This window comes from Cyprinodon tularosa, unplaced genomic scaffold (genome assembly GCF_016077235.1).
Source record: "Cyprinodon tularosa strain WSP-4 unplaced genomic scaffold, ASM1607723v1 ctg166, whole genome shotgun sequence".
Taxonomy (NCBI): domain Eukaryota; kingdom Metazoa; phylum Chordata; class Actinopteri; order Cyprinodontiformes; family Cyprinodontidae; genus Cyprinodon; species Cyprinodon tularosa.
Window position 1 is genome coordinate 219,034 of NW_024038493.1, and position 60,948 is coordinate 279,981.

Here is a 60,948-nt window from a genome sequence, read left to right on the forward strand (position 1 = left end):
TCAAGTAAAAGTAACAAAGTACAGGTTTGTAAATTTACTTAAAGTATAAAAGTAAAAGTAGAAACCACTTTTTTCATGCCGTTGCCTACATTTTAAATGGATGTCTGCCAATAGGACTAGATCTCCGTTGTGTTCATTTTCAATCATCTCGTCGTCCATGCTACTATGCTAACGCCACCGCCACCAAGCTGCAATGATTTGCCGCGAATGAATACCGGCGAATCTGTCGATTCATCTTGTAGTGGTGCGTCAAATGCAACGTAGATTCCCATCCAATTAGATTTAGATTAAATTTGGTATTGATGACGTGAAAAATAATAACGGTACCTCAATTGAAATGATTCAAAACTAAAGTAACGAGCCAATTTTTTAAAATGTAAGGAGTAGAAACTACAGATATTTGTGCAAAAATGTAAGGAGTAGAAGTAAAAAGTCACCATAAAAATAAGTAGTAAAGTAAAGTAAAAATATCAGAAAAATCTACTTGAGTACAGTAACGAAGTATTTGTACTTCGTTACTTCCCATCTCTGGTAGTCATATAGCATCCTTTTCCAAATGTTAAATCAGTGTTGTCTCCCTCCATTAAATTAATATGTGCTGTATAAAGTGGCAGAGGTAGGCATTCCCTTTGAAGCTCGGTTACCTTGAGGATGCTTAAAGAGCCTGTCAGTGAGAGAAAAGCGCAGCACTATTGTTCCTTCGCTCTCAGGCTTTTTTGAATGGGAAAAACAGCTCTGAACAAATGAGTGCTGAAGGCAAACCGTAAATGGTATCTAAAAAATTCTTTCAATCTAAGCGACAGCTATCCCTTGTCTCCAATAGGAGTAACTTTCATGGCTCTCGCTCATTCACAACTTTAATGGGAAGGAGAAATAAAAAGGTGTGTCACACCTGCTCCTCTCATTAAATAATATGTAGCTTCTTGTTAGAACTGAGCTCTCAAAAGCCAAACCAACCCTCCAAACAAACCAGTGGTGAGCCAAAACCGTAAATGGTTTCCAAAAAATAATTTCCGTCTAAGTGACAGCTATCCCTTGTGTGCGATTGGGATAACATTCATGTCTGTAGCTCTTTTACAACCCTAATGGGAAGAGAAACATAATGGTTTGTCCCACCTTCTCGTCTGATTGGATTACATACGCACCTCAGGTTCACTGAGCTTCCAGGTGCTGAAAAACCCCACAAACAAGTGGTGAGCCAAAGCTGTATAGGGTATTCAAAAACTTCTTTTACTATGGGTGTCAGCCATCCCTCGGCTTCAATTATGCCAAATGTCATGTTCCTACTAAAGACTATTTGGCCATGGTGACGATGTAAAAATGTGTTTTTTCCTAATCTGAGGATTTTTCTCACAATCAACGTTTTCGTATACCCGAAAAAGTCAGCTAAACAGCTAAACTATAAATGATATTGAAAAAAATCCTTCAATGTAAGTGCTAGTAGGGTCTGAAGATATTCTATACCAAGTTTCATGTTTGTACATCAAACAGTTTAGCAATGGCAGCAATACGAAAATATGTGTCGTTTTGGATTTTTGTCTGTGATTTTTGGAAAGTCTCTCATTGGGTTTCTATTGGGAAGTGTGGACTTCTTCGTGGTCTAGGGCAAACTGTAGGAAAACTGTAAATCCCACACAAATGAGGAATGCATTTCCTGAATCCTGACAAAAATACTTATGTTTTGATGTATAATTTTTCTACATAGAGTGAGAAATGAGTGAATGAGTTGAAGCTGTTTGGCATGAGTGAAATGTTTGAAAACCCTAGAGTGACCACACTCTAGCAGCTGAACATTCCGTCCATAGACTTCCATTATAAATGTGAAAATCTGCAAAAATACTTTAAACGTTTGAAGCTTCACTGAAGCAAACCTGTAAAAGTTAGCAAAAAGCTGAGTTAAACAGTAATAGCAAAAAAGATATGGAAACATTTTAAAAGTTGAATGGTGTTTCTAGCTGAAAGTATGCTGAAGTAGTTAAAGGTCAAATATGGTGAAGTTTTATCTGAATTTAGCTAAAATCTAAGAATTCTAAATGCATTTCAATGGGACAAAAAAAAAAAAACAGAAAAAGCTGAATATCGAGAAACAAAAGAAAAAAAAAATATCTTTACCAAAAGACATAGCAGAATTCTCCTGAACAAGCTGAGCATTTTGATACAAAAATTGTTGAAATTGGTTGAAAACGTATGCATTCCCACTTGATTATTTATTCTTTTGTGGATATAAAAAATATTGTGTTGCTATAACTTGTTTGTCAATTTAAAATGCTTTTCATGTTTGAATATTTTTTTCTATATCATCATCAGTCACTTTGCTTTATAATAGAAGTGGATTAGTTTTTTATTATGTTCAATCAAAACCAATAGCTCTGCTGAAGTTGTCCTTAGTCCCATATAAAAGTGGAACCTTTGTTCTATGCCATCTGCTCAGTCTTATCCACCTGTATCTTTAGCTATGTTGCAGTCATGTGACCAAAGTTCCATTCAGTGGAAAGGCTGATCTGGGATCAGTGACTGTTTCCATGGTGATAAATATGACATCATCAGTCTAAAATTCTATAAGTAATTCTAGAAGCCTAGTCTAGTGCACAGTCCAGACGCATTCTTGAGAGAACAGTTTCACTTAGCAGCACCTTGTTAAAAATAAGACAATGGAGAATATTGGAGCCAATCAACCTTCTAACGTCTTCCAAAGGTTTAACAAGGTCCTGAGCCAAGAAAATGAGGCTTTGCAGCAGGAAATTATGGAGTTGAAGGACAAACTTCAGCAAGCTGAAGACAAAATCCAAGCGCAGATGAGGTCCACCTGCTGCCACACCAAAGAGAAACACCAGAAGGAACTCATTAACTTACAAATGAAATATGAAGACCAAATTTTCCACCTCAACATTAAACACGAGTTTGAAATGCGTTTGGCTGAACTGAAGTTGGAGAAAGCTGATTCAGAGCTTCAAAAAGAAAAGCACCTCAGATTTGAAAGTGAATATAAAAAACTGGAAGCTCTGGAGATCACACAGGCACTTTCCGACAAACTCCGAAAATTGGAGATGTCCAAAGGGTTTTCAGAGAGACGTGAGATGCATAATACTATCAGAGAGCTGCAAGAAAAGCTAGAAAAAGAAAGAGAGCTGAGGTTGAAAGCAGAGACTACAACCTTTGAACAGTTAGAGGCTTTGTTCGAAGAAACGGACAAAGATATTAAGAGAGAGAAAGATCTTCGAATCCAAGTAGAGGCAGAAAAACAGAAGGCTACAGAGATCATACAGATACTCTTCAACAAACTAAAAGATATAGAGAAAAGATTTCAGGAGGGTTCAGCTTCTGTGAAACTGGGTGACCTGGACATAATGAACCTGGACATTCAACAACTGGAAGAAGAGCTTCAAGAAAAGAGCAAAGTAGGGCTCCAGGCAGAAAAACGGAAACTAAAAGAAACTCAGAGCACATCCAAGGAGGTCGAACAGAAAAAACTTCAACATGACATCCAGCAGCTGGAAACGTTGCTCCAAGCAGAGAAAAGATTGAGGCTCCAAGCAGAAACTGAAATCTTTAATCATGTAGAAAGCGTCAGCGCTTTGTGTCAAGAACTTAATCAAGAAGTCATAAGGGTACGAGCCTCTTTGGAGAGAAGTGAGGCAGAAAGGCTGAAGGCTGTGGAGAAAAGCCAGACCCTTCTCAGGAAACTAGAGACCAGGGATGATCACTAATACCATCAAGATTACATCCCATAGTTTAACCTGGAGATTCAACAACTGGAAGAAGAGCTTCAAGAAAAGAGCAAAGTAGGGCTCCAGGCAGAGAAACAGAAACTAAAAGAAACTCAGAGCACATCCAAGGAGGTCGACCAGAAAAAACTTCAACATGACATCCAGCAGCTGGAAACGTTGCTCTAAGAAGAGAAAAATTTGAGGCTTCAAGCAGAAACTGAAATCTCTAATCATGTAGAAAGCGTCAGCACTTTGTGTCAAGAACTTAATCAAGAAGTCATAAGGGTACGAGCCTCTTTGGAGAGAAGTGAGGCAGAAAGGCTGAAGGCTGTGGAGAAAAGCCAGACCCTTCTCAGGAAACTAGAGACCAGGGATGTTCACTAATACCATCAAGATTACATCCCATAGTTTAACCTGGACATTCAACAACTGGAAGAACAGCTTCAAGAAAAGAGGAAAGTAGGGCTCCAGGCAGAAAAACGGAAACTAAAAGAAACTCAGAGCACATACAAGGAGGTCGACCAGAAAAAACTTCAACATGACATCCAGCAGCTGGAAACGTTGCTCTAAGAAGAGAAAAGTTTGAGGCTCCAAGCAGAAACTGAAATCTCTAATCTTGTAGAAAGTGTCAGCGCTTTGTGTCAAGAACTTTATCAAGAAGTCATAAGGGTACGAGCCTCTTTGGAGAGAAATGAGGCAGAAAGGCTGAAGGCTGTGGAGAAAAGCCAGACCCTTCTCAGGAAACTAGAGATCAGGGATGATCACTAATACCATCAAGATTACATCCCATAGTTTAACCTGGAGATTCAACAACTGGAAGAAGAGCTTAAAGAAAAGAGGAAAGCAGCATAGGCAGATCTACTGGGGTGGCATAGGGTGGGAATTGCCACCCTAAATGACAGCCTTGCCACCCTTGCTGCCACCCCAGTTGGCTGTAGGGGTGGCGAGGCTTATAAATTATTTTTATTATGGATAATTTGAGAATTGCGGCCGCTAATTTCCAATGTCGGACTGCAGTGAATGCAGCACGAGATGGCAAGAGCGACTGAGACTGATTAGTTTTGAAAACCGAGCGGGGCATAGCGAGGGATCCAGGGGTGATGGGGAGAGGAGACACGGGATGAAACAGGTAAAAACTGATTAACTATCTATGGAGAAATGAAATCATAATGAAAGCACAATGTGCTAGCATAGCTGCAATGTTGATTTTGAGATGATAAAAATCAGGTTGCAGAACGTTATTTCTCTATCTTTGATGTTAGTTAGGCCTGACGTCTCAGGCTCATAAACACATATTTGCGGTCAACTATGACAGAAAAGAGACTATCAAGTTTGGTTGTACTCAAATCAAAACGCAAAAAGGGATTGGATCTAAATAAAGTTGTGAAGCGTTTTGCTGAGCAACATGGAAATCACTGCATTCAGCTGTTATAGTCATGTTAACTTTGTTGTGCTCTCTGGTGAGCCTTCACAGAGCTGTTACATTTTGTTTTGGCACCTGAGAAAATCTGATATTTCCTTTAATAAAACCAAAAGTGTTAAAAGTAAATTTAAAAATGTGATACTGGTGTAAATCCTGCTTAATACGAAGCAGTGTTGTTGTTTCTTTTTTTTTGTATATATAGTATGAAACTATCCAGAAATTACCTGTATGAACCTACTCACAAAATATTTTATACTTTTACAGATTGGAAGCAAATTTTATTTTTATGTTGCTTCTTTTCAGATTTGTGGAGTTTTGGAGGTAACATACAGTACCTGCCTTTTTGTTGATTTATTGATACAGCAGCTCTATCTACAGCATATTATTTACATGCATGAAATGTCCCTTTCATGTTGCCTTAACTGCTGTATGTCAAGTTACTGAGGAAAAATGGGGTAAATGTGTGTTCAGAGTAAACAATACATGGATGTCCAGTACCTTGTTTGGGTGCCTTGACCCATTTATTTCTACTGTGTAGTTCTGCTCACTTTAGTACAGCTCAGTCAATAGATCTGTGATGGGTAACTTTTTCTTTCTATAGTTTCTTCTTGTGCAAATGCTGCAAAGCTGCCTCTCTGACAGTCAATCTCACACATCTGCGACTCAGCACCTGTGTCTTACCTTAATACCTTTCCTGTGATAATGCCCCTCTAGAAGTAGTGTTATCATTCTTCTATCTCCTATTAGGTGAGATCTCATTGTACGATGTATTACTAATATGAACTGTTTCACATGAAACACTTACTGTACTATTCTCACTAAACTGTGATAACTGCGATTAAATTCAGAGTAAACAAATGCCATATGTTGCCACCCCTCAAAAATTCCTGCCCCCCTCTCGCCACCCCATAAATATTTTTCTAGATCCGCCCCTGGAAAGCAGGGCTCCAGGCAGAAAAACGGAAACTAAAAGAAACTCAGAGCGCATCCAAGGAGGTCGACCAGAAAAAACTTCAACATGACATCCAGCAGCTGGAAACGTTGCTCTAAGAAGAGAAAAGTTTGAGGCTCCAAGCAGAAATTGAATTCTCTAATCATGTAGAAAGCGTCAGCGCTTTGTGTCAAGAACTTTATCAAGAAGTCATAAGGGTACGAGTCTCTTTGGACAGAAGTGAGGCAGAAAGGCTGAAGGCTGTGGAGAAAAGCCAGACCCTTCTCAGGAAACTAGAGATCAGGGATGATCACTAATACCATCAAGCATAACAGTGTCATATCTGTTTTGTTGACCAACAAGTTAGTTAGCTCTACCATTTAAGGGAAGCTCACTTTGTTGTAAAATCGCACGCTCATTCTTTTAAAGTTTGAAAAAATAAAAGAATAAAAAAAATTAAAAAGTAACTCTGCCTGAGTATCTTTTAAGGTTATTTTGCCGGTCCTAAGCCCGGATAAAAGAGGAGGGTTGAATGGAGAGCGAGAAATTTCACAACACAAAACCAAGAAATACGTAAATGGCTTATGGCAAATTTCCAACAAAACTGAAACATTGATTGTGCACCCAATCAAAAAACCCAGGAATTTGAAATTTCACACTGCAGCCTAGATAATAAATACTAATTGATCACATTGGAGAAATTTTCCTCATTTAACCCATCCCCTTGGGGATCAGTGGGCTGCCATCGTGCGGCGCCCAGGGAGCAGTGTGGAGTTAAGGGTCGATATTCAGGAACCCAGAGTGGAGGCTGTTGGGATCGAACCGGATACTTGCAACGTTCTCAGAGCACAAGCGCACTGCCCTAACCACAAGACCAACACTCCCCCAAAAGTGCCAATATGCCACCAGTATTTCATCTTTTCATAATAAACTTCTTTTCAAATGCAACCAGTGTCTAAAGTCTAGAGGCGGCCTGAAAACATTGGGTTTATTTACCTGCGTAAAGACTGAGAGGAGAGAAGAACCTAGCGGATTCACAGAGTGGAATTTCACGCTTCAAAATGAGAAATATTGTTGAGTGCTTCAATGAAAATTTGTGTACATCTAAACATAGAGATGTGTTTTTTTTAATGGTCAAATTAGTCATACAATTAAAACTAGAAAAAGCTGTTTCGGAGAAACAGCCAGTGAGAATGCTTCTGCTGAATGAAAAAAGCTGAAATTACCTGAAGAACATATGAAAATGTGATAGGAAGTCATCAGAAACTTCAAACTGCAGAAAACAATTGAATCATCTGAAGATTTTGTAGGGTAGAATCATTTGGCAGTAAAATGGCAGAAACAGACTCATCTTAAAAGCTGCTCAGCCAAACCATACATGATATCAACAAATGTCTTGAAAGTGGGCACTAGAAGGGTCTTACCATAATGTCTCCCAAGTTTCTAGAAAATTTTTAAAGAAATTTTGAAGGGGGGGGGTCACCTACTGCACAGAAATATGTCAGGCGTGTTATGAATTAGCAGCAAACAGAAAAGCTTAATTCCTGTCTAGAAAGAGAACAGAATGAAGCCAAAGTTCACAGCATAGGCTAAATAGTATTAAATTAGCTGAATCAGAAAAGAAATAAAGAAAAACTTGAATCTTCTCTGGTTGAACAAAAAAGGAAAAGCTTAAGGATGGGAAATGAAATGTTGAGGAAGATGGTATTGAATAAGTATCAGAATTTTGAAATCATATGTGGAAATGTCAAGACTTGGCAAAAGTATTTGAAATTATTAAAAATTTGTAGGTTGATCAGCATAAAGAAAACAGTGTCATCCTTAGAGGATTGAAAATCTACAAACCTATGTGCAAGACTGACCATGAGAAGCAGAGGAAGGACAGAGAGAGAAGCTTATAGAAAGAGAGCTAATACCTCTTAAAGAGCTGAATTTATCAAAACAAACTAACCTGCATGTTACGAGCCGCTGTGGTGATGAAAGCACCGTTAGCAGGCTTAGGCTGCATGTTACGAGGTTAGCAGATGCTTTATTACAGTGTAAATCTTAGAATCTTATTAAGAAATATGCACTAAGGTGTGTGGTCAACAGGCCTTAGTAGTGTTATTTGAAGAAATTGGTTGAGTTTGGGTCATAGCTACGAGCCATACGTAGCCAGACGAATGAATGAGTGTGTGTAAGGAAGAGGCTTTTATTTTGTAGAGTCCCTTTAGTCTTATTTTGAAAGTCTATCATGAATGTGTGTCAAGGGAAGGGTCATGCCCAGCAGTGATATAGAATCCATTTCTAAATATGAAATCACTGGTTTTCCATGTTATTGGGTGAATAGATGCTGTATTAGAGCGTAAATGGGAGACTTTTATTGTGAAATTCGCTCCGGGGTATGTTTTGAAAAGGTCCCTAATCTAATAGAAACAAGCTGGTAGAGTTTGGGTCATAATGCTGAGCCATTTGCATCAATTAATATGCGAGTATAATATAGAGGCTTTGATTGTGTAGGGTCAGTGGAGTCTTACTTTGAAAGTCTAGCAGGGTTGTGTGTTGAGAAAAGGGTCAGACCCAGCAGTGATACTTGATGACTTTCCAATCGTTAAATCACTTTTTTCCCCTGTTATTAGGGCAGTAGATGAAGTGGCAATGGGAGGCTTTTATTTTGAAATTTGCTGTGGGGTGTGTTTTGAAAAACTCCTAGAGTCTCATTTTTAAAAAAGTGGTTGAGTTTGGGTCATAATGTTGAGCCATATGCTGGGGAAAAAAATATGAGTTTATTGTAGGAGCTTTTATTTTGAAGGGTCCCCGGAGTCTTATTTTGAAAGTCTATCAGGGTTGCGTGTGAAGGGAAGGGTCATGGCCAGTAGTTATATTGTATCCATTTCCAAATGTTAAATCAGTGCTGTCTCCCTCCATTAGATTAAAATGTGCTGTTTAAAGTGTCAGAGGTAAAATCCCTTTGAAGCTTGGTTACCTTGACAACGCTTAACGAACCTGTCAGTGACAGAGAGAAATGCGCTTCACTTTCGTTTCTTTCCTCTCAGGCTTTTTGAGTGGAAAAATCAGCTCCGAACAAACGAGTGCTGAAGACAAACCGTAAATGGTATCTTAAAAATTCTTTCAGTCTAAGTGACAGCTATCCTTTGTCTCCATCTGGGGTAACTTTCATGGCTGTAGCTCATTCACAACCTTAATGGGAAGGAGAAATAAAAAGGTTTGTAGCACCTGCTGGTCCCATTAAATAACATGGAGTTCCATGGTAGAGCTGAGCTGTCAAAAGCAAAACTTCCCCTCCGTACAAACGAGCAGTGAGCCAAAACCGTAAAAGGTATTCAAAAATTTGTTTCACCGTTGGCGTCAGCCATCCTTCTGGTTCGACTGTGCCAACTTTCATATTTCTACTAAAAACTATTTGACCATGGTGACGATGTAAAAATGTTTTTTTTCTGAGTATGAGGATTTTTCGCAGAATCAATGTTTTCCTATGCCCGAACAAGTCAGCTAAACAGCTAAACCATAAATGATATTGAAAAAATTCCTTCAATGTGAGTGCTAGAAGGGTCTGAAGATGTTCTATACCAAGTTTCATGTTAGTACATCAAATGGTTAAGAAATAGGAGCGATATGAAAATATGTATCGTTTTGGATTTTGTCTGTGATTTTTGGAAAGTCTCTCATTGGATTTCTATTGGGGAAGTCTGGACTTCTTCGTGGTCTGACGCGGCTCAGGGATTACGTCACACGGAGCGTTGTGCGCAGTGAAATCAGGACATTTCCTCACTTTCTAAAAAAAAAAACGGGACGCCCGGGACAGGACGTGAAATACGGATATGTCCCGGGAAATACGGACGTTTGGTCACCCTATTTAAGGAAACTTTTTATTTGTCAAAGTTGTTGATGTCTTATTTTTTATAGCTGCAATGTTGAAAATGTTCATGTTTGTTAAAACAAATATGCGCTTATACTCATTAATATCTCAACTGGTAACTTTGGTAGGAATTTATCAGGGTGGGGCAGTGTGCTTGTCTGTATTTATGTATGGAAGGAGGGGCATATGCACTAGGGGGCCAGTGCCCCAGTAAAGCTCTGTGCCTAGCAACGCCCCTGTCCATTACTTTCAACAGGGTTTCCAAAAAAAACCAAAAGGTTTCACGTACAGTTAGTGAAAATAGAGATGAAAAAACTAATTAAAAATGCTTAAATAATTAGGTGTTTGATGTGAAAAACTGGAAGGGAACAAGAAGGAAAAAAAATCATCTGGCAGCAAACATAAATATTTGGAAAATATTTTTTCTTCAAAGAAAGCTTAAGTAGAAATTCATACTAAACTCTTCCAGTTGCCTTCTGATGCTCTGCTGCTGCAATCCTTTAAGCTCTGTGCACGTCTCTGCCATGGCCATCAGTTGTTCTGTCAATAGCATATCCACTCCATCAAGCTGGCACCTTCCACCTCATCCCCACTATAATCTTAATTTTCATCAGACCCTCTTCTTCCTTTTCCAAAATCTGAGTGAGGGGACGGCATATATATCCTGATTCATAGGCTCAGTCATAACATAATTCACTATGCCTACATCTTCCACAGCCACAAAGGCTATATTTCTCATAATAGTCTCTAATTGTTATACCGTCGCCAGAAGGCGTTCATTGCTGTGGACGCAATACAGAAGTATCCAATAAGAGTGAGAAGAGGTGTGTGTCAGGGCTGTAACCTCTCACCTGTGCTTTTCCACACATATACCGACGAAATGATGAGGAGGGCGAACCTGGATGGAGGGGTGATAGTATATGGAGACAGACAAATGAACAAAGTAATTTATGTGGTTGACACTGTGTTGATTGCTGAAAGCACCTAGAACCTCGAGTCGATGGTCAAATCACTGCGGAAGGTAGGGAGTGGTCAATCGAGATCAAGAAAGACAAGACCAAGGTCATGGTAGTCACGAGCAAAGCAGCCAAAGCCGTGAACATTCGGATTGAAGGAGTTCAAATTCAACGAGTCGAAAAGTTCATTTCAATTCAGTTTATTTCTATAGCTCCAATTCACAGCACATGTCATCTCAAGGCACTTTACAGTTCAACCAGATCATACAGTCAAATTGATTCAAAGTATTCTATCTAAGGAAAACCAGTTGATTGCATCAACCCATTGACTGGAATGCAATCCCTAACACGAAGCATGCTTGTAGCAACAGTGGAAAGGCCGATTGGGGTTCAAGGAGACAGAAGCAGAGATACAAAAAGCAGCTGTAAAAGGCGGCCCCGTCCAGGAAACACACAGCCAGGCAGACAAGCTCCGAGCCAGCTCCCATGTCAGAGGATTAAGAGGGCACATCCAGCCAGTCACAGTCAGAGAAACAGGACTACACTGGAAAACAGGCCGACTTCAACATCTATAAACAAAGGTGTTGATGGCAGCAGCACAGCTGATGTTTCTTTCCAGGATGGCGTCACAGCCAAACAGGAACAGATGAGGCAGAGCCACTATGAGAAAAAGCAGAGAGAGCAGAACGTTAGAGCTTGAACTAATAGATTCTGCAGAGTGGGAGAATAGAGAGAGAATGAAGCAGAATGATCAAATGGGGGTCCCTATGTCCTCCAGTCTAAGCCTATAGCAGCATAACTATAGAGATAGCTCAGGGCAACCTGAGCCACTCTAACTATAAGCTTTATCAAAAAGGAAAGTTTTAGGCCTATCCTTAAAAGAGGACAGCATGTCTGCCTCAGGGACCAAAACTGGTAGTTGGTTCCACAGGAGAGGAGCCTGATAACTAAAAGATCTGCCTCCCATTCTACTTTTAGAAATTCTAGGAACCACTAGTAAACCTGCAGATTGAGAGCAAAGTACTCTGTTAGGAACATACGGTACAATCAGATCTCTGATATCAGATGGAGCTTGGCCATTTAAGGCTTTATATGTGAGAAGGAGGATTTTAAATTCTATTCTGGATTTAACAGGAAGTCAATAAAAAGAAGCCAGGATAGGAGAGATATGATCTCTCTTTTTAATGTTCATCAGAACTCTGGCTGCAGCATTTTGGACCAGCTGAAGGCTTTTAACTACAGCTTGTGGACTTCCTGATAGTAAAGAATTACAATAGTCCAGCCTTGAAGTAACAACTGCATGGACTAGTTTCTCAGCATCACCCCTGGACAGGAGATTTCAAATTTTTGCAATATTCCTCAGATGAAAGAAGGAAATTCTAGAAACCTCTTTGATATGGGATTTAAATGACGGGTCCTGATCGAAAATAACACCAAGATTTTTTACTTTATTATCGGAAATCAGTTAATCCCATCCAAATGAAGTGGCTGACTAATCAGTTATTTTTTAAAGACTCTGGTCCAAAGACTATAACTATTTTTTTTTTATCTCTATTCAGAAGGAGAAAGTTAAGAGTCATCCAGGTTTTTATGTCTTCGAGACATGCCTGTAATTTATGTAATGGGTTAGCTTCATCTGGATTTATAGACAGAAATAGCTGAGTATCATCAGCATTACTGTGGAAGTTATACCCATGATGTCTAATAACTCTACCGATTGGGAGCATATAAATAGTAAAGAGAATTGGTCCTAGCACTGATCCCTGAGGTACTCCACAGGTAACCTTTGAGCATGTTGAAGATCTATCATTAACACGAAAACACTGAAACCAATCAGATAGATAAGATTCAAACCAGTTCAGTGCTGTTCCTTTGTTTCCAACAAAACATCCACGTTTTTTCTAAAATAATATATGATCAACTGTATCAAATGCAGCACTGAGATCCAACAGGACGAGCACAGATACAAGTCCATTATCTGAGGCCATGAGAATATCATTAGTGACTTTCACCAGAGCTCTAAAGCCAGACTGAAACTCTTCAAAAAGTTAATTATGGTGTAAGTGATCGCACACTTGTTTGGCAACTACTTTCTCAAGAATTTTAGATGCGAAAGGAAGATTGGATATAGGTCTATAATTGACCAAGTCATCTGGGTCAAGAGACAATTTCTTAAGCAGAGGTTTAATTACAGCAACCTTAAAAGCCTTTGGTCCATATACCTGTAACAGAGATTAATCACATCTAAAATGGAGGAGGAGATCAAAGGGAATACCTCCTTAAATAACCTGGTTGGAACTGGATCTAACATAAAAGTTGATTGATCTTTTAATAAGATCAATCTTATTTATAAAGAATCCCATAAAATAATTGCTGCTAAGAGCAGGTGGAATGGACGGTTCAACAGAGCTATGGCTCTGTGTGAGTTTGGCAACGGTATTAAAAAGATATCTAGGATTATTCTTGTTCCCCCATTAAAGAGAAACATGCTGCTCTTGCTTTACAAAGGGTCTTCTTGTACAGCAGTAAACTATTTTTCCAGACTAAGTCGGATTTCTGTAGGCCTGTGGAGTGATATTTTCTCTCCAGTTTCTTAGCATTTTGCTTCAAAGTGCGCAGCTCTGCATAAAACCGAGGAACCAGCTGTTGGGAGCTGGAGAAGTTCCACCTTTCTCCAGCAGAGTCCGCCGTGGATCCTTCTGAGTGAGCCTCCTGCACAGCTGCAGCGCATCAGATCATCAGAGGATCCACCATATAAGCTGTCTTCAGACCTTGCCTCAACACCGCAGTGTTGATCCAGTTGGTCAGCGCCTAAGCCTAGACTCTCAGTGTATCTTTGTGACTTTGAATCCAGCCAGGATTCTAACCGTTGTCTCTATCTTCCAGGAAACCAGTGTCTCCTCTGTGAAGCTCTGGAAGAGCTAACCTGCCGAGCCGACCCTCAGAGCCAAACCCGAAGAACCATAGTGAACTTCCATGCAGCTCAGGACTAAGAGCTGGAAAACCCAAAGCCAAGGTCTGTTCATTACTAGACGTGAGACGCTGAAGCAGCAAGCGGACTCTGCTGATCAACTCCTCTCCAGATCCAACAGTGACTCTCCCAAAGCTAACCGCAAGAACCCTCAAGGTACAATCAGTTATAATCAAGAAATCAAGCTCCAACGTACAACGCTAACTGAACTGTCTCTCACGCAGACTCCGGTGAACCAGTGTCCAGGCCCGAGCCAGAACCAGTATATTCAGTGTGCTTGTGTTCAAATAAACTTGTTGAACTTTTATTCCTGTGTCCGTCAGTGGTGTTCTGCATAATTGGGTCACTCTTAGAGTACCCATCATGACACCAGCTTTCTATTTTTAACGGTTTTCATTTTCAAAGGGGCTGCATTGTTTTCGCAGGTTGAAATTGTATGCTAAATATAGGATGTTTGCAGCCTCAGAACCATCATACTGGGACTAGTAAACATAAAAGGAATTGAGATAATATATATATATGTACTATATAATACAAAAAACTTGACTGGAATAGCAGCACTGATGATTTTTTCGAGAAGACTCTACCTACTGAGGATGCTGAGAAGTTTTGGCGTGCAGGCAAGCTATTGAAGACTATCATGACTTCAGCCACCGTCTATACTGAGGCTGAGAGGAAGAAGCTGGATAAACTCATTAGGAAGACCAGTTCTGTCCTTGGATGCCCCATTATTGCAGAGCAGGTGGTGGGAAGCAGAAGGACTCAAAGGAGAAGAACATCCGTGTTGCACAATGTGTCACACCCAATGCAGATGTTGTAGTGCTGGAGAGCTTTTTCAGCGACAAACAGCTGCATCTCATGCCCAAACGAACACTTCTGCAGATCCCTTCTCCCAGATGCTATTAGACTTTATAATCCAACTGCTCCTGACTAAAAGACAAAATGTTTCCCAACATGCTTGTGGTTCTTGTTCTAGAATAACTCTCCAATGTTAATGTTCATTTGCAGACTTTTTGTCTTTCTACTTTTTTTCTGTTAAAAGAATGCTGTCTCTCTTCTATTTATTTATAAATATTTGTCTGAAATGTGTTTTTCCACTCTAAATTCTTTGTATTGTAGTTTTCAGATTAACTTTATGATTACGGACTATTGCATTCGTCTATGGTCCTTAGCCTACGTGTTTCTGTTATCGTCATGCCTGAATTTCCCTTTTGTAGGAAAATAAAGTGTTTCTATTGTAAACAAAATTGTTTTTCATCCTTTCTTCACATTTTTTTAATATTCAATCTAAAAGCAACATTTGTTTTGTGTTGTGTTTTTCCAGTATAACACTGGAAATCGATTAATTCTGATTAATTGAAAATCCAATGTAGATGAAGCCCTGGTGCAATACCCCTTAAAGGTGCAATAAAGGAAATAACCTTTGGTCTTTAGATCTTCTATACCAATAAAAAAAAAAGTAACTGCTTTCGACATTGACCAAACACTATGTTTAATTGTCCTAACCACACTTCAGCTATAAAAAGTGGGAACTGTGGCGTTTGATTATCTTGAAGAAGAGGCGGCGTAAATGAGAAGGACCTTCGCTTCACACAGACAGTCAACAGGGGAAATAAGTGTGGTTTTATCTAAATAAAATGGAAACAATTATATTTGGAAAATATTGCCAAGAAAGAAGAGGTTGAAGAAAAAAAGAATTTGTTCAAGTATAGAACCTTGAGGTGAGGTCACCTAAGGCATGGCCTCTAGAAAGGAGGCAATGGATACGAGGGCCCCTGTTGCCCCCTTCTGTTATGGCTCCTTTTCTGAAAAAAATATACATTTCAAACATTTTAATGTAAGTGTGCCAATAGTTCTTGAAGTTGGTGTAATAATAATTTCATGTAATGTTCAGATCAATTAAATTATTTTTGTTTAACATTAAACAAAAAACAATTGATTATTTCATCAATATACATCTTACTATTTATTACTTTAAGAGCAAAAATACTGATTTCATTTGCAGATCATCTAAATTTACCTGTTGAAATTACACTGGTTTAATAAATATCTAACTCTTTTAAATAAGTGTTTACAGTATAACACAAAATCAATATCTTATGATATGTGCTAACAGAACAGACCAAAAGTGATTTGTCAATGAAACCATTTAAATATTTTGCCTTTATGATTTACTTTAAAAGTGTTTTAGAAGTCACAGCCAGCTTTAAACCTCAGCCATATAGCACCACAGTTTTCATTTGTTATATGAGTGTCCTAGATTTTATATCTTACTATTATTATTTGATAATGTATTTTTTATTATTTTGTTCTTTACTTTAATGAAAAAACTCTGACCACAATCTGATAAATTTCATCCAGATCCACCCCTGACCAGAAGAAAGATGAAAAAGATGAATGGGGTGAAAATAAACTGAGTTAAAGTGAAATTTTGTTCATATAGATTGTTTAGAGAGAGGTGGGCATGGACTGGAGATTTATCAGTTTTTTAGTTTTTTTTTTGTGACTGCACAAAGACTGTTGAGTTTTTTTCAGACTACCTTGTCTGAAAAAAAGTTTACTGCTGTCTAAGATGACCCTTAAAGCATGAGCAGAATATTTCTCCAAATAATTAAGGAGAATCTGAATATTCAAAGATTTCTTTTTTAATACAGTTGCAAAACTCATCCAGAGCCATAGCTCTGTTGAACCATTGGGTTGTTTTCATCCAGTTGAACTTTTAGAGTTAGCAAAAGTGTTATCTTCATCTTAGCCTTTAACTTGTATGTTATATCCAGGTCCAACCATGTTAGTTAAGGAGGTATTGCCTTTGATCTCCTCCTCCATTTTAAATGTGATTTTAGGGTGGCTGTAATCAAATCTTTATTTAAGAAGTAGTCTCTTGTCCCAGATAACTTAGTCAATTGTGAACCCATATCCAATCTTCCCTTCTTGTCAAAAGTTGTTGAGAAAGTAGTTGTCAAACAAGTGTCTGACAGCTTACAACATAATGAGTTTTATGAAGAGTTTCAATCTGGTTTTAGCGACCATAGTTACGGAACAGCTCTGGTGAAAGTCACTTTTTCTCAAGGACTCAGATATTGGACTTGTATCTACTTATCCTGTTGGACCTTAGTGCTGCTTTTGACACAGCTGGTCATTATATTACAAACTGTAGTTAAAAGCCTACAGCTGATCCAAAATGCTGCAGCAAGAGTTTTTATGATAATTAAAAGAGAGATATCTCTCCTATCCTGGCTTATCTTCATTGGTTTCCTATTAAATCCAGAATAGAATTTAAAATCCTCATTCTCACATATAAAGCCTTAAATGGCCAAGCTCCACCTTATACCGGTATCAGAGATCTGATTGTTCCTTATGTTCCTAACAGAGCACTTTGCTCTCAATCTGCAGGTTTACTAGTGGTTCCTAGAATTTGTAAAGTATGATTGGGAGGCAGCTCTTTTAGTTATCAGGCTCCTCTCCTGTGGAACCAACTACCAGTTTTAGTCTGTGAGGCAGACACCCTGTCTACTTTTAAGGCTAGGCTTAAAACTTTCCTTTTTGATAAAGCTTATAGTTGGATTGGCTCAGGTTATCCTGAGCTATCTCTATAGTTATGCTGCTTAAAAATTTCCTTTTTGATAAAGCTTATATTTAGAGTGTATCTATATTTAGATGGATGGATGGATGGATGGATGGATGGATGGATGGATGGATGGATGGATGGATGGAAAAACTGACCAATAAATGGATGGATGGATGGATGGATGGATGGATGGATGGATAGATCAATGATGGATGGATTGATGGATGTGAACTCATCAACTAAAGTCTCCTGCTTATAACAGTTGTAAAAAAAATAGTTTGTTGCAGGTACATATTTAGTTTTTGATCAGGGACAGTGCTTATTATCCAAGAGGGTATAAAATGTTCAGAAAGCCAAAAGCAAGAACATATGTAAAACAACATGTATTTATTTTGTTGGGGTTGATGTATGGACCAAATTAGATCATGAGCTAAAAGATTGTACAACAGTAACAAGGTTTAAAAGCATGTTTAAGAATAATACGATAAAAAATTATGAAACATGTGAATGCAATTAAGAGCAGTAAGATATTGGGTACGTTACCTTTCTTTTTCTTTCTTTATTCCTTTTTTTTTCTTTTTTCATTATTGTACAATAATAATGTTTCCTAAAATCATACATTGGTATGTTTTATGAACGGTACCCATCTTTTTCTTTCTAGTCTAATGTAAATTCTCTTTGGAGGGTGGGCATTATAAGCTTCTTGCTTCTGCCAATACACCTGTTTTCAGACTGTTTTAATTTATGTTATATGGACACATACTGTCTTTATTATAAACTTGTATGTCCTAAATAAATAAATAAATAAATAAATAAATACAGTGTAAAACTGAAATCTTTTTTTTCATAGGTTATGGTTTGAAACTGAACAGCTCCCCTCAACAGATATTGGCATCAATGCCATAAAAGCGAATGTCACCAACACAGTTACAAAAAGTAGTAGTGAATGTGCTGATTGACTTCAAAAACCATTCAGTGAACATTTCTCAACTGATATATAAAGCTCTTCTGTACTGTAAAGCCATTTGAATTACCCTCTGTATAAATGGTGCCCAGTAAAATCTTGCCTTGTCATTTTAGTGCTTTCCATGAGAGACAGAAAACTTAATCTTGATCTCATCTAACCAAAGCATTGTCTGTACTCCTATCTGTGTTTCTTGCAAGCAGCAAACAATAATTGTCGTAGCTTTTTTGAAGCTGCACTTCCATAAAAGTCAGACTTTTGCTTGAAAACACAGCTGTCTCTTTCTAACCTGAGGGTCTCACATTGGACTTCATAATTAAGTAACCTTCAGATTTTCTTTGGACTTCTAGAGGAACTATGTCTCGTTCTCCTTCCACTTTAAAATTACACACACCACTCTTTAGGTTTGTAACTGTGGGTTTGTAAACCTGATAAACAGCAGTATGACAAAAAAGGAAGAGTATCAATAACTACTTAATTTAGTTGTGCCTAAATAATAAATTGATCGATTGCTTTATTGATTGATTATGTTTCTTTGGTAATTATATGTTTAATTATTTCAATACAGAAAATGATGTGCCAGGAAGCTATGAGCCATTGCAGCAATACCACCACCATAGGAGATTTTTAATTGAAAGGCTAAATAGTAACCTGAAGGTACAGCAGCTGGGATAATTTTAGAAGCTCTTCTAGGTTAAACATGTCTTCCTGTTCCCAGCTGTAGAGAGAACATTACGTGTCATTTCAAGGAGTCCCTAAATTCTAACAGCAAATTTTCTTGGTCTATGTAGCTCTACTATGAATTTCTCCAGTAAGTCAATCCTGATCCTGAAAGTGACCCATTGTAACTTGCTGGGTGACCTCAGGGAGGATCAGACTCTGCTCCAGCTTGTGTCCAGATGGCACTTTCACAAATCTAATTTCATTGACAAAAGGTGTTTCCTCAAGCAGGCTAAGGCTGGGACAGGCCGTTCCAGGATGGGGTGTTGGGTACTCACCAATCAATTAACTGAATCTATTTGTGTCACTGGTCTTGTCTGGAGCCAGTGGCATGGTATTCTTGTTTAGCAGAACTATCAAATATAGATTTTGAAGCAGTGCAGTGGACAAAGACGAGTTTTGGTACTTTGTGTATTTTCAGACTAGAATTACTAGACATTTAAATCCATTCTGCCCCAAAACTGACCCTAAAATCCTCTTTACATCCACAGTAGTGGACCTCCCATGGTGATGTGGATGTGTTCCTTGCTGATGAGAATGCAGGCCACATGCTGGTTAAAACCCAGACTGTCATCAAGGGGGCATCGACCTACTGTCGGATGCTCCACATGGATATATAACTCATTACAAGCCCCTTTTTGATTTATATCTTAATCTAATGTCCAACTCCAATAAAAGCACTCCTTTTTTTTCTAACTAAGTCGATCTGATTAGTCAAATTCTTTATCAGTGGAGCCTTGTTTCCTGCTGCAAATGCAAGCACATATGCAGTCAATCAGGGTGCCACTGCAGAGGGAGTCATCTGATGCAGCATGTGAGGCCGACACGACAAACTCTCTAAGTGTGTGTGGACATTCCTGAAGCGAGGTTGCTCCCAAAGTAGCTGTCACTCTGAGTCGTATGTTTGTTTTGGGATAATAGCTGAGGGGAGGACAGTCTAAAACTGTAACTTAGTCCAAGAGGAGGAAAAAAAATCCCTTTAGGGTTCATAAACGTTAATATAATTTCACTTCCCTCTGAATTCTTAGGCATAATACTTTTGACAATAGACCAAGTTAAAAAAGTTGAAGCAAATCATTTTTTGTCGTACAAAAATATTGGTAGAAAAACTATGGATATTTGTTTTCTTCATAAATTATTTAACATTATGTTAATATTAAGTGAAATTTAGGCCAATTGTTTAAAGAAAATTTAAAGAAAATCCCAATATCTTCAGCATGCATATGGATGTACTTGCATATTTATTTTTTTTACTTTCAGGTAAGATGCAAAGAACTGTCAGGATCAAGCTTTATCTCCAGGAATAATGGAGATACACTATATTGCCAAAAGTATTTGCTCACCCATCCAAATTATTGGAATCAGGTGTTCCAATCACTTCCATGGCCACAGGTGTATAAATTCAAGCACCTAGGCATGCAGACTGTTTTTACAAACATTTGTGAAAGAATGGGTCGCTCTCAGGAGCTCAGTGAATTCCAGCGTGGAACTGTGATAGGATGCCACCTGTGCAACAAATCCAGTCGTGAAATTTCCTCGCTCCTAAATATTCCACAGTCAACTGTCAGCTGTATTATAAGAAAATGGAAGTGTTTGGGAACGACAGCAACTCAGCCACGAAGTGGTAGGCCACGTAAACTGACGGAGCGGGGTCAGCGGATGCTGACGCGCATAGTGCGAAGAGGTCGCCAACTTTCTGCAGAGTCAATCACTACAGACCTCCAAACTTCATGTGGCCTTCAGATTAGCTCAAGAACAGTGCGCAGAGAGCTTCATGGAATGGGTTTCCATGGTCGAGCAGCTGCATCCAAGCCATACATCACCAAGTGCAATGCAAAGCGTCGGATGCGGTGGTGTAAAGCACGCCGCCACTGGACTCTAGAGCAGTGGAGACGCGTTCTCTGGAGTGACGAATCGCGCTTCTCCATCTGGCAATCTGATGGACGGGTCTGGGTTTGGCGGTTGCCAGGAGAACGGTACTTGTCTGACTGCATTGTGCCAAGTGTAAAGTTTGTTGGAGGGGGGATTATGGTGTGGGGTTGTTTTTCAGGAGCTGGGCTTGGCCCCTTAGTTCCAGTGAAAGGAACTCTGAATGCTTCAGCATCCCAAGACATTTTGGACAATTCCATGCTCCCAACTTTGTGGGAACAGTTTGGAGCTGGCCCCTTCCTCTTCCAACATGACTGTGCACCAGTGCACAAAGCAAGGTCCATAAAGACATGGATGACAGAGTCTGGTGTGGATGAACTTGACTGGCCTGCACAGAGTCCTGACCTCAACCCGATAGAACACCTTTGGGATGAATTAGAGCGGAGACTGAGAGCCAGGCCTTCTCGTCCAACATCAGTGTGCAACCTCACAAATGCGCTTCTGGAAGAATGGTCAAAAATTCCCATAAACACACTCCTAAACCTTGTGGACAGCCTTCCCAGAAGAGTTGAAGCTGTTCTAGCTGCAAAGGGTGGACCGACGTCATATTGAACCCTATGGATTAGGAACGGGATGTCACTTAAGCTCATATGTGAGTCAAGGCAGGTGAGCAAATACTTTTGGCAATATAGTGTATATTAAACTGTTGCTTTAGTGTGTTGTATAAGGATTTGACCTTTTCTAAGCATTACAACATCATTGCAGATGAAGTGATGGCATATGTTGAGCTAGCTGCTGTCTGCACTAAAGCACAACAAAAAGATCCTCTTTCATATGCTTGTTTAAAATCTGATAATATTCTTGCTTTTTTATTGGATTTCCTAATATCCATATTTTTTGGGGAGAGATCAGATATTGCAAACAAGAATATCCATCTATTCTAGGTTTCTTTTAATTAAAGTAAAACGGGTTCCTCCTAATATTTGATCAGTTGCGCAGTAACTTAATATGAAATTTTTGTAAGTTTAGGCCTTAAAATAAAATCAAATGTTGGACATTTTGTGGTATCAGTCGAACTGAAGATACCTCCACCAGGTTGCTTGACCACTACCTGGCTGACTGAGAATCCTGACAGATAAGAGATATGTAAAATGAAAGGTCAAATAGAATGGAGTGCATCTATAGCAGTTTTATCGTGTGTGATGGTAGATGATTCTTTCTTTTCTCTACGTGGCTGGTCTAAATCAAGCAAAAAATGTAATAAAAATCGAGATAATTTTACCGTATGCTATGAGCAGAACTGGGTAAAAACCACCTAAGGGCAATGTCAATGGCGTAACGACACAACAATAGGCCCGTAAGCAACATTATCTGCGTGGGTCCCATATGAAGTTTTGGGTTGGCTGCTATCTTAGTGAATTATTTTATGCTATGAACAACAAAATGCTGGACATTTTTACACTTGTGATGTATTTAATTTTGTACATACATACTATTAAATTAGAAACTATAAGTATGTGTTTTCTATTTAAACTTTAAGCTGAATTATGAAAAGTGGTCCCTATGTCCTCCAGCAGCCTGAGCCTCATCATTCTGCTTCATTCTCTCTCTGTTCTCCTATTCTGCAGAATCTGTTAGTTCAATCTCTAACCTTCTGCTCTCTCTGCTTTTCCTCAGAGTAGCTTTGCCTCGTCTGTTCCTGTTTGGCTGTGACGTCATCCTGGAGAGGGGCGTCAGCTGTGCTGCTTCCATCAACACCCTTGTTTATAGATGTTGGAGATCGGCCTGTTTTCCAATGTGGTCTTGTTTCTCTGACCGTGACTGAGTGGATGTGCTCTCTTCGTCCTCTGGCATGGAAGCTGGCTCGGAGCTCTTCTGCCTGGCTGTGTGTTTCCTGGATGGGGCCGCCTTTTACAGCTGCTTTTTGTGTCTCTGCTTCTGTCTCCTTGAACCCCAGTCGGCCTCGGCAGATGGCCGCTCACACTGAGCCTGGTTCTGCTGGAGGTTTCTTCCTGTTAAAAGGGAGTTTTTCCTCTCCACTACCGCTACAAGCATGCTTAGTGTGAGGGATTGTATTTGAGTCAATGAGTCGATGCAATCAACTGGTTTTCCTTAGATAGAAAACTTTGTATCAATTTGACTGTATGATCTGGTTGAACTGTAAAGTGCCTTGAGATGACATGTGTTGTGAATTTGGCGCTATATAAATAAACTGAATTGAATTGAGTCGATAGCAGCAAAACTATAGCTTATGACAAGGGTCGGCAATTCCAGTTCCTGGGTGCCGGTATCCTTCAACTTTTAGATGTGGCTTTGGTTCAACACACCTGAATCAAGTAATTAGTTGATTGAGAGGACTTGTGAGAAACTGACTGCATACTGAGGAGGTAACTCAGCCATTTGCTTCAGGTGTGTTTGATAAAGGATGGATGTAAAACTTTCAGGATACCGGCCCTCAGGAACTGGAATTGCCCACCCCTGGCTTAGGATGATGTGAGTCACTAGACTTCTAGTGTTTTGCATGTTGTGCAAGCCTTAACCTCTTGCACACTACTGCAGCTTTTGATACATGTTTTAAACAGGGAATTTCTTCTTGCCATTCTTTCCATGTATTTTTAAAATTTGATTTAATTCAATTCAGTTTATTTATATAGCGCCAATTCACAACACATGTCATCTCAAGGCACTATACAGTTCATCAGTCAAGTTGAGTCAAAGTTTTCTATCTAAGGAAAACCAGTTGATTGCATCGACCCATGGAATCAAAGGCAATTTCTTACACTAAGCATGTTTGTAGCGACTGTGGAGAGGAAAAAGTTTTTTTTCAAAATGTTAACAGGAAGAGACCTCCAGCAGAAGCATGCTCAGTGTGAATGGCCATCTGCTCAAGGAGTTCAAGGAGACAGAAGAAGAGATACAAAAAGCAACTGTAAACAGTCCAAGAAACACAGAGCCAGACCGTCGAGCTCCAAACCAGCTCCCATGTCAGAGGATGAAGAGAGCACATCCAGCCAGTCACAGTCAGAGAAACAGGACTACACTGAAAAACAGGATGTTCTCGAACACCTATACACAAAGGTGTTGAAGCAGCACCACAGCAGACATATTTCTCCATTTAGGGTCATCAAAGTTAATAGCTCTGATTTTATAGCTTTTTATTTATCAAAGTTTTTATTGTGAGTTTCACTTATCACCTACACTTTTCTTGGATTGTGTTGTCAGAAAAATGCAAAGAAATATTTCAGAAAATGTTTTTTTTACTTTTGCAAGGCATTGCATCCATCCAACTCTCCATTTTCCATCACACTTATCCCTGCTGGGGTCGTTGGGGGTTGCTGGTGCTTATCTTGATGTGATCTTGTCATTTCCTTTTTGAATCAACACCAAAGTTGTCCAACATCTGTTTTATACTGTTGTGCAAATTTAATATATCTATTGCCCACCCCAGTAGGGGTGGTAAATGTGTTATTTATTCAGAAAATACAAAGACTTTCATATACCGTTTATGACTATAGGACCTACTGGCTGTGTGTTAGAACAACAAATGAAAGTGTGAATCGAGCTAAAATCATGGTCAAAAAGATAAGTCTGCACATACATGGAATAAAGTCACCTGAACTTGCATTAAAAATGTACTAACATTTATTAACAAAAATCATGCAGCTCCAAATCAAACATATTTCATTTAAAAACTCTGGACTAAAACCATTGAAACCCAACTAAACTGAACTACTACAAACAAAAAAGAAGTAAAAACATTGCTGAAAAGCATTATAAATGAGATGTTGCAATGTTATTACCGTTTAGCAAGGATTCTATGTTTGGGAACTGTAGTGATATGTCACTGTTGGGCTCCCGTAGTTCAGAGCAGACTGATGCATGCGCTGTACATCCAGTTGCCATGGAGTTACACACTGATTAATAAAGTTGATTTTGACAAGCTGAACGAGTTGTACTCTGGAATTGCTTCTCAAAAGATAGCCATTCACGACAGGAACCAAAGTTTATCTTGAAGAGTTTGGGATGTGCTTTGAACTGATGTAGTCAACTTGAATATTCTCAAACCAATTCACAATGCAAATACATTAGGTGAATAAAACATTTGGCAAAATATCTTTTATTAAATGATTTGCTTAATCAGGAACCAATAACCTTAACCCTTTAGGACTTGTTACTAAAGCATAGATACTGCAACATGGCCATTTTTCCTTGAAATTTTGTAAAAAATTCTTGATCTTTAAGCAGTGATGTATTAAATCTGCAGCTCTTGTTTTTTGGCCCTTTTTTTATCAAGGTTAAATTAACAGGAGCATGATCACTGACAAAAATAGGTTTTCAATCCATGCAGACATTGCTTAAATCTGTTGAAGCATTCTTGATCAGATCTTGTTCAAGCTCTGTTTTTTTTTTTTTTTTTTGCTTTAATGTTCAGGGGGTACATATTACTACATAGTGACAAAACTTACAGGTGTTGTTGAATAAAATTGCTAAGTTTCAGCAGAGGAGGCACAGATGTTCTATCTTGTCTTGTGCACGAGGAGGAGACACTCAAGTTACAGTCCTTTCAGACTACTTCTTCCCTCTTGATTGCATTCATAATTTACCACTGTGCTGCTTCCCTTAAGTCCACAGAAGAAGGTACCAGCAAAGGCATGCCTTTTTTTTCTCCTGCAGTAATGCACAGCCTGGGACTCCCCCACTACTCCCCTTTGGTTGTCCTACTTTCTTTCTGTCAAGAAGAAATAATCTGCCGCCAGATAACCGTTGATGAAGATTTTTATGGTCCTGCCTGTACTTTACCTCACAACTTACCATTTATTTACAATAAGGAATATATATTTTTAAATGGTTCATATTTTAATTTAAATAGCAGCTTCAAACAGTTTCTGACAATTTTTCAGTTTTAGACAGGACACATTGTTTAACGTCTCAATCAGGCATGTTTAATTAGATCAAATGTGGATCAACATGTTCTTTTCCATGAAAACTATGAGATAAAATACAGAAAGATTAGCATTTGCATTACTAAAATAAACATTTACTTTAAATCAGAATAAAGTAGGTTTGCACTTACAAGGAATCTGACTTGGTATTGATGTTGAAGACAAATTATATACAGAATCTTTAGGTTTATACAATTTAAACCAACAATATACTATATATACAGTAGACCGTGCATTAAATTTATGGTCTGGAGATGCTACGTTGGTTTAGCTTCTACATCAATGAACAGGGGAGAGGGATAGGCAGTGACAGTGTCAGAGGAGTCTCTGGGCCTTGTTGATAAGGCTAGTAGCAGATAGGAAGAAACTGTTCTTGTGGTGTGAGGTCCTGATGGACCGCAGCCTCGTGCCAGAAGGAAGTGACTGAAATAGTGGCTGGGGTGCAAGGGATCATCCACAATCTTTCCTGCACACCTCCAAGTCCTGGAGGCGTGCAGATCCTGGAGAGATGGAAGAGTTGCAACCAGTGATGTAGTCCACATTATTGTAGTGGGTATACTGTGCTTAGAAATAAGCACGCCAGTAAGTACAATGTAATTGACCTTTTTTTTTTTTAAGCATATTTAACATTGCTTAATTTCTCTGTTGCTTACATTTGAATCAATGAACAACAAACTGTACTACAGTTGGCTTTGTATTGAAAAGACGTAGAATCTCTAAAACAGTACAACAAAACATGCTTAAGTATTAAGTACTACATGTAAGTACAGAAGTACTATGCAGGTTAAAACTGTGTCTATAAAATGTTCCAGACATGTTTGTTTTGAGGCTCCTTATGTTTCACTTGTCTTCTTGTTTCTGTTGCAAAGCGGTGGTTTCTTAACCATGTTGTCACATACTTCCTGGCGAGATCAGGATGGTCTCACAAGGCTAGCTCAGACCCCCATATACCAGCGGTGCGCTGTCAGTAGGAATCACATTCAACAGCAGCCTCTGGCCCGGTCGCCAACTCGCGGTTCAACGCGCCGGCTGGAAGCGGTTTTCATGAACGTAATCCAGACTGCAGGCACCAGGATAATAAAAGCAAACACGCTTTGTCGGCAGATTTCAGCATTTTCAGTTAATAAACTGTTTTAGATGAGTGATCATAGCGCTCTGTGTCATCAGCGATCTGTCTGTCACCCTGCCAGCTCCCAGATCAGCTTCTCTGATTGGTTGATGCGGCGGGTCCAGCAGCAAAAGTTCAATTTTTCCATCTCGACCGGCAGCGCGTTTGCGGCGCGTCACTCGCATCAACCGTTGACTTTGCATGTAAACTCGCTGCGCCTGCTGTGTCCGGTGTGAACAGAGCATTATTGGGCCCTTTTAAGTGGTTATACGGAAATTCACAAGCTTTTCTAGTGGGTATACGGCATATACCCGCGTATCACATAGACTACACCCCTGGTTGCAGCCAATCACCTTCTCTGCAGACAAGATGACACGATGCAGTCTGCCCTTGTCCTTGGCGATGGCATCAGTGTTCTAGATGGTGATGGAGGAGATGAAGTTCACCATCATTGTCCTTGGCAGGCAAAAAAACACTGCGTTCCAAGAAAAACACTTGCTATCCAATGTAAAATTGATGGTGGTTCCATCATGCTTTGGGACTGTGTTGCCAATGCTGGCCCTGGGAATCTTGTTAAAGTTGAGGGTCGCATGGATTCCACTCAATATCAGCAGATTGAGAATAATGTAGAAGAATCAGTTATGCAGTTGAAGTTACGCTGGGGATGGATATTTCAGCAAGTCAATGACCCAAAACACCTCTCCAAATCTACTCAGGTATTTGTGCAGAGGAACAATTACAATGTTCTGGAATGGTCATCCAAATCCCAAGAACTGAATATCATTGAACATTGGTGGGATGATTTGAAGCAGGCTGTCCATGTTCGGCGACCATCAAACTTAACCTGGAATTGTTTTGCAAAGAAGAAGCGTCAAAAATCCCTTCATCCAGGATCTAGGAATAAAAAGCTGCAGGAAGCGACTAGAGGCTTTTGTTTTTGCATCATGCTTTGGGGTTGTTTTTCTGCACATGGGAAAGGGTGAATGCACCACATTCAAGAGAGGATGTCAGGGCTCAGACAATTGGACCCGGAATTCAGGCAGAAAAAGCAGGTCAGTTCAAGGGAAAAGCGCTTGAATGAAAGCTCAGCGTAGTTACAAGGCGTTGACTGGGACCGGCTTGTTGGATTCTCTGTAGAGACGGACACTCTCTAGGCTCAGACGGGGAACTATAACAAGCGAGTGAATCACTAACCTGGAAATATGTGCAGTCCGTGTCCAGAGGAATTAGTGGGAGCCAGACCGGTGACATCCCCACAATATGCAGTGGGAGCCACCCAGTGAGTTCCAGGAGTGGAGCAAACCAGCTAGTAGACACTGAAGAGCAGGATGATCCAGAGGCAGAATCCAGAGCAGGTAACGGGTCCAGACCAGAAGATCAAAGAGATGCAGAGGTACCAAGGGGATAATCCAAGCCATGGTCAGGGGACAGATACAAGGCCATTAACAGGCAGAGTACAAACAGGGAGAAACAGAGCGAAATAGGGGCAGACCAAAACCGCAGGGGCAAAACAAGTCAGGATCACGTAGTCAAACAACAATACAGATACGCCAGATACTTCTCACCCTAAACTCTTATAATCTTGCACTGGGGGCTGGAAAACTGGCAGCATAAATAGGAGCTTGAAACAGGTGGATTAAATAAGCATTAATGAGCAACCGGGATGAGTTAAAGCAATTAAAGTAGAACCAAATGGACCATGTTAGAGAGCCCTTCAATGATGGTGAGAATGACAGTATTAGATTCAAAGCAAGGTGACCCGGTAATGAAGTCCGCGGCTAGTTTGGATCAAGGACAAGGGGAATAGCTAGCGAACGGAGAAAACAAGCTGGAGGTCTATTAGATGTCTTGGAATGATTGCAAAGGGCACAAGCTGCCACAAACTCCCATACATCTGCAGACAGAGAAGGCCACCAAAACTTAGTCTGAACAATGTTGATGGTCTTAATAACACCAGGATGACAAAATAGACGAGAACAGAATTCCAAGACCTTTCCTCTCAGAACATCTGGAACAAACAAACAATCATTGGGACAATCATTTTGAGAAGGTTGGTTGAGGAGGGTCTGTCTGACTTCCTTCTCAATCTCAACCCTACACCTTACAGATTCAGGTAAGACAAACTCCTCTGCACCACTGGAACTCTTGTCGTCCACCTTAAACACCCTGTTAGGCACGATCCTCCTTTTGAGGATCTCTTTTATTTATTTTTTTTACACATCACCCTCATCCTTTTGTTTGTTTATTGCTTGGACCTCTTGTTATCAAATATATTATAATTTTATAAGAACTTACCTGTTTCTGCCTATATGTTTATGCCCCCACTCCCCTAGACCAACAGGGGGTTGTAACACATGGCACAACAGTAGCGTCCATTATTAATCATAGGAGGCTTACATTATTATTATGGAGCCTGAGACTAGAGCCATCCAGGCAAACCTGGTATCCACTTCTCACTGTTTTAGTCTTTTGCCATTGTTTTGTAGGTTGAGACAAAATAATAGTAATTGAACATAATTGATCTCACAATGGAGATATTAAATTCTGCATCTTAACCCATCCCCTTGAGGAGCAGTGGGCTGCCACTGTGCAGTGCCTGGAGAGCAATCATGGGTTAAGGGTCTTGCTCAAGGACCCAGAGTGAAGGCTGTGTGGATTGAAACGGGTCCTTCCAACCTCAGAGCACAACTGCCGTGCTCTAACCACTAGGCCACCTCTTCCGTCTTACCATTTTGTTCACTTCGTTTTTAGAAGTTGCTATATCGTTTTATGGCTTCAAAAGTAAGCCAAAGACTCTCTTCCTGAAACCTCTGTTACCACTGTATTACAACACGGGTTCCTGGAAATGCAAGATAATATGAAGTCGCAAAGAAAGGTTGGTTTATTCCTTTCCACACCCATTCCTTTCTAGGAGGAAAGTTACCAGCATTGTTTGGATTTCTCTTAAGAACAAAACCCAAGAAAATTTCGTAACAGGAGTTCCAGGGAGAATCATTGACATCATTTACAGTGGTAAAACCCATCAGAGCAAACACATGCACTGCATATTTCTGTAGTAGCAGATGGCTGATGTCACATGATGTTTGTCTAAGTTTTTACACTGCACCTTTTTTTTTTTTTTTTTTTTTTTTTTTTACATAAATGGTTCTTAATTTCTGAGCACATTCTATTTTGGCCCAAACCAAAATGTTATATAAATTGAAATGTCTAATATTGTCTGACAAATACTTAGAGATAATGTAGAATTAGAGGCACGTTCACTGAGTTAAATAATGAAATTTCCATCCAATAAAGCTTCTGCTTCTCATTACATATGACATTTTTAACAGTTAGTTCATTTTGACTCAAGTGTAAAACCCTAAAGTTCTGCTAATGGTGATTAAATTATTCCTGAATGGCTCGTATATGTAAAAATTAGACTGTAGGTAACAATATATTTATATAAGTATTGAAATACATCAATAAATCTTAAATTAAATTAACAAATGTATCTTTAAGTAAATCAATGCTGAAAATAAGCACCGTTTAAATATATATGTATATATATAATATGTTTTCTATTTGGACCATTTATAAATCTAATGCTATATAATCCTAGCAGATTTGTAATCATTTAATTCAGTTTTAGCTTTCTGTAGTTCATTGTCCAGTCATCTCATGCTTGTTCAATCAAAGGCTGATGGAATAAATTAGTTTTTATAGCATTTTATTTTTGAAACAGAAGTTTGGCGAATATTGAAAGACATGTTGCTGGGTTGATGTAAGTCCAAACTTATTACTATGTCCAACAAGAAGGATTCCAGACCAGAAAATGTGTTTCAAATATATTTTTTAAGGTTTCTGTTCATGTTTGATTCAATATTTACTTAACTTTTTTCCAGACTAGCCTATTGAATCCAAAACACTGTGAACTCATTCCTTGAAAATGTCAAGAAGTAGTTGAATTAACAATGAACAAGCACAGTAATTGGTTTCAACAGTCTCTTTGTTCTTATTGGGTTGGAGGGACAGTAGAGCTGTCACTTCGCACTCATCAAGCCACCCAGTAAGGCAGAAGCTGAAACATCGTGTTCCAAAACAAACCTCTTCAATGTCTCGTCAGTCACGGTAGACACATGCCTTCTGCTGTGCATCAAACTCCGTTCAGTATGAACAGATTTTCTGTCATCACTTAAACTGAGATCAGTTAATCCAGCACTCTGCACATCTCAACTAATCCACATTGAAAATGAAAAAATGTTTACCTAATAAGTTCTTTGTTGAACCATGTTGACAAAGCTAATGAAATAATTTAACATTTCGGGTTGTATTTAGCTAAATTTTATTGAAGTCATTAATATATCCTAAAAAACATGTCAGTCAAAAAGATTAAAAAAAAAAGAGCAAGCTAGGTATTAACTGGAGGGTGCTGCCCCCTGCTGTTCATCAACTGAGATAAAACCAAACCTATATGTAAACAGTAAGTCAACTTATTCTTTAACATAAAAATAACAGACTGGACAAGCATAATTCAACATTTAAGCCATCACCAATCCTCAGAGGAATGCTGCTGGCCCTTGAGCTCAGCTAGCTGCTGCTGCAGTTGGAGGATCTCATCCAGTGTTTGCCTGTGAAAAGAGGCAAATTCATAGCATGTTATTGAAAGCAGTGGGAATTCACCTAGATGAATAAGAATAGATCGATTTGGGTTTGTTTTACCTGTGAACAGCCTGAGTTCTACTGAGTTGACAGCGGAGACGCTTCACAATGGCTTCATGGCGCCTGTTTTGGATCTGATGGAGAGAAAAAAAAGAATTTTCTTTTTGACAAAAATAATTTAATTCAATTCAGTTTATTTATATTGCGCCAATTCCCAAAACACGTCCCCTCAAATGTTTTCTATCTGAGGAAAACTAGCTTGTTACATTGTGATGTTAATTCTACAGCGGAGAGGGAAAACCTCCCTTTTGATAAAAAGAAACCTCCAGGGAGCTAGGTTCAGTGTGGGTTAACTTCTACAGAGGCTGACTGGGGGTTTGAGAAGACAAAGCAACATGGAAGCATGGATCAACAAATACTTTCTATATTAGAAAAGGTAATAGTAATATAGATCTACAATCGCTCAGTCCAGAAAAGAATGAGCTAAGCAGGTGAGCTCTGAGCAAGTTTCCTGTTTGTGACAGTAAAAGCCGAGCCTACACTACAAAAACTCTAAAAGAGGGATTTTTTTTCTTAAAATAAGTGTGTTTTTTATTGAAGTGTCTCACAAAAGTTGTGAAAATAGCAGATCTAGTTCAACACATCACACTGGTTAGTATAGCAGACAGACAGTACAATAAAGGAATGGTTTTAGACACAAGATCCTGATCTACTATCAATTAGGCATTCCACAGATCAATAAAATCTTCATTGCTCCTTAAAAAACCAAATAACAAAAGCATTATTCTTTCTACTTTGGAAATTTTGGCTTTATTTCTGATAATTTACCCCTCGGTTATTACTGCTCAGGGGTCAAAAATAGATTTTAAATTGACAGGGTTTTGAACCTACATAATTTCCTTGTAATGCCATGGCAATCCAGACCTAAACTGAATGAATATGGTAACTAAGATGTTGAAATATTTAAATGCAACAGAAAAAATGCTTCAATAGCAATACAAGGAAACATTTACATCATATTTAAACAGATAGAAACGAGAACAATGAGTGAGAAATATTCAAAGATCTATTTACGTTTTCATTGGGCTCTTTATCCAGAAATAAACAGAATTCAAAGAAATATTGTATTTGGATATAACTTAGGGATTCCTTCAGGTAGAAATTAAAGAATGTTTAGTATCCTCACGAGCTACTCAGTGGCGCTGTGGATAACACTGCTGCCTTGAAGCAACAAGGTTCTGGGTTTGATTCCCAGCCCGGGTCTTTCTGAATGGAGTTTGCATGTTCTCCCATAGCATGTGTGGGTTCTCCACAGTCCAAAAACATGATTGTTAGGTTAATTGGCTTCTCTAAAAGAGTGTGTGTGTGAATGGTTGTTTGTCCCTGTGTTGTCCTAAATGGACTGCTGCCTCTCACCCATAGACATCTTGAGGGTTGGAGACCCCTCATGACCTCACTAAGCATGACAGAAATTGGATGGATGTATAGTAACTCGTCTTCTGAGCCGGATAAAATCAAATCTTGATAGTTAGACAATAGGGTTTTTTTACGCTTGGTAGAGGATGATCAGCCACATAGTTTATTAAGTAGCGATGAGTCATACTGCTGAGAGCGAACCATTAGAGTGGTGTGTGAAGCACAGACACGGAGCTTCACGCACAAAGACACATTTCTGCACAAGTACAGATGGAAGATCAGAGCAGAGTTGAACCGGGTTATTTTCTCAGACCCTGCCGCCGCTGCTGCCATGATCCATCTGTGCTCCTGCAGCATGTGCAACAGTGTGCAGCAGGATCAAACAGGACATAGCTGCACATAGCTGATTACAGCACAATAATGCAGTTTAAACGCCTGACTGACTACCTGCCAATTTTTATTTAGTCTTGTCTCGTTGACGAAAACTCAAACATAGGGGTACATAGGGGAACGGCCCTAGATGGGGAGCAAAGGTATTGGTCGGACATTCATCCCTAGTCAGCCATTTCAGCACCTTACAGCTGTTTTTCTACATGACATGGTCAATAACAGAGGCACATCATTGAATATGTGCCTTTCGCTCCTTCAACTCTCCCCCTATCTTCCCCTTCCCATGCACACACTCTAGAATGCGTTTCTATGTAAATGCAAGGGAAGTGGGCAATGAATTGGGCTGTTGGAACTCATGCCATATGATGACAAGAAGAAAAAGATTGACATAATGAAAAAAAGTGTTGCTTTGTTCCAGGTCTCCAGTAGGGATCTGTATTTTGCAACAGATTATGACATGAAAAATTAAGGGACTTCTGTTGGGTTATTTTATTTGTACAGTGATTTATGATTAATCAAAAAGTAAAACAGTTGAATCACTGAACTTAGGATTCAGGATTTAACTGTTGTCACTCAGCTATAACACTAAGGTGTGGCTGTGGTGTCTCTGATAACTATGATTAGATGCAGCATACCGTTTGTAACTGATGTCCAACAAAGATAACATCCTTTCACCCATCTTCTGCTTATCTATCAGGGTCCCGGAGGGGCTGGTGCCTATCTCCAGCAGTTTATGGGGGAAAAAGTAGGATAAACCACGGACAGGTTGCCAGTCTGTCAGAGCGACATACAACCATGCAAACACACACTCACACCTATAATATTTCTGCATACCCGTTGGAAAGAAGATACTTCTACGCCTAGATGTTGTCACTCCCTAACAGGAAAAAAACAGACGAAGCTACTAAGAGGAAAATGGCAGAGAGAACATAAAGTTTGGTGGTTAACAAACAAATACTCCACAATTGAAGGATAGAGATAGAATGAAGAATAATGATGTAAAGTGGTCCCTATCCTCTAGCAGTCTAAACCTATAATGACATACAGGGTTAGCATTATTTGGAAATAGAAACAAAATGTAAATGTCATGTTGTTACTACCAATACGTGTGTGTGGGACACATGGCAGATCTAGGGAAATATTTAATTACTTTTCGATACCTCTATGTCTTTCTTTAACTTGACATTAGTCTCAAGCTCTTTCTTCAGTTGGTGAGTCATTGCAGCAACAGCCAAACTTCTTTCAGAGATCTCCCTCTTCAGGGAATCAGTTTCCCCCTGCACATAAGAACATTTAAAAGATCAAGACCCAACCCAGTCGAATTGTTATTCTTAGTATTTTCAAACCTTAGCAGTCTGCAGCACATTCCCGTTTGGGTTTTCCAAATCCTCCCTTAACTGCTCTTTCTCCTGCTTCAGTTTCCAGACCAGCATTTTTTTCTCCTCGAGTTCTCTGTGGGTCTCCGTCTGGCACGCAGCCTGCAAGACGACGTTTCTGTGACCTTTCATCTTTTCCCTGTACATGCTGAATTTTCCAAGTGTTAATTGGTCATCCTCCACCTCCTCTTGTATATACATCTGCAGCTCTATGTTTCCCTTGTTAATGGAAGCACAGCGATCATGTAGGACCTTCTGTTGCCTCTCCAAATGGTCCATCTGGCCTTCCAGCAGCTGGATTTCTCTTGATTTAGACTTTACCTCCTGCTTTGCATGCTGACATTTCTTCTTAACATCTGCCAGAGTTTCCTTTAACAGAAATGCACCTGATCAATCCAAAACATTCAGATCTTTACTAAATATCATTATTGGCATCCTTGAGAAATAGTGAAGTTCTATTTCATAAAAATACGAGGACATATTTTTTAAATATGTGAAGTAAATAATTTACCTGCACTGATTTTATTACCAGCTGTTTCTCTTTCAGGGTTTGTATCTTGGTGTAATTCTGCTGACTGACATCCTTCACTGCCTCCTGAAAGACTTAACAGATATAATACAAATGCATAAAACAATTAATCAATAGAACTTTTTCTAATAGATCAACATCTCATGTTTTTTCATTTATATTTATGTAGGATGCAGTCAAATGTGTAAAACGCCTCTTTTCATGACAAAGTAGCCTAGTTCCAGTCATTCAGTCTAATACACATCTAATCTAATAAACATCTCAAGAATTTGATTTTGATGTTCGTATACCAAACTGATATACAATGTAGGTGCAGCAGATTCCAAAACAACTTCTTCCCACCACCATCAGACAGCTGAATGTAAAAAAAAAAACTCTAAACCATGTTACAAACTCTGCATCAAACTGACCATATCAATGGGATTTTTTCGCACCATGTGTTTTTTCTCCCACGTTTACATTTGATCACTGCTGCACTTTAAGAAACTAAAATGTCACCAGAGCTGTACAAAAGGAAATTTCTTTTTTCATGAAAATAAAGTTTGTCTATTTCTAAGCGTAAGTATGCTTAACTGTCATTGCAATGTTTCTTTTCCCTAAAAACTGGCCCAAACTTTGAGTCCTTAATAAATATTTTAAATTATTTGAGTTGTGCTTTTGCAAGAAACCTCACCAATTGCCAGTTTATCTTTTGGTAACTCGCAGGAACGCACAAAAAATTCACCTAAAGCTTCAACTCAGTTAAATTACATTAGCAATTTAAATTTAATCAATGAACACTGTCTCGGTAGATAGATAGGTAGACAGACAGAAAAACTTTTAAACCTAAAAATTACACACTTAGTCTGAAGTCTACCCCAAATACATATTAGAAACTTGTTGATTTTTAAACTTGTTGATTTTTAAGCTAACACAATTAGCCAGCTAGTTTGCTAAGCTATAATTGAGACAAAAGGTAGTATTTAATATTTTGATTTTCACCTTCTAATAACAAAAATAACAAAGGTTTCTGAGTCCTGTTATGTTTACATTCGTAGTTTTGTGAATCCTAACCTTTGTTGTCAACGAATTCGGACATTTTAGTCAAGTAGACTTGCAAGGTTTTTATGTCACCTGGTTAGCTTCTTTATTAATGTTCAAACGGCTTGCCATACTCGCTATACACGTTTCATTCGTTCATTCATTAAAAAAGTATGGTAAGCCGTTTTACCATAAATACGGTTGTACCTCCTTTACATTCAAGATATCTCAAATTGTTTTATGACTAGACGTTTTATGGTTGTATGGAGACGTCAATTTAAGATATCTAGAATGAATTACTGACTATCTGAAATACACATTTCAGATATCTACGATTAAATTACGACTAGCCATAAAGTAATTTCAAGATATCTCGATTTTAGTTTTGACTGTTCATAATTTTAATTAAAGGTATCTCAAATGCCACCATAATTCATGATATCTTAAATGTATTTTAGGATAGGAGATATGCAGTTTTGACTAGTGACAACTCAATTAGAGATATCTTAAAAGCAAATAATGACTAGACAAAACTAATTTAAAGATATCTTGAATTGTAATTTCGTCTATTCGAAATTCTTTTTAAGATAACTCTAAATTAATTAAAGATGTCTTGAATTATTCAGCTTTTCCATTACAGATATCTTAAATTGACATTCTGACTAGTCAAAATGTGTAATGATCTTTTTAATGAGCTTCCAGGAGGATCATTCGTAAAAAATCCCTTACTGTCAGTTTAATCCAAAGGAGGAAAAGTTAAATCTGCATGTGACGCTTTAAATGACAAATCTGGTGTCGTAATTTAAGATATCTTGAAAGGAATTTTGACTAGGCAAAATGTAATTTAAGATATCTTGAATTATTATTCTTCCTAATCAGAATGTAAAGACAGATATCTTAAATTACCATTCCGGATAGTCAAAATGTGGTTTTGTGTAGTCAAAATGTATTTTAAGATATCTGGAACGAAATTATGGATGGTCAGACGAACCCGAATTTATGTCAAAAAGGCTGTAAGCTAGGGTGACCAGACGTCCCCGATTTCCGGGGACTGTCCCCGTTTTGGACCACCTGTCCCCGGCTAAAGCTGTCCCCGGAAATGTCCCCGATTTTACCGAGGCGAAAAATGTTGCGTGTAGACTGTTATTACGGTAGAGCTGTTGCGCGCAAAAATAGGTATTACGGTAGCTGGTTGCGCTGCTGATAACATAAAGATAAGGAACAGAGCGCACCACTAGAAGGGCGGTAAATTATCCTTTTGGATGTTAGCTGCCATTAAAACACAAAAAAGAAGAAGAGCGCATCACTTTTAAAACAGAAGAAGAAGAAGTGGAAGTTCGTTTTTTACAACCTGTGGCAACTGATGGGGAGCTACGCTGAGTGATGGTAAGTGTGTTAATCAATTTATTTTATTCTGATCGGGCTGATCTTGTGATAAATGTTTGGTTTGTGTCCAGGTTAAAACAATAATAAAAAGTAAGACAAGACCACGAGTTGAGCATGAGTAAAAGACGCTGGGTTAAAATGTAGCAAAATGATTGAAAACTCCTTGTAAGGCGCTAATCTGGTACGCTGGTTCTCCAGGGATCAACAAGGGTTTGTATCATGGGCGTAGGTTTGCATAGGGACCATAGGGACATGTCCCTACCAAAGTTTTGAACCGTCCTAATTGTCCCGACCAATAATTGGATGTGAGCAACATGTTTATAATTTACAGCAGTGGCTCTTTTCCTCTCGCAGCTCCTCTGCCTGGTCTCTCCTGTCCCTTTCACCTAGCAGCGCATTGAACTGTGCTGCGCTGTTTAACTCCACTCTCATTGGCTGTTCTGCCTTAGGTCCCGCCTTCTCTCTTTCTGATTGGCTGTTTTCTAGTCCGCTGTGCTTGGAGCACAACATTGAAAATTTATTCACACTAGAATGCAGCGGTTACTACAATTAATATTAGACTATGAAACTAGTCCCAATAAAAAAATGAATATCATGTACACTAAAAAACAAAAACCTTTTTTTTTCTTTTATAAAACGAAATATTCTGAGTCAGCCAGGAGTTCTGAAGACACAAAATGGGCAAATAAAGGCTGTAAGCCATCAACATTTCTGATTCTTAGCCACAGCCACCTAAAAAAGAAAATGTGAGGGTTTCCTTTTTACCAATATTTAGTTGCTGTTACTGGTTTCATTTTTTGATGACTCTGAGGAAGTTCAGGTATAATTATTAGCAGGTGTTATTTCTCTTATAGAGGAAAACAACAAGAAATGGCGGCTAAACATCTGCTGTTTATCGTTTAAAAAGCATAATTAGGGTTCCAAATAATAATAATAATTTAATTGACTATTTATACTTCTAGAAATAGGATAAAGAGAAGAACAAACAGATGAAGAATATTAACATTGATTTTATCTTACATAGATTTCCACACAGTCTATAAGTAAATTAGTACAAACATTAATGTCTGGTAAAAATGCTGGAATCTGACTGTTTATTTTGGATATTATTAAATTACAGATAAGATAGTGTTATATTGTCTTTTATAATTGTTAAAAGTGATTTTATATTTTAATAAACTTAGGCTCATTCTCAGTGTTGTGTTTGTAGATGATGCCACTAAAAAGAAAATATACATAAGGAGCTATTTATACAGTCAGACAGTAGCAATATAGGACAATGATAAAAGGTTGTGTTACATTTAATCCTTTACTATTAAAAATGCACTTATACATTATATGATTATAGGAAACACAGATATCCAGTAATAATGGTGCAGGGCAGCTTGTAGGTGAAGCAGCTGGCCCTTCAGTGCTTCAGGTGATGTCTAAATAAACCAGGTGAAACTAAAATATTTCCACATGAGGAGTTCTGGATGGAGAATTTTGATTATATATATGTATTGTAGTTTTACAATTTTGGTATAATTACTGATCTAAGTGGGTTGCTCTGTTGGAAAAAGACACATTTTACATTTATATTATGTTTTAGAGTCTTTATACTCCAGTTAATGATGAATCAATTATTAAATTAGTTGACGATTATTGAAATAATCAATTAATGCTTCAAACATTGATAAACAGCATCTAATGAGTGTAGTGTTTTTTTTATTTAATTTTTATTAATGTAGCAAAATTATGCTTTTCTCTTTTAACATTGAATTCCTCTTATCAGTACGGATGCTCACATCGAGCATAAAAAAGGGCGTGCATATTGCATAGCACCAATGACACCCGACCAATCGTGTCCCTACCAAAGTTAAAATCAAACCTACGCCCTTGGTTTGTATAAAGATGTTTTAGAATGGATAGGTGACCTTTAGTTTATATTTCAGATAGTTATTATAAGTAGAGTTATTTCAATTTGTTTTGATGATTTATGGTTGTGATTTATGAGCATAGACTTCCAGTTTTTGGTGTGCTTTTTTACTGCTCAGTTTGGATATATATGAAAGTTCCTTGAGAAAAAATAGGAGTCAGTAACAGGAGAACTGAATAAGACAAGATCTACATGATCTGAGAATGATGGAGGAAGAGATAACCACCTGTTTAATGTTCATTTATTATGTGGTTTTTGCTTGTAGCACCTAATATTGTGGTAATTAGCATTTTTAGTATTTAGATGAGATATTAATAATAATAAGTTTTCATGTTGCACATCCCAATTTTTTTTGGAGGTGATTTTGATTATATAATGTCTCTGTTTTAGAATAATGTAAGATTGATGCTGGAGGAGTGAGGAAGAAGATAGAAAGACAGAAAGGAGATTGAATGAGAGAGGAGGAAACTAGGAACTCTGATAGAAAAAACGGTTGACAAGAAGGGAGAAAAATTTACTTTGAGGAGTAAAGCAGAGAGCAGGCAGAAGTCAGAAGAGGGCTAGAAACAAAAGTGAAGGTGGAGAGGGAAGAAAACAGACAAGACTGAATGACCAGATGGCTCTTTCAAAGAAGAGGAAGTGTCATTTTACAGAGAAATTATAATCAGAATTTCCATTGGGAAATTATATATGTATATGTTATTGCTGTTTATAAATATGGACTATTCTTGGATTATATACATTGTGTTGATGTTAAGCTTATTCTGCTGTTCAATGGTTAAACTTGTTTAAGATATTTAAAAAGGTTATTTTGCTTTTTACTTGCTATGTCTTCTCTTATATTATTTTACCCAAATTACCAGGGCCACTGCCTCAGACCCTGTTCAGTTAATATTTCTGTTTCAAACATTTAAAATGTATAATATGTATTAATAAAGTTCAAGTGATAAAGCGTTGACATGATTTGAGTGATAAACTAACATATTGAGCGATGTAGTGTGCAAAGTATGCTGTGGAACACAGAGTGGCTGTATACTCAGGTTAGTAGGAAAAATGAACCTGCTACTTTGAGACACACAGGCCCCTGATGTGGCTAGGTGACAGTAAGAAACATATATGAACCTTTACCTGCAGGCTTGACTACTACTTGTTTTTTTTTTTATGTTAATGAAGAAAAAAAAATATTTCTTATAGGTATGTACAGTAGATGTAAACAGAATAAGTATTTGTTGCACTTTTTTGAAGAGGTTAGACTTAGACTTAGACTTAGACTTCTTTATTTGTCATTTTGTATGCACAGGGTGCATACAGAACGAAATTGCGTTACATACAGCTTATGAACGTTGCATTGATATTTCACAATGGCACGAGTTATAGAAAAATACAAAAAGTGCAGCAGTGGTCAAAGTGTGAACAGTGCAGAGGATAAGAGACAGTGTGCAAGTTGCAGTGGTTCAGTGCAAAATGGCATTTGTGCAAAAAATGCGTTATTGAAAAATACAATGAGATGAACAATTTAAAGGGCTAAAAGTTAAAAGTTCAGCAGCATTTGATGCCCGATAATGTGCAATAGGTGCAGAGTTCGGATTGTGGATCAAAGGTTCAACAGTCTGATGGCAGTGGGGAAGAAGCTGTTGCACAACCTGGTGGATCTGCAGCGGATGCTGCGGAACCTCTTTCCAGAGGGCAGCAGGGAGAACAGTCCATGGTGGGGGTGTGAGGGGTCTTTGATGATATTACGGGCTCGGGACACACAGCGCTGTGATGAAATGTCCTTAATGGAGGGAAGAGGAGCCCCAATGATTCCTTCCGCTGTCCTCACCACCCTCCTCACATTCTTCCAGTCAGAAGCTCTGCAGCCTCCACACCACAGAGAGAGACAGCTGGTCAGAACGCTCTCTATGGTGCTTCTGTAGAAGGTTGTGAGGATGGGCGGGGGCAGGCGGGCTCTCCTCATCCTCCGCAGAAAGTACAAGCGCTTCTGTGCCCTCTTCACTAGAGATGAAGTGTTTACAGTCCAGGTGAGGTTGTCCGTGATGTGCACCCCCAGGAACTTTGTGCTGCTGACCACCTCCACAGCTGAGCTGTTGATGAGCAGTGGAGCATGGTGGGGGCGGTTTTTCCTGAAGTCGACGATGATCTCCTTCGTCTTCTCCACGTTCAGGATCAGACTGTTTTCACTGCACCAGTCCACCAGCTGCTCCACCTCCTCTCTGTAGTCCCGGTCGTTGTCGTCCCTGATGAGGCCCACCACCGTGGTGTCGTCCGCAAACTTCACGATGTGATTGGTGGTGAACCTGGGGACGCAGTCATATGTCATCAGGTGGGGAAACTGTCTCAACAGACAGCCACAGGCATAGAATAAATATTTGTATTTACTTTTCTAAATTTCTTTTCCTCATGTCACTCTCCCCTTAGGAGGCGGCAGAGCTCTTTGAGCCCAACAAAATTGGAAAGCCCTGCTAATGACCCTTGACCCCTCCGCTCCCACCCCCACCACTTTGACCCAACCCAGAGACACAGTTCTAGTTTTCTACTAATAACACTATTCATGTTATTAATCTTAGGATACACTAAACGTTTGGAAAGGCACATTCCTGGCTTTTACACTTGATTTTTGTTGTTTAAATATTAATAAATATGTAAAAATATATGAAACCATTACTGTCCCCGTTTCCTAATTTCATCTCGATAAGATGTATTGATTTTTATCCACGAGCAAGAAATGTCCCCAGATTTGATTTCAGAAATCTGGTCACCTTACTGTAAGCACAAAAAAAAAAAATAAAAAAAAAAAAAAATCCACCGACGTCATCCAAAAGTAAAACTACATTTCCCAGAGTTCTGTTCTCTTTTGTGTGTTGCTTTTTTTTTTAACCGTAAAACCACTTCCGGTTTCTCGTCCAAGGTAACGTTCTCCCTTTCCGACTGACTTTAATTCTTCACTCGCCCATAAAAAAAAGTACTAAATGTTTTTTCCTCGCTGGTTTGGACTGTACTCCCAGTGTAGCCGGATAGTTTTACCCACTGGCTTAGGGTGGAGACATAGGAAGGGACGCAGCAGGCTAATATATTCCAACTGGGGCACCATAGCTCCAAAACGACTATCCCATTCTGATCCAGTTGATTTATACAACAACATCTCGGTTCAGATGTATTTGCAGAAAATGATTGAGGAACATGGAGTAATTAGCAGAAAGTTACACCACGAACATGTGAGTGATTCAGACAGGAAAGCCCTGCAGAAGAAGCACTCAGAGCTGCTGCCTCTTGTTGAGTTGTTTGGGAGCATTGGACAAGCCCACAAAGACTTGGAAGAAGTCCTTTCCCTGCTACACAGTGAGTAGCGATTTAAACATTTTGCATTCATTATTGACTCTCTCCCCTTATTCAAAGCCAGACTCAAAACCCATCTGTTCCAGCTCGCTTATCTGTGAATATACTGCTCTTTTCCCTATCCATGATTGTTTTTTTGTTTTTTATGTTCCTGTATCTGTATTTTGTATTTTCATCTCTTTTTATTTTATTTTTTTTTTATTATTTGTAAAGTGACCTTGAGTGTCAAGAAAGGCGCTGTTAAATAAAATGTATTATTATTATTATTCATGATGTTGCCGTGTGGTATGCTTATCATAAACCTGTTATTACTCAGCTGATCCTACATGTGAAGATAAGCACCTGATCCAGCTGCTCAAAGAGGAGGAGACACAGATCTGCAGCAACATTGTGGCCTTAAAAAAACATGTGAGTGACGTGTAAACATCTACAGAGCTCTGGTGTCACTGATCACACTTATCCATGCATTGTTTTTATAGAGCACATGGAGTTAAGAATATGACAGGAAAAGCTCAACTGGATTACTGTAGACTGAACATTTAGACCAAGTCAACCAGATTTCACCTGTTTAGAATGAAGGAGTCTGTCTGATTAACAGTACCTAAGTCAGAATGTGATGTTGTGTCTCTTTTAAGCATAGGACCAAAAGCTAACATTAGAATAAAGGGTAGGATACCCAGAATAGATCCTTAAATAAGACCAGTCTTACAAGTTCCAAAAATGCCTTTTGACTTTAACCAACTGTTCAAGCTCTATAAAGATAACCAAAAAGTACTTAATGCTATTTTCCTCTTCAGCTGATCGAAGCTCTGGTGCCTGCTGACCCTCTTGATTCAAGTGATGTTGTGCTTGAGGTCGTTTCAGGACGAACGACAGGAGGTAGGAAAGAAAGCAAGACTATTTGCCTTGGCTTATATCCCGATTCCTTCTGAGCTGCTAAGTTTTAGTTTTTATTTTATTTTTTCTCTTTAGCAACAAACTGGGGGAGATCAATACCAATCATAATATTTAAAATTACAAAGACATATGAAAATGAAAAGCGATTACTTGACTTTCAGGAGATGAATCTGTGTGACTCTGTTTCAGGTGACATCTGCCAGCAGTTCACCAGGGAAATGTTTGACATGTACCGAGGCTTTGCCTTTTTCAAGAACTGGGACTTTGAGGTTCTCAACTATTCAGCTGCAGACTACGGTAGGCTCTGCAACCAAAAATATATATGTATATATATATTTTTTTTATAGAATCGTTTTGCACCAATCACTTTGTTATTATCTTCCTGTTTTTGAAGCTCTAGAAATGATTTGTATTCATGATTTAGTTTGTGAATATATATAGAAATAAATGCAGAGCAGAAGTCTGCTGCCCTCTGGATGTGTTTAGAAAAACAATCTTGTTAATATTTGTACCTGCTGCAGTTTTCCTAAAGGTCTATATAACTGCCTTGGACGATTTGACGTTGATGCAATTAGTAGAAACTGTGTATTTTAGCGCAATACAGCAAGCTCCCTCCTGATTGGGCAGTGTATCAATCACTGCCAATCGATTTAAGGGTTACAGATTGTGTGTCTGTAGATTAGCAACAGATAGACTGATGGATTGAATGTAAAAACTGGGCAAATGATATGAAGTAAAAGGAGCAGTCAGTGTGCATTGTCAGGCCAGCATATTCTACTCATATTTCTGAGCTGCAGCTTTGCAGGTAATATCAAAATGCATTTTATATATGCATTATATATGCATTAACTATGTTGTTGAAATGCATCTTCAAGCCTTTTAAGATGCATAAATGTGGATAAAAAAAAACCTTCTCAAACTCCTCTAGTTCATAAATGATTGTGCTCAGATGCACAATAGTAACACACTTTTATTCCTCTAGGAGGGCTGCACCATGCAGCAATCAGGATAGCTGGGGAGAAAGTCTACAGACACCTGAAATATGAAGGAGGAACGCACAGGGTGCAGAGGATCCCTGAGGTCGGCCTGTCATCCAGGATGCAGCGCATCCACACAGGAACAATGACTGTCATCATCTTGCCGCAGCCAGCCGAGGTAAGCTGGTCTTTTCACTGTCTTGTTTTTCTCTCTTCTGGTTTTTGTTATTACCTTCATTGTCTCTCTGTAGTTTGACGTCCACATCGACCCAAAGGATCTGCGAATTGACACATTCAGATCACGAGGACCTGGGGGTCAGGGTGTTAACACCACGGACAGCGCCGTGCGGATAGTTCATCTTCCCACAGGTCCGGACTAGCAGAGATGTTTTTAAGACTCCATTCAGACTTTCATGACACAAAAACATGTTCGTCCAAACAGGAATAACAGCTGAGTGCCAGCAGACTCGATCGCAGTTGCAGAATAGAGACACAGCCATGCGAGTACTGAGGGCCAGGCTCTACCAGAGCATGATCGGTAAAGAGACAGAGCAGAGACTCTCCGCACGGAAGCAGCAGGTAAGGTTTAACATTAAAAAAAGTATTTTCATTTTTATTTGTTTTACAGAGCATAAAAACGACAAAGAGGCTAATTTTATCTGTAGTCCCTGGGCAGGACGTATGGAGGACCAACTCTGCCATATTTAATAATTAATACAGAAATAAATAAATGCTCAATAAATAAATAAGCATACAATTTATTGCCACCAAAAATACAATAAACAAATAAATGTAAATAGAAATTAAATCATACAGTGAGACATAAATGTATATAACTCTTTTAATTAGCTTCTTTATTTATTTGATTTGTAATATTTACCTTTATTTTTTTGTCCTTTATAATCTTCAACTTTATTTTTTAATTACTTCTATTTTTCAGTATTTATTTATGTGAAAGTTATACTGTGAGTGGTGGCCAAGTGGTTAGGGTACAGGGCTTTGAATCCTGAGGTTGTGAGTTTGATCCCCCACTCCCACAGACTGCCACTCTGGCTCCCTGAGCAAGACCCTTAGCTCCACAGGCGCTGCAAAATGGCAGCTCCCTAAAATGCAGAGAGCTCATTTTGTTGCTCTGTACCTCTGACAGTGTAATGACAATAAATTGAATTTATTATTATATTTTTGTCTGTCTGCCTGCCCTTTTTACATTTCTGTATGCATTTCTGCCTCGTTATGCAAATGAGGAGGGGGTGTGTCCTAGAGAGTCAACTTCTTCTTCTTCTACTCACCCATATGAGTTTTGTGTCATTTGGAGTTCCGAAGATATTCTGTTATATCCAGGTTATATCCAAGTAATGTCTTCCTATGGGCAACGAGTTGAAGGCACAAACTAAACTGTTGATAATTTATCATTTATGGTTCGCCAGCATTCATAACATTTAGGTGAATCACTGTCCCCCAGACATCCCCATAGATATATATATATATATTTTTTTTAAAACGGAGTGTGTATGACGTTTCTTGGATAAACGCTATGTCTGTTTGTTGCAGTAGTAGATATGGAAGCACCTTCATCCGTTTCACAGGATTTCCCCATCCATTAATGTTCCAGGACACAACCTTAACAAAAGAATTATTGGCCATTCAGAATATAATGAAAATTAAAAAAAGTACATATTGGGCATACAAAAGTAGTTGTGATGTGTCTGACCCTCATAAAATTGTTTGAAAGTAATTTCAAAGTTTCTTTTAAATAAACAAATATGACATAACCGGTCAACATGATCCCCCTCAAAAACAGATGTAAACATATTCCGACTTTTATGAGACTCCTAGAAAATGGAGACTCTTCCTTAAAAATTAGTCCAAGTGTGCAAAAGATGAAAGAGAAAAAAAAAGAGAGAAAAAGATAAATACAAATAAATGCATGTAGATTTAATACAGGAAACCTTGAATTTTTCCCTAGCATGACTAAATGCTCCTCCCTTCCTTTTATGGGCTGCACTCTGGACTCGGTGGAGGAAGTGACTGAGAGGAGGGTGATATGCAAGTTTAAATCCATCATTTATTTTATTTTTTTCAGCTTTTATTGTCATTCCACTGTCACAAGTACAGAGCAACGAAATAAATTCTCTACATTTAACCATCCCCTTGGGGAGCAGTGGGGTGCCATGGTGCGGCGCTCGAGGAGCAGTGTGTGGTTAAGAGTCTTTGCTCAGGAACCCAGATTGGCAGTCCGTGGGAGTGGTGCTTGAACTCAGAACCTCTGCATTACAAGCGCAATGCCCAAACCACTAGGCAGCAACTCCCCTGGACAACACCTCTCACCCTCTGCACCAGACTTTGGAGCAACTGAGCAGCTCCTTTAGTGAAAGACTTATACACCCTGTTTGTAAAAAGCAGCACTACCACAGGTCATTCATCCCTGCTGCCATCAGACTTCACAACAATGCGGCACTATAAACGCAACAACTTGTGCAATAACTAATGTGCAATTACTATTTAATACCCTGTTCAATAACCTGTGATACAACACCCTGTGTAATAACCTGTGAGAATAACACATAAGAGCCTCCAGCTGTTTGAAATATATATATATTTGAAAGCACTGTATAAACCCCATGCACCTTTTCCTTCTTTTGGCACCCTCTTTTGTCTGTTGAGCTGATTTGACAAATTAATTTTCCCACTGTGAGATCAATAAAGTCTATCCTATCTTATCTTATTGGGCTCTCATGATATTAAATCTCCATAGGTAAAAAACTCAAAATATTCTTGTTTGAATACTTATTATTTACATGCACTTTGGGCTGAATCCCGACTTCAAACATCTTTCTAGAAAAAATTGGAATTGCTGCCGAAGTTGAAGCCACAAATAAGGCAAATACTTAAATGTGATTTACTGTGTTTTCATTTGTATTATTTTGCATTAAGTCAGAATGGTTTAATTGGTCTGTAAATGTTTATGTTTTACTATTAAAAGTAAGGCTGCATACATATGGGGAAAAGTGCAGCACTTTGATAGTTTCCAAATGTGTTTGTATTAAGAAAGATAACCCACTTAAACAAAAACAAACAAAAAAAGAAAAAGACTGAATGTCAACTTTTAATCAAATTTGAGAAAAAACACGAGGACCAGGCTAATTTCTTTTATACAAAGCATAGAACAATATCAGCATCGTTCATTGAAAAGATGAGACTAAATACATCAGAACATGTTTGGCATTAGCCAGATACAGTGGTAAAGAAAAGAAATGGAGACAGGTGAAGAACAGAGCTGGAAACATCGTTCAAACAATAAAAAAATTCAAAGTGATAAAACAGAACTGGACACTGAAACATTTAATGTGTGAAAAACTATATATTATTACTTAAGTGTAATTAAGTATATTTTCAGTGAAATAAATGAGTTGATGAGACAGACTTTATTATGTGAACATATTTCATAAAGGAAAGTATTTTAGATGTTTATGTTTCGACTGTCTCTCCTTGAACAAGGTGGGCACACGCAGCCAGGCAGAGAGGATTCGCACCTACAACTTTAGTCAGGATCGGGTCACCGACCACCGGACAGGATACACTGCCAGAGACATCAAGGTGAGATCGCATCTGGGGTCCTTTTCACAAAGTAGGTTTAACAAACTCAGATTCAAAGCCGCAACTCTGAATTTTTGAGTTCACAACAGCTGCTATGAAATATTTCAATCAATTCCAAGTAGAACGATTCAGTTTAGCATGCGAGTAACAAATATGAAAAGCCATTATAAGTGGAGCACCCATTCGACGAGTCACCATGACAACAGGCAACAGGAAGTGCCTATTTCAACCCCCCCAAAAAATGGCGAATGTTTAAAAGAAATAACACCACTACAGCTGCAAATGAGGGGAAGATGGTGAAGGAGAAGATTGTTGCACGTTTTATATGATTCTAAGCTTATATTAAGTGGTCTATGGCAAGCTGTTTCTACATTTATTAAAAACACACTCCTCTCTATTGTTCCGTTTGTAGATAACCAAAAAAAGATTCTTCCTGATAAAAATCACACTCTTAGACTGAACTGTAATATGTTTTTTAAATCACATTTTTGTAGCAAAGTAAAAAACAAATTTATACTAGTAAGAATTAAGCTTTATATATGTAGAAATATTTACATTTTAAGTGGCCGTTCTGACATTTATCAGCTTGACTATATATGTGTTTTTTTTATTATATCTGAAATACATTTTTTTATAGTTAAAATAATACAGGAATATTTTTTTCAGATATCAGGAATACATATGCAGTAAAACTAGAACATATGAAATCAGGATTATTTCTTGGATGGGGGATCAATGTATCTATTTAGGTGAAATCCTCTGGCAGCAAATGAAGATGAAGTCTAAAAACTTTGATCTAGGGTCCCTCCTCATGTTGATTAAGTTTTCTTTCACACAATAAATACTAAGTGTCTGTTTGTGCCGCGCTTCTGATGTCATCACCCCAATAAATGGTTGTTATTAGCGGCTATTAGCCCCATAGAATGGCTTCAGATTGTGCCAGTAGGCTTATTAGGTTGTTATCAACGAGTGAATCCTAATCCTAACACTAAAGTTATTTCTTTTCCCCTGTGGAATTAATTAATCTATTTATGTGTAATGTGAAAATACTTTCAGTACTTCTTCATGTACTGTAAATATAACTATATAAAAATAAAATTATCCGCATCTCGCTCATATTAAACAAACCAAAAACAAGTAATCTGTCAACTGAGTTGTAGAATCCTCTCTATAAATATTTAATTCTCTGTGAAAAAATGCTGATCATTCTTTAATAAAATCTTTGTCAAAACCCAAATGTTTTAAACCTAATGTGTGTAATGGACCTAGTGAATGATTTTTTTTTTTTTTACACACAAAACTATGACAAAAATCAGACTAAATCTAAATAAAACAATGTGATTGGCTGTAAGGAGTGCGGAGAGAGAGGACACTCCGAGTTTATTGAAGAAAACCTGCTAGTAACCAGGTTAGCTCTGGGGAGAATGAAACCGAGGTTGAGGAAACTCTCTTCCTGAACCAGAAAAGTCAAGTTTCCTTTTTTTTGAGGTTTAAAAGGGTTTTTGGTAAACCTGCTTTGTCAAACTGAGCCCAGAGTTTAAATGAGGTACATTTAAAGCTCGAAATCAACTCAAAACAAAATAAATATTATACCTCTGTTTTCTTCTTTATATACTCTTTATGTTTGTAATCATAAAAAAAGTTTTCTTTTGTTTTTATTGTATTGTTTGGCATACACCTGCATGATTGGAAATATCCCTTCTAAAATTTCACGCTTTATAATCTAATGTCGGTCTGAATTTAACATTAGAAAACCAACAAAAAGGTCAACTATTTATTACTGGAGGTAGATGTGTCCATATGTCAGTCTGGCCTAATTCATTGAGGAATATTTTGATGATATATCAAAATATTAACCTCACTGCGCTCTTAAGAGATGTAAAGATTCCATTCCATTTTCTTCCCCTTTATCTGGGGCCGGGTCACGGAGACAGCAGTCTAAGCAGAGATGCCCAGACTTTCCGATCTACACACACTTCCTCCAGCTGCTCTGTGGGGGGACCCTGAGGCGAGGTAAATAAACTATGAACTTGGGCTGAAACAATTAATCACATGAATCAGTTATTGAAATAATGATCTACTAATTTTGTAATCTATCGTCAACTGGAGTATAGACTAAAACATAGCAACCCACTTAGAGCAGCAATTATACCAAAACTGGGAAAATGTATATGCAAATATTTGGCCTTTAATTAAAAAAAACAACAAAAAAACAAAACTTTTTTTCCTTCTATGAGTTATATCAGAACTCACAAGCGGAAAGGTTTTACTTTCACCTGGTTTAATTCTGCAAAAACTCTTCTAGTAATCTTTTCATATCTGATTATCAATCAATTAATAAAAAAAAAAAAAAAATCTACTAGTATATAAATAAACTCCAAACTGGGTCATTTATTGACTTCATCTCTCCCACGCCCCTCTGTAGTTACACTGTGCCACCAAGTGGGGGCACTAGTGAATCAGCCAATGCATACACATATCAGCCAATGCCAAAACATGAAAACAAAGGCTAATATCTGCTGGCTGATGGATTGCTCCATCTCTACTAGACCTCACCTATATATGTATTTAGGTTTCCTTGTTTATTTTATGCATTTTGTTGAAGTAAACCCTCTGATTGTTTTTTGTGCTCAGGAGTTCATGAAAGGAGGCAAAGAGCTGGATGAGTTGATCTCAGACCTACTGGAACGCTCTGAGCAGGAGGCTCTCCTGGAGCTGGTGGAGACTAGTGTGCGTGCTTCAGGACGGCCAGCAGACTGATGGAAACATCTCTCCATCCCATTATGACATCCATGCTGCTATTGTTGTGCAATCGTCTTTTTTATTTATTCAATAAAGCAGAGCTTTCTAACCCTGACTGTAAATGAATAATTTGACTGAACGGGACGGACGGCTCATAAGCTGCCACACCAGAGCAGGGTGCGGTGAAAAAAAAACCCCTATCTGCTTCACACAGACGCTTTCCACTTCACGCCTGCTGATTTGTGCCAAGAAGCCAACTAACCTTAAATGAACAGCTGGTGTTTTTATTCTTTCACTCAAATTAGTAGAAAAAAGAACAAAGTTGAAAGAGTTGTAGATCTTTACAAAAAAAACAGACCTGAAAATTAAGATTTTAATACAAGAAAAAAACATTTTAAATTTGGCCAAATCCGTGATACATTTTGGAAAGATAGTTCATCAGTAGGCTTCCACATGTTCTGTCAGTCTTCGTCCTCCCTCTGCCGGAGGCTCCTAGATTTTCCGTTCTGGGTCTTGTTCTTCCTGAATGATGCAGGTCCGCCCTCTTCTCCTAGCGAGGTGATGATTCGCTCCTTGAACTTGGGCTTGGGCTCTGGTGGGAGCTCGGGCAGAGCAGCGGCCGCGCTCTCCTCCGTCTGGGGCAGCTGTAAGTCCACGTTGGCGCTGGGAAAGAGAAGAAAGAAGCCAGATGTACTCTGTAGCATTTCAGCTTCTCCATTCTTTATTAAAGTTTGGAAAACTTACAATGGATCCTTTTCCTGCTTGATTTTTTCCCAAGCTCCATACGGATTGGCTGCTTTTCGCCTCCTTATTTGTGGTCTTTCTGCTGTCACCACTTCCTCTGGTTTGGTTTCTGAGCTCTTGGCCTCCTCCGTTTTTGTCTCCATCTTTTCCTCTTTCGGAACTTCTGTCACTTTTTCTTCAGTTTCCGAAGGTTCGGCTTCTGGTTTTCTTTTCTAAAGACAAAAAAGAAGTTGGAACTTTTTTTTTTTTTTATTGATTTGAACATCTATTTGTGTTCATCTTGCAGGAATGTCTTACTCTGAAGTTGATTTTAGGGGTTTGGGGCTTCTGTTCCAATTCACCAGGTTGCGCCTTATCGGAGCTCTCCTCTCCTCCAGTCGACGCCTCCGGCTGAGAAGCTGGAGGCTCTCCTTCGCTTTCTGGTGGATTGATCTTCGCTTCCTCGCTGGAAGGAAAGTCGGCTGGTTTCTCCCAGCTGGATTCTAAGAGTTGAAGCACATTACAGACATGGTCAATATCTATAATTAAAACCCTGAAGCAAATCTGAAAGAAGCTCACCTCCTGTTCTGGTGTTATAGTAGTACGTGTAACCTTCGGGACTTACAGCTTCCATCCAAGGAGAACCTGAGGAACTCTGGAGGAAGAAAACAATTTTAGAACTTTAAAATGAGGACAGAAAACAGAACCTGAGGAACAGATTTACCCCAGACTCCTGAAACTGTGCAGAAGCTGATCGTTCCCCCTGAACATCTCCTGGTTTTTCCCACTGAGACTCTGCAAAACGACAAAAACACAGAAATGAGGTGGAACAGATTCTACATCCTAGATCTGTTGCATCAGATGACCTCACCTCCTGTTACTGTGTTGTAGTAGTAAGTGTGTCCATCATCTGTCTGGCCTTCCACCCAGACCTGCACTGGTGTTGGCTCTTTAGATGTCCTGCTCGCCTTCCCCGATTTCTTTTGTTTGTTTTTGGGCTGAAATATCACCTGAGGTTTAGGCAGCGGCTTTGGGGCTGCTTGGACCGGAGAACTTAACCCTACACACAGAAAGGTGGCTTGAATGAATAGAATCAGACAGCGCTTCTGCTAAAAGGCCATCAGGATTACCTTGCGACTCCCTCTCCATCCGCTTCAGATCTTCCTCGTACGCCTTCAGTGCTGCCTCCTCCATCGCTGCAAACTGTTTGCACATCCGCTCCTCGTTCTTAGCATTTTGAATGCTCTTTTTCTTAATCTGCAGACAGAATTACAAAATGACGAGAGCCAGAAGCTGGTCAGCCAATAGCAGCAGAGCTCTAGAGTCTTGATGTGGAAGCCTGCTGCTTATCTCTCACACCAGTCCTAATGAGGCACTAATTCCTTTAGATCAGCTGTTATGTTGTTGTTGTTATGTTTGGTGCAAAATTAATCCCACTCTATCAGGCCTATACATGATTTTGGTTCATTTTAGTTAAAAAAAGCCAATGAGAAGAAAGAGAGAACACATCCGATGAAGTTGCAAACACGCAACCTACTTAGAGAAGGTCGCGTGTTTGCGTTTCAGCAAGTTTAAGAACTTCCTGTAACAATATCTACTGTTGACTTAATATTCATTTCATTTGCAATTGCCACAGCAGTATCAACAGATTAAAAAATGAATCCCTGAAACACAGGCTTTTAACTACGAGAGTGAATTTTGTTCCATTGTTGTTGCAAACAAAAACACATTTTGTTCAAGGAAATATAAGAAAAAAACATTTTGTAAATAGAAGCTTGAAATAAATTCTGTTTTTATCAGATTTTGTATTGTGCAATTTTTCTTTTTCAGATGGACTTCGTGGAATTGCACTCTTTTCATTTGGCATTTTCCACTTCACATTCTGTTTCCTTCTGAGGGAGCTTTCTGCTGGAGCGTCTGCATGGATGGAGCATCTGCATGGATGTTTGCAACAATATTTTGATTGGTCAAAGTAGGAATCAAGAGCGAGTTTTTGAACTGGGCTTCAAGTGCAAAATAATCAAAAGTTAAATTTTTTTAAAATAAAACTTGGAAAAAAAAAAAAAAGGTTTTAAAAGGAATAAAAAATAAAAGTATCATTTACAATGCAGTGGATTAAACATCCGATACAAACACAAGAAAAAATGCTAATAAGGCTGAAAAATATGGGTCCGCAGATGTATCGGTCCATCCCTACTTTGAATTCAAATTCTCAAATTCCAGAGTTTGTTTTTTCGTCTGTGCAGGAAAGAATACATTACAACTTTAGTACCATAAATGGAAAGAACAGTGGGGATTGTGCTTCTTCCCACCCAAGACTGAGACAAAGCCACAATCTGACTGTGGTATTTTTGACAAAACAGCAGTGCTGCTTTAAAAAGTGACTCTGAATTTAAAGCATCGATCTCACCAGGAAGGTATTAATCTAATACTTATTTTATACCGATATCATTGATATTTTGGATCAACCTGCTCACCATAAATGCACACCACTTTCTTTCTTTTTTCCTAACTGTGGCCTTCTAGGTCATTTAATTAGTGTTAGTTAATTTATCGTTTACTGACTACATACCTCTGAAATTTTAGCAGCCACATTTTCTTTGTGATTCTTCCCTCTTTCATGGAACTCGATGCTCTGCAGTTGAAATATTATAAACGTTAGCTTGCATAACCTTAAAGTACGTAATGATGGGTGGATACAGCAATACTTACAGGTTTGTTGTCAGCAATCCAGCACTTGCAATACTGGCAGAATTTCCTTGGTTGTGACTTCCAATAATCCGCCCTGTAAAATACATAAAATGACTCAAAGAAGAAAACATTTTACCTTTAGCCTTCGTTGCTAACGTGATATACATTATTTCAAGTTAATATTTATTGGCTCCCGGCGTCAAAAACGCATAATTAAAACCCAAGAGAGTATTAGTTACGTACATGTTAATTCCACTTGGTCAAAATAAAAAGAAACCGATTCATAAAACGTATGCAGACAACTACTTTTCACATTACTGTAACTACAACACTGTCCTCTAATGATTACATCATCAAGTGTCGCCAAACCGAATTTCGCTCAAGCAAATAAAAAAAAAATAAACAAATAAAAGTATAAATACTCCGTAAAGTTTTAAAGAAGACAAAATATAAATGTATAAAAATGAGGTGAGTTTTATCATTGAATCCTTAATCCTTTAATATGTTACACATAGATCCATACTACGTTACTACATAAGACCACGTGATCACGTACGTTGGTATCTCCCATATGGTCTAGCGGTTAGGATTCCTGGTTTTCACCCAGGCGGCCCGGGTTCGACTCCCGGTATGGGAACACTCTTTTGCTTATTTTATGACATTGATCTTCAGTTGAAGATGAAATCATTGTTTAGATCAGCGATCACCAACCTTTTTACAGTTGAGGGCTATTTCAGGGGTACTTAGTCACAGGAAGGGCTACCAATACTGACCTATGAATTGCAAGGGTCAACGTTCTTCTAAAATTCATACATCATAAACATATCTTTATAGTTTCTTAGATTTATAATTTTCTTTTTGACATTTTCATTTTGAAATCTCTATACATGCTTAAATGCCATATATGATTAAATGATGAAATGTTCTATAACCCAATAAAAAAAAAGAAGAGCAACAGAATACAGTGAAATTTCAAACATAGCTGACTGTTGAGTCGTTCTATTTTCAGAAGACTCTAAGGGTACTCCATGTGGTCCTTGAGGGCCCCTTGGTGCCCGCGGGTACCATGTTGGTGACCCCTGGTTTAGATTATTCCGTAAAGTAGGGTGATACACTTTGCCATACAGCAAAACATTGGCCTTAACAGCAGAGCAAATAACATAGCAACATTTTCAAGATCACTGTTCACCGTTCTAATTGGCCACCAAAATTCAATATTTTATTGATTTTGAAGGTTTGGGGGCAGATGTTAACCTCTGATAGAAATCCAGATGTCTACAAATTTGCTTATTTGTATATATTGGTTGTCGTTTACAGAGGAAACACAATTAAAATTTTCTTAAGAAAGTTTTTGGTTCACATTTCTTAGTGTTTCATCTATTTCTAAATTGAATGAAGTTCTTATAACAACAATGATAATAAAATAATAGCTTGGGTTTCTTTTTAGATATATTTATTTTGTAATAGCAATTTCTTTCATTTTACTTTTTGCCTTTAGCAAATTCTTATACTTGTTATTTGTGTCTAAACTGATGTCTTTGTGTTTAAAATGATGTTTTCCCAAGCAATTTATATATTAGGGACAGTTCTTCTCTCAAGATATGCAAGTATGTTTATTATGAACATAACAGAGATTTGGGAATAAAATTGGGCCACAGCCATAGTGGACCTTTCTTAACAGTGAGTTCTCTGTACTTTTATCTGGGACACTGTAAAACTTTGATATGGCTGGAGTGATGGGGTGTTTCCTCATTTACACACATTTACATTTACACCTAAACAACATCTCTGATTTGAGTAAGATTACAATTTCTGTCAAAATCTGTTGTCATGTCTCATGCATATTTAATGCATATACATTATGAAGTGTGATTAAAAGAGTTTGCGATCTCTTCTTAGGAAAAAATGGAGAGAGAAAGCTTCTTTTTGTTGATAAAATTAATTTTTTTATATATATTCCCCCCTACAATTTTTTCCACTAATTTAAATGTCTTTAGATACAGATTAACATGAATTCAAAACACCGTAGTAAACACATAAATGGAACCATTAGAACCAGTGTCCATGTTTCATCTTGATAAGGATTCTTTTTTAAATATTTCATGGCCGCAGGCAAACAAGTGCATTCCATTTTATCGTTTCTATCTTGAGATTTCTTTCATTTTTTTTATCAGTTTCTATCACTCTTTTGTTCAATTTTTTTCTAAATTCACATGATTTTAGTTTTTATCTTCTAGAAAACGTTTAGCCATGTGTTTAAAAACGCTTTATAAATAAAATTTGGACGTGTGCTCGCATGTCGAGTAAACGCCATTTTTGTATTTTTGTCATCACTGTCGCTACCCGATCCGTACCGGTAGCACGATCCGTACCATCAGCTCATTTGCGCCTGCGCGAACAGAACAACTTCCGGTGGCAATATTTCCTTTTTCTTACGTTTTTATTCTTTTGTATTTTTTAGAGGCATGGGTTTCTTTTTGTATATCTTTGTATTTTCGTCAATATTGCATTTTCTAAAAATAAAAAAACAGAAATACATAAAAAAAAGTTCAATCGCCTTGTGATAGTTACTTTGACTGCTCTGAGCATGCGCAAATATACGTCACACAGCGTTTATATTTAAATTTGTTTAAATATTTGATTTACTTTGTACTTAACGATGCACTCCAGCAGTACTGATCCCACAATGGATTCATTTGTTACCTTTCGATACCTGCAGTTTTTCATTGATAAGGGAACATTTCCCGAAAATTTGGATTTTTATTCCAGAAAAAAAATAAAAAGGATGTCTCCACATTTTCAAGTTAAAGGTAAGAAAATTAAAAAGTAAAACCAGCCAGAAAAAATATTCATTTAATAATTATTTAGTTTATAAGTCCATTTAATGTTTAAATAAGAATGATACATATTTTTTTTTTTGTCCCTGGGAAAGCAGTCTTTTCAATTTTAAATCCAATATAGAATATATTTCACATTTAAGAAGATTATGTTCTTATTTCCTTCACTTTTTATTCTAGCAAGCATGTTACGGTCAAAGTAAAAATATATATTTAAAATGTTAAATGCGATCATATTTTTTACTATTTTAAATTATTTATTTATATATTTTATCTTGTATGCTGTTTGGGTTACTGCATTTCTCTGGGATGCACAAAAATATCTGTATGCTTTAAATTTTATGTCTTTGCATGAAAAAAAAAACATAAAATATGTTTTATTTATACTGTTTTCATATCATTCCATCCAACCATTCTTCTAACAGACAGCAGACTCTTCTACGTTGGTCCCAGACGGCAGTTCATGCGGCTTGTGGTACTTTCTGAGAAAGAAAGAACATCTGTCTTGATGGAGTGCCACAATAATCCTGGTACTGGCAACCACAATGGCAGGAGGGCCACTCGAGACAGGGTTATTGCTGGGTATTATTGGCTCACCATCACAAAGGATGTTGATGAATGGGTAATGTAAAACAAATTAATTATGGCTCATACCTTCCATCACCTTTAATTTTGAAGACTTTTAGCATAAAGAATGTAATACACAATTAGTAGAAGCTATAGGTTGTCTTTAGCTGATTTTGTTGTTTATCAGCCTGAATCAACTACACAAACAAATTTTCCTTTCAGGTCAAGCGTTGTCACCGCTGCCAAATAAATGATCCAATGAAAACTGTAGCACCGGTTCTACATTCAATCAAGGTTCTAATTTTTTTAATTTATAGACTGAAACACAAGCACTGTTTTTATAAGTAAATATAACCCCTTTCCATTATATCTTTCTATTATTTGTTCTTTTATTGTGTGGTAGGTAAAAGAACCCTGGGAGGTTCTTGGATTGGACCTGATTGGGCCATTGCCAGAGACCTCTCTGGGACACAACTATGTCCTCACTATGACCGATCTGTACACAAAGTGGGTGGTTGCTGAAACTCTACGAACAAAGACCGCTGTAGAAGTTTGTTCAGCAATCATCTCTAAGCTGTACACGTTTGGCCTAGTGAGAAAAATAATAACAGATCAGGGGAAGGAGTTTGTGAACCAGGTGAAATTTTATCCATCTTCTCTTCTGTCATTTTTGCAAACTTCAGTCCTTTGAAGATATTTATGTGTTCCCTGCAGCTCAATGACAGTATCTTTAAACTGCTGAACATCCAGCATGCTGTGTCCAGTGCATACCACCCCCAGACCAATGGACAGGTATTTAGCCTTTGTTTTGCAAGAACTTCCATGTTTAAATCAAGTTGCTTTATTTATGAAAAAACATATCTTTCATTTAGGATGAAAGGACAAATCAAAATATAAAGCGTGCTCTGAGGAAGTATGTCAACGAAAGCCATAATGACTGGGACCTTCACCTTCCTGCAGTTGTTTATGGAATTAACACTGCCAAGCAGGTAGTACACTAGTGTTTCATTTGCACAAAATATCTGAAAACAGATAACCATGAACTTTTTTGCTATCAGTCTTCAACCAAATACACCCCATACTTCCTCTTGTTCCACCGTCACCCACGTCTGCCCGAGATAATGAATACCTGTCCAATGGGAGACAACTTTGAGGTTGGTGATGCAGAGGATGAAATCGATAAACAGCTGACTGAAGTACACAATCTTAATACCAAGGTTTGTAAATGTTGAGAAAATACTAGAAATAAGATTTTTTTTACAATCTTGCCTAAAGTGCATTTCTATTTTTGAAGGTTCTTCAAAATATTGAAATGGCACAGGAAAGACAGCAAAGGACTTTTGGAGACCGGAAACGCAAATTTACCCGTGTCGCAACTGTTGAGGCTGGGGATGAATGTCTGATTTCAGGGGCTTCAAAAAGGCCACATACAGGGGACACATTGACCAGCCAGCACAGAGGACCTTACAAGATTGGAAACATTACAAAAAAGGGAGTGGCCACTGTGCTGAAGGGATCAACAACCATGAAGGTCAATGTGTCCAGACTGAGGCCCTATTATAGGTTAACAAGTAAGTGCTTTTAGATGTTTCACACTTCTGTGTCTTTGTGTTCATATTTTTACTTCATGAGAATAACTGAAAAAATGTTTTCATCATATATACAACAAGATGAGCAACTATCTGAAGGGCAGCTCCTCAACGACCACGAATACTCCTCAAGGGACTGGCAGCAGGAGCATTCCTATTGTTTTTCTGGAGCAAAGTGGGAACGGGATGTGAACCCAGTTCAAGAGGCTCTTGTATGCTTTGACATATTTTGCTCTGAATCTGCGCCTGACTGGCTCTGCTAATTTAATCTCCTCTCCTTTCTCACATTGCTGCCCCAAATGTAATAACTTCTCCTGAAATATTTTAATTTTCTTTCATTTAGCTATGTTACATATTGGACCAGGATTGTTCACCTGCTGAGCTAATTGTGAAGGAGGGAAGTGTGTGCCTTACACGTGAGGATTTCTGGTCCTTGGGGTTAAGTCAGTGCATGGAATCAAATGTAAGTATTCTTAAATGTGTCTCATAAAACCTGTAATATCTAACTGTCTAATCACTGGTTAATTTCAATGTTTTTCAGATTGGAAATGCTTGCCTAAAAATAGTAGAGGAAACAGCAAAAAGATTTGTAATTAAATTGCCTAGATCTTCATATTTACGCCATGTGAAACAATTGAAATGCTTAACATCATTCTTTCTGTTTTCACAAGGGAAAAGACATACACATCTTCAATCTGTATGTGGTGCCCCTGTGGAAGGCAGATGTGGATCCTTTGTGTTCACTGCCTGTAGGTATTTTTGTGAATTTATCTATATTGCTGTCCTCCTCACTCTTTCTATTCTTCAGTGTATACAACATGTATGATGTAATATTAATGCATATTGGTATTATTAGGACCTGACAACGAAAGACCTTGTAGTTTTCCCAGCATGGAGCCAACAACAGGACGCTGCTGATCACTACCTCCTCTGCGTAATGACAATTTTTGTATTTTAAATAATCTCAGTGAAGGATGTATATGTATTGCTGTTTAATGATGTGATAATAAAAAGAATATCAATTGCAGGTTCTACTGGTAAAACAGAGAGAGATAGTGTTTCTTGACTCCCTTCGACCAGATGGTTTTGGTGACGAGGCCTACAAAAATATATTTAGGTTCAAGCTATATTGTTTCACTGGTTGTGGCCTATTGCCAGTTCTGTCTCTTTGGATATATGTTCATAAAAGCCTCGTTCTCAGGCTAGGTGTTCATAAAAGCCTCGTTCTCAGGCTAGGTGTTCATAAAAGCCTCGTTCTCAGGCTAGGTGTTCATAAAAGCCTCGTTCTCAGGCTAGGTGT

General features: G+C 38.3%; 3 protein-coding genes and 1 non-coding gene across 4 annotated transcripts; 2 read left to right on the forward strand and 2 right to left on the reverse strand.

Moving 5' to 3' along the window:
* Nucleotides 1-30,753: 30,753 nt before the first annotated feature.
* Nucleotides 30,754-36,499, reverse strand: LOC119780782 (coiled-coil domain-containing protein 122-like). Its single transcript, XM_038280929.1, has 6 exons — nucleotides 36,422-36,499; nucleotides 35,351-35,442; nucleotides 34,810-35,208; nucleotides 34,624-34,740; nucleotides 31,718-31,791; nucleotides 30,754-31,626 (listed from the first exon to the last, which is right to left on the reverse strand). Exons 1-6 carry the CDS (start codon nucleotides 36,444-36,446, stop codon nucleotides 31,545-31,547), a joined length of 789 nt encoding a protein of 262 aa, XP_038136857.1. The 5' UTR covers nucleotides 36,447-36,499; the 3' UTR covers nucleotides 30,754-31,544.
* A 6,064-nt stretch (nucleotides 36,500-42,563) lies between these two features.
* mtrf1 (mitochondrial translational release factor 1) lies at nucleotides 42,564-51,356 on the forward strand. Its single transcript, XM_038280925.1, has 9 exons — nucleotides 42,564-43,031; nucleotides 43,345-43,436; nucleotides 43,826-43,907; nucleotides 44,115-44,222; nucleotides 44,908-45,080; nucleotides 45,154-45,271; nucleotides 45,345-45,481; nucleotides 48,401-48,499; nucleotides 51,134-51,356. The coding sequence occupies exons 1-9, from the start codon at nucleotides 42,662-42,664 to the stop codon at nucleotides 51,257-51,259; spliced, it is 1,305 nt and encodes a 434-aa protein (XP_038136853.1). The 5' UTR covers nucleotides 42,564-42,661; the 3' UTR covers nucleotides 51,260-51,356.
* Nucleotides 51,357-51,600: 244 nt separating this feature from the next.
* Nucleotides 51,601-55,036, reverse strand: wbp4 (WW domain binding protein 4). Its single transcript, XM_038280927.1, has 10 exons — nucleotides 54,899-55,036; nucleotides 54,677-54,749; nucleotides 54,537-54,599; nucleotides 53,095-53,221; nucleotides 52,836-53,024; nucleotides 52,689-52,759; nucleotides 52,544-52,619; nucleotides 52,283-52,467; nucleotides 51,986-52,197; nucleotides 51,601-51,904 (listed from the first exon to the last, which is right to left on the reverse strand). Coding segments are annotated over exons 1-10 (1,200 nt in total). The 5' UTR covers nucleotides 54,901-55,036; the 3' UTR covers nucleotides 51,601-51,702.
* Nucleotides 55,037-55,220: 184 nt separating this feature from the next.
* trnae-uuc lies at nucleotides 55,221-55,292 on the forward strand. The gene has a single exon. It is a non-coding gene; the product is annotated as a tRNA-Glu (tRNA).
* The last annotated feature ends 5,656 nt before the right edge of the window (nucleotides 55,293-60,948 follow it).

Coding starts and splice junctions, on each gene's coding strand:
- wbp4 (XM_038280927.1), bottom strand. Junction 53,222..54,536: donor TGGCTGCTAAAATTTCAGAG/GTATGTAGTCAG, acceptor TTCTGTCTGCAG/ATTAAGAAAAAGAGCATTCA. Junction 53,025..53,094: donor GATGGAGAGGGAGTCGCAAG/GTAATCCTGATG, acceptor TTCTGTGTGTAG/GGTTAAGTTCTCCGGTCCAA.
- LOC119780782 (XM_038280929.1), bottom strand. CDS start 36,446: ATGTCCGAATTCGTTGACAACAAAG. Junction 34,741..34,809: donor ATGTGCTGCAGACTGCTAAG/GTTTGAAAATAC, acceptor TCTTATGTGCAG/GGGGAAACTGATTCCCTGAA. Junction 31,627..31,717: donor AGAACTCAGGCTGTTCACAG/GTAAAACAAACC, acceptor CTCTTTTCACAG/GCAAACACTGGATGAGATCC.
- mtrf1 (XM_038280925.1), top strand. CDS start 42,662: ATGTTTTTTCCTCGCTGGTTTGGACTGTACTCCCAGTGTAGCCGGATA. Junction 43,437..43,825: donor TTGTGGCCTTAAAAAAACAT/GTGAGTGACGTG, acceptor TTTCCTCTTCAG/CTGATCGAAGCTCTGGTGCC. Junction 45,482..48,400: donor TCTCCGCACGGAAGCAGCAG/GTAAGGTTTAAC, acceptor TCCTTGAACAAG/GTGGGCACACGCAGCCAGGC.